At 45.8% G+C, this 70183-nt stretch overlaps 7 protein-coding genes and 1 pseudogene across 11 annotated transcripts in view; 4 read left to right on the forward strand and 4 right to left on the reverse strand.

Annotated features, from left to right (window-relative positions):
* Positions 1 to 3381, forward strand: part of LOC136483424 (F-box/LRR-repeat protein 3-like) — a 4003-nt gene extending 622 nt beyond the window's left edge. Inside the window, exons 1-8 of one of the 2 annotated variants that reach the window (XM_066480494.1) lie at positions 1 to 230; positions 658 to 786; positions 1038 to 1142; positions 1229 to 1622; positions 1701 to 1830; positions 1907 to 2201; positions 2294 to 2545; positions 2907 to 3379. The exon at positions 1 to 230 is cut by the window's left edge and continues 617 nt beyond it. In XM_066480494.1, the coding sequence (XP_066336591.1) occupies positions 1 to 230; positions 658 to 786; positions 1038 to 1142; positions 1229 to 1622; positions 1701 to 1830; positions 1907 to 2201; positions 2294 to 2545; positions 2907 to 2966 (1595 nt within the window). In that variant the 3' untranslated portion in view covers positions 2967 to 3379. Of the gene's footprint in view, positions 231 to 657; positions 787 to 1037; positions 1143 to 1228; positions 1623 to 1700; positions 1831 to 1906; positions 2202 to 2293; positions 2546 to 2906 lie in introns of both variants that reach the window. The other variant, XM_066480495.1, reaches the window with a different exon arrangement.
* Positions 3382 to 4836: 1455 nt separating this feature from the next.
* Positions 4837 to 8543, forward strand: LOC136483429 (probable protein phosphatase 2C 73). Its single transcript, XM_066480500.1, has 6 exons — positions 4837 to 5049; positions 6084 to 6529; positions 6668 to 6803; positions 6963 to 7080; positions 7170 to 7393; positions 7745 to 8543. Exons 1-6 carry the CDS (start codon positions 4873 to 4875, stop codon positions 8195 to 8197), a joined length of 1554 nt encoding a protein of 517 aa, XP_066336597.1. The 5' UTR covers positions 4837 to 4872; the 3' UTR covers positions 8198 to 8543.
* Positions 8544 to 11373: 2830 nt separating this feature from the next.
* Positions 11374 to 14037, forward strand: LOC136479239 (uncharacterized; annotated as a pseudogene).
* A 5464-nt stretch (positions 14038 to 19501) lies between these two features.
* Positions 19502 to 22719, reverse strand: LOC136483421 (receptor-like protein EIX2). Its single transcript, XM_066480489.1, has one exon. It carries the CDS (start codon positions 22643 to 22645, stop codon positions 19784 to 19786), a length of 2862 nt encoding a protein of 953 aa, XP_066336586.1. The 5' UTR covers positions 22646 to 22719; the 3' UTR covers positions 19502 to 19783.
* An 18675-nt stretch (positions 22720 to 41394) lies between these two features.
* On the reverse strand, positions 41395 to 54978 carry LOC136481356 (uncharacterized). 3 transcript variants are annotated; one of them, XM_066478717.1, is made up of 3 exons: positions 54469 to 54978; positions 49572 to 51006; positions 41395 to 42062 (listed from the first exon to the last, which is right to left on the reverse strand). In XM_066478717.1, exons 1-3 carry the CDS (start codon positions 54753 to 54755, stop codon positions 41592 to 41594), a joined length of 2193 nt encoding a protein of 730 aa, XP_066334814.1. In that variant the 5' UTR covers positions 54756 to 54978; the 3' UTR covers positions 41395 to 41591. The 3 variants fall into 3 exon arrangements, with proteins under 3 accessions (XP_066334814.1, XP_066334813.1, XP_066334812.1); XM_066478716.1 differs by having other exon boundaries at positions 49572 to 51072; XM_066478715.1 differs by having other exon boundaries at positions 49572 to 51291.
* Positions 54979 to 57746: 2768 nt separating this feature from the next.
* On the forward strand, positions 57747 to 60638 carry LOC136483432 (cation/H(+) antiporter 15-like). Its single transcript, XM_066480504.1, has 2 exons — positions 57747 to 57792; positions 57886 to 60638. Exon 2 carries the CDS (start codon positions 58123 to 58125, stop codon positions 60550 to 60552), a length of 2430 nt encoding a protein of 809 aa, XP_066336601.1. The 5' UTR covers positions 57747 to 57792; positions 57886 to 58122; the 3' UTR covers positions 60553 to 60638.
* Positions 60639 to 65293: 4655 nt separating this feature from the next.
* Positions 65294 to 67397, reverse strand: LOC136483433 (pentatricopeptide repeat-containing protein At2g38420, mitochondrial-like). The gene has a single exon (XM_066480505.1). It carries the CDS (start codon positions 66923 to 66925, stop codon positions 65822 to 65824), a length of 1104 nt encoding a protein of 367 aa, XP_066336602.1. The 5' UTR covers positions 66926 to 67397; the 3' UTR covers positions 65294 to 65821.
* Positions 67398 to 67544: 147 nt separating this feature from the next.
* LOC136483431 (regulatory-associated protein of TOR 1-like) overlaps positions 67545 to 70183 on the reverse strand; it is a 10428-nt gene continuing 7789 nt past the window's right edge. For both annotated transcript variants that reach the window (XM_066480502.1, XM_066480501.1), the window contains 5 exons: positions 70080 to 70183; positions 69894 to 69995; positions 68851 to 68936; positions 68634 to 68718; positions 67545 to 68509 (listed from right to left, as the gene is read on the reverse strand). The exon at positions 70080 to 70183 is cut by the window's right edge. In XM_066480502.1, coding sequence (XP_066336599.1) covers positions 68174 to 68509; positions 68634 to 68718; positions 68851 to 68936; positions 69894 to 69995; positions 70080 to 70183 — 713 coding nt within the window. In that variant the 3' untranslated portion in view covers positions 67545 to 68173. The remainder of the gene's footprint in view (positions 68510 to 68633; positions 68719 to 68850; positions 68937 to 69893; positions 69996 to 70079) is intronic.

Here is a 70183-nt window from a genome sequence, read left to right on the forward strand (position 1 = left end):
ACCTTGGGGACGCCGCGGCCGCCGAAGTGGCGCGGGCGAAGGGCCTCCGGAGGCTCTCGCTGGCAAGGTGGAAGACGCTCACTGACATGGGGCTCGGGTGCGTCGTCGTTGGGTGTACGGAGCTGAGGGAGCTCTCCCTCAAGTGGTGCCTCGGGGTCTCGGATCTGGCGATCCAGCTCCTCGCACTCAAGTGCAGGAAGCTCACCAGCCTGGATCTCTCCTACACCATGGTGAGCGTTGTGCGGGTTTCTTTGGTTTCGTTGGTCGTTTCTTGGATGATTCTGTCTTTTGTTTCCTTCTAGTACGTTTCTTGATTTGATTTCTTGGCATCAAATGGGCTTCAGTTATTTCCTTTGCTATAAATCTACTACCTTCATCAGTTACTGGTACATCAATTGCTCAATCTAATTTATTCAGTTAGTGCTTAGGGCATTGGACCACTTCAGTGTATGGGGACTTATAGGTAGTATAGTATTCTTGATCTGCAGGACGTTCTTATCTATAGACATGGCAAATCATCTTTGCAACAATGGATCAGCAGAGCAGTACTAGTAACCAACTCTAGTTTCTCTTGCATGTTTGTGCCTAGTGCCTACCGACCCACTTATCATATCGTGCTGGAGTAATAATAAAATGGAAACGTATCTTGTGATGCAGATCACAAAGGATAGCTTTCCTCCCATCATGAAGCTACCCAATCTTCAACAGTTGACCCTGGTGGGGTGTATTGGAATTGATGACGATGCCCTTGGTAGTCTTGAGAAAGAATGCAGTAAATCACTACAGGTGAGGTGCTCATGATGGTAATTTGCCATTTTTATTGACTTGCTTGTTACGAGCAATCACAGCTTCATTTGAAACACTATAGTAGTATTATTTTTCTTGATCTTACACTGCTAGGTTCTGAACTCTGTAGATGGCTTGTCTGAACTAGTCACTTGTACTAAAATATGTATTTTTGATAATTAACGCAAAAATATTTGATAGTAGCGCAAAGCTCCGCTTATTACTGAACTTGCATGCTTGCACGGTTGCAGGTGCTTGATCTGTCTCAGTGTCAGAATATCACTGATGTGGGAGTTTCATCCATACTGAAGTCGGTACCCAATCTATTGGAACTGGATCTTTCATACTGCTGTCCTGTAAGTAGTGAATCATCTACTCGTATTATTGTATCACTTGGGCATAACTTGAGCCCTCAGCTTAATTTACATCCTTCATGTATCAGGTTACTCCTCCTATGGTGAGAATCTTCCAGAAGGTTCCTAAATTGCGGACCCTGAAGCTGGAAGGCTGCAAATTCATGGCTGATGGACTAAAAGCTATTGGAACCTCTTGTGTTTCTTTACGGGAGTTAAGCTTGAGCAAGTGCTCTGGAGTGATGGATACAGAACTCTCTTTTGCCATGTCAAGACTAAAGAACCTGCTGAAGCTGGACATTACTTGTTGTCGCAATATCACTGATGTTTTACTAGTGGCCATAACTAGTTCATGCACTTCCCTCATCTCTCTAAGGATGGAGTCTTGTAGCCGTGTTTCCAGTGGGGCGCTCCAATTGATTGGGAAGCACTGTTCTCACCTAGAAGAGTTGGACCTTACTGACAGTGATTTGGATGATGAAGGTACTTAATACTGAACTGGGTACTGAATTATTCTTTGCCAAATGGACATGAAGTTGACTTTGAATATTTTTTGTGCAGGACTGAAACCTCTTGCCAAATGCAGCAAACTTTCGAGTCTAAAAATTGGCATTTGCTTGAAGATAAGTGATGAAGGTCTTACCCAGATTGGAAGGTCTTGCCCAAAACTCCGCGACATTGATCTGTACAGGTCATTATTAGACATGCCTTGTGGTTTTCTTTGTTTGGTTCTTTGTCAGTAAACTAACTTATATTTTCTGTTTCAGGTGTGGAGGCCTTTGTGATGATGGAATTATTCAAATTGCTCAGGGTTGTCCGATGCTAGAGTCTATTAATCTATCCTACTGTACAGAAATAACAGATCGTTCACTGATTTCACTTTCAAAATGCGCAAAGCTGAATACTCTGGAGATTCGTGGCTGCCCCATGATTACATCCTCTGGGCTCTCAGAAATAGCAATGGGGTGCAGGCTACTTTCCAAGCTTGATATTAAGAAATGCTTTGAGATTAATGATGTGGGAATGCTTTACCTTTCCCAGTTCTCTCATAGCCTTCGTCAGGTATCATCCTTTTCTCCTGTAACTGTAACTGGAATCTGAAGGTACCATGTATGTTCTGCAATTGTGCTAATACCATCTATGTCTCATCACAGATAAACTTGTCGTATTGTTCAGTCACCGATTTCGGACTTTTGTCCCTTTCTAGCATATCCGGCTTGCAGAACATGACCATCGTCCATTTAGCGGGTATAACACCTAATGGCTTGACAGCTACTCTTATGGTTTGTGGTTGTTTGACGAAAGTGAAGCTTCATGAAGCATTCAAATCCATGATGCCTGCTCATATGATAAAAAATGTTGAGGCACGCGGCTGTGTTTTCCAGTGGATTGATAAACCATTTAAGGTATTCTACTGCTCCCCTGGTTGCTTTACACAGCGTTAAACCCTTGTGTTCACCAACTCATTTAGGTGTCTTGCCTGATTTGCTACTTGAAAACACTACATACTATTTGCTTCAGAAAAGTTGTGGTTCTATTAAGCTATGTTTGTGCTGTGCAATGATTTTTTTTTTTAACTTTCAAGATTTTGTCTATGCTTCAAAATGCACAAATCATGATTTGCTTATGGATGGGGTTTTAAAAAAAATGCCTAAGAGCATAGCACAGTTGTCTTATATCTGTTGACTGTTGAGTGGATTTGTTCGTACTAGAATTACAAGCCTGGAAAAGTCACAAGTGTCTAATAACAGGTGTGGCCTTGTGCAGGTTGAGGTGGAACCTTGTGATGTATGGAAGCAACAGTCCCAAGATGTGCTTGTACGATGAGAAGACCTCAAGTGTAGCTATCGTGGAAAGCAAGGCAGGCATCTTGTGGATGGATGGGTTTGTTGACTGGCATCCAGAAGTACTGTAATCGGTGCGGTACCACAGAGGTGTATGTATACTAGATGAGTAGATCCAGTCCCAGTCCCAATCCCAGCTTTGTTGGGTGAGGTGAACATGCCTGGGGAGTACATTATGGCCCTGTTCGCTTAAGCTGAAATTTGGCTTATGCTGATGCTTATGTTGAAATGTTGTGAGAGAAACACTTTTTCATGGCTGAAAAGTAGCTCATGGAAGTGATGGTTTTGGTTGATAAGAAAATGGTTTTGGAATTTAGTGCCATAGATATGGCCTGTGTTTGTTGGCTGTTGTATTTATGTTTGTGATTAGCTGGAATGAAGTGGCTTGCATTGCATTTGTTTTCTGTTTGGGATACAAGTACAGAATGAAGGATACAGGTGATATCCGCTTGTTTATGGTGCTTGAATGAAGTGGCTTGCTGGTTGCATAGGCCATACAGGATCTGGTGCAACACCTCTGCTTGGTCATATCGTATCCTCTCAAACAAACGAGGAGACGCATTGATCCTTAAACTTTGCGGGTGCTGGAGTTTGGTCAAGTCCGATGTGAGTCAGTGTTGGACGCACACGGACGGGACCATGGAACTCAAAGCACAGGGTGAGACAGGAATGACGGGTTGAAGAGATCGGGGCAGCTAGCGTTGCGAACTTGCAATGGACAGGTAAAGAGGCAGGTGGCCATGGCCATGGTCAGCTAGTAGCACTGAAGAAGCCGCTGGCAGGAGCGAGAGCGAGGCGACATGGGCGGCGCGGCGCAGGCATCACGTTGGTGCCGGACAAGCAGTTGCCATTGCCGTTGCCAACCACGGGTAGCTGGCCTATGCTCCTGTCCCGTCCGTGACCCCTTCAACCCTTATGTGTCCCTTACCGAATAGGGATGAAAACGTTACGGATATTTTTCGATCGTATTCGAAATCGAATCCGTTTAGAGGGGTTAAGATCTATCCGTATCCGAGTCCGGATATCCAATATCCGATACCGTATCCGTATCCGAAAACTCAAATCGCATATTTATGATGTCGATATCCAATCGTATCCTATCCGATATAGTTGACACTATCCGTATTCGAATCCGAATCCGGACAGAAATATGAAAACAAATATAATATCAGTGATATCCGTCCGTATCCGATCCGTTTTCATCCCTACTTATGAGTACGTTGCGTCCAGGGTAGAGCGCAGCTGCTGCCACCTGCTGCATTGCTCGAGCCCTTTTCCTTCACCTCGAGGCAGAATTTTGACTAAAACCGGTTGAAAAATACTATTCTAGCTAAATTAGTGTTTTAAAAAAATACTGTTCCGGCTAAAAAAAAAAAATCCGAACTAATTAAATAGGGTAAGCCAAATAGTACCCGAAGCTGGAGCAAGTGTGGTTGCTACAATGGTCCGTCGTCATACGCTGCCCTACCCTACCGCTAGCGTCATTAATGCCCCCACCACACCTAAGAAACAACCAAGGTCTTGTTTAGATTGTAATTTTTTTCATTCTCTCTTCATCACATTAAATCTTTGATATATGCATAGAGTATTAAATATAGATAAAAAAATAACTAATTATAAAGTTTGATTGTAAATTACGAGACAAATCTTTTGAGCCTAGTTAGACCATAATTGGACAATAATTATCAAATACAAACGAAAATACTACAGTGCCCGATACTAATTTCTAACCCAAATCTAAACACGGCCCAATGAACCAAACCCATAACTTTAACCCACCGCAGCTCCTGCTACCACTGCTCCTCCTGCTCCTGCTTGGCAATCCAAGAAGAGGAGAGGAGAGGGGAGGACGGAGCTCACGCGCAAGAGCGAGCAAAGCATAAGCAGCAATGGGGATCTGCTGCAGCAAGGCGGCCGCAGGGGAGCTGGACGACGACGAGGGCTTGAGCTTCCCATGGATGCACGACGATGTGTTCCACAGCCACCTGTGGGCCAGCGCCGGCGTCTCCGTGCACACCAAGCAGGGATGGAAGGGCGCCAACCAGGACGCCATGACCGTCTCCCAGGTGCATGATCTCACCCTCCCTCCACTCTGTCTCTTCTCTGCTTTCACCTTGATCTCGGATTGGTTGCAGCGCCTCTGCCTACTAGTTAGTTTGTCTCACACTCTCACTAGATAGCTCCTTGCACCATTGATTTTCACCGACCAGTAAGAATGTTAGCAATTAAGAAAACTGGGATATTGTGTGTGTGTTTTCCCAATATGCAAGCTTTTCACGGTGTTGTTGCAACCTGCAATGCAAGCTGTGTTTACAACTTAGTTTGTGCAAAGCGCACCGGATCTATCTATGGCTGCTGAGTATTGAAACCTTACAACCTGAGAGAGATGTTAGTAGAAAGGAAAAAACAGATTTTTTAAGCATACCTGAAATTATGTACTTCACCATCTTTATTGCCCACACCACCAGTGTCCTGACTCCTGAGAGCTTGCATTGTACATGAACCTGCCTGGGCCGGAACATTAAAAGCTATGTTGGCACATCCATATCTTTGTACCTTACTTTTAGCATCTCCAATGCAAGTACACAGGGGCGGATGAACGGGGCTGCGCTCTGGGCGAGCTGCTGATTCACATTCAAAACAGTCTGATCTTGCTTCCTAGACCTCCTTTTGTCTAACTAAGATCATAGTTTTTTAGGCTAAACACCACGGCCTGGTTTAGATTGAGGTTAGGAATCAGTATTTGGCACTGTAGCACTTTCGTTTGTATTTGATAATTATTGTCCAATCATGGCCTAACTAGGCTCAAAAGATTCGTCTCGTAATTTACAATCAAACTGTGTAATTAGTTAATTTTTTTATCTACATTTAATACTCCATGCATGTGTCCAAAGATTTGATGTGATGGAGAGAGAGTGAAAAAACTTGCAATCTAAACAAGGCCCACATATGTTATAGGGGCTACATGGACTCGCCCCGGGCTGCAGCCCGGGTAGCCCGGGCCCTGGATCCGCCCCTGCAAGTACATTGTTTTTTCTCATTCACACGCACCCACGATTCGCTTGATCTTGATGTGTGGCAATTGTATCAAGATGCTTAGGACTTTGCTGGCCACAAAGGCCACATCTTCTGCGGGGTATTTGATGGACATGGCCCTCTTGGCCGGGAAGTCGCTCGCCATGTCCGCGACACCCTTCCAGTGAAACTAGCCTCTGCTTTGAAACCGAAAACTGGAGATGAAGACTCCTCAAGCGATACTTTGAAGCTTAAAGCTGAAGAAGACTCCTCAAGCGATACTTTGAAGCTTAAACCTGAAGAAGATGATTCAAGCAGTAATTCGAAGCTCAAACCTGTAGAAGATGATTCAAACAGTAATTTGAAGCTTAAACCTGAAGAAGATGACTCAAGCAATAGTTTGAAGCTCAAACCTGAAGAAGATCCCTCAAGCAATAGTGTGAAGCTCAGAACTGAAGAGGATCCCTCAAGCAACACAGATTTGGATTCCTTTGACAAGTCAGATAGCAGCTCGTTCAGTGATGACAGCCTGTTCGGTTGGCTGGTTCATATCGTTGCTGGTTCGTGAAGAAGTACTGCTGGCTGGTTTATGTGAGAAAAATACTGTTCCGGCTGGAAATTTACGATCGTTTACGACAAGCCACAGCCAAACGAACAGGCTGCTATGAGCGATGAGAGCCAGCTGTTGTCCACTTGGAAGAACATATTCGTGAAGACATTTGAGCAGGTGGATGAGGAGCTGAGGCAGCATTCAGGAATTGACTGTATTTTTAGCGGCACAACTGCAGTCACTGCTGTTAGAGAGGTACTAATTCTGAACTGTAACTACTAGCTGAACTAGAAATCATGTTTCGGTGATTTGGATTCCTTTGGCAAGTCAGATAGATGCTCAGTGATTTACTTGTACTGTAACTACTAGCTGTAGGAAATCATGTTTCAGCTGTATTGTCCTTGTTATGCACAGGGTGATCACTTGATCATTGCCAATTTGGGCGATTCACGCGCTGTCCTTTGCACCCGTGACAGCAAGGACCGTCTGATCCCCGTCCAGCTCACCACTGACTTGAAGCCAGGTCTTCCAAGTGAGCGTCAAAACTTCTCATTTCACGGCTACTAACACACCTGAATGCACTTCTTGTCTGAATTTTGCATTCCTGTTTACTTGCAATAGGCGAGCTCGCAAGGATTCTGAACTGCAAGGGAAGAGTGTTTGCCATGGACGACGAGCCAGACGTGCCTAGGATGTGGCTGCCGGATCAGGATGCGCCGGGCCTCGCCATGGCAAGGGCCTTCGGTGACTTCTGCCTGAAGAACCATGGCCTTATCTGCACACCTGAAGTCTACTGCAGGAAACTGTCCGAGAAAGATGAGTTCCTGGTGCTTGCTACTGATGGGGTAATTAAAAATAAAAAAGTTGAAAATTCATTTATTTGATTGGCACTTTCAGATTCCTGTCACTTTCAGTCCAGGTTTCTTTAATTAGAAAGGCTTGCATGCAGTTCTATCCCAGATGATCTGGGTACAGAATATAGCATAAATCCCTTTCAGATAAGACCCACAAAAGAAACTGTTAACCAAAACCATACATGCATATCACTGTCGTCTATTTATTATTGTCATGATAGTTTTAGCAGATAATGATTTGTTCTCAAATCAAAATGGACAACATTCTCAGATGATATGGTTTTACGGTAGCATGAGAAGTCTGAATTCCTTTTGCTGCCGAAACGGCGAAACCTGTTGCAGATTTGGGACGTGCTGTCGAATAAGGAGGTGGTGAAGCTGGTGTCATCGGCGACCGACCCGTCCAAGGCGGCGAGGCAGCTGATCGACCGTGCCGTCCGAGCGTGGCGGCGCAAGTACCCGACGTCCATGGTGGACGACTGCGCCGTCGTGTGCCTCTACCTGAACCGGGCCTTATCTCCTGGTCCTGACGAAAGCCTCCTCCGAGTCCCGGGCACAGGAGACGACGCGAAGCCGGCGGCGCATCCGGTCGTGCCGTTCACGGGCAGCAGCTTCCGCCGGGCTCTGAGTAACAGCGGCGAGGCGTCGCATGAGGAGGGGGCGACAGTGTGGAGAGCGCTGGAGGGGGTGGCACGGGCCAACTCCGTGATCAGGCTGCCGCGCATGGGGCGCGTGCTGAGCTGGCGGAGGCGGTCGAGTTCGCTGGACAAAGACGACGGCGAGGAGCGGGATTGATCATCAATTCCTGGCCAAATTGAAGGGAGGCCATCGTTTTCATGGGCGGTACACGTAAAATCGTTCGTTCGTGCATGGACCGATGGATGGACGCGAGGCAGCCAAATTGAAAAGGAATTTCTAGGATTTGATTGGCGTAATGGCCTGTCGCATTCAGGTTGTTGAAACGGATGAGGTGATATGGACAGGAGTAGCATTTCTTCATTCCCTGCTGAATCTGAATGGTTGTTCGTATTTTTTCAACCAACGAATAGTATTTTTCTCTCGCAACAAATCAGCCAACAATACTTTCAGTCATGCAACCAAGCGAACAGGGCAATACTGCTGCTACTTAACATTGCGTGACTGGTTGCGTGGACCATGAAGGGTTTGCCGTTTGCGTTTGCTGTAACTGTAATTTGTTGGTGAGATTAATTTTTGACACCATATCAACATGATCGATCTATGGAATGGTTACTCGATCATTCTTCATTCTTAAATTTAAAGATCAAATCATTGCTTGATGCATTGTGGGATGGCAACCGGGTGTTATGCATTTTAAAAAGATGAGATTTTATGCATGCATTTTTAACCTGCTATTTTATAACAATAATAATAGAACAACCACAGTTAAAAACATTTATTGATCGGACTTGCTAGCGCCCGCCTGGACGGTGCCTGCATAGGAAGGGATGGAGTGAGCGCCTAGCGCGTCGGGCTCACGAGTGAGCGCACCAGCAGTGGACCCGCTCCACCCCAGATGTCGCCCGCGCTGCCAGCCGCTTCCCACGCATATCCCATGTGCAACACCAATCTACTCTAAACATCTAGATGCAACAGTTGCAACATAAAAAAAACAGATGAAACACTTGAAACAAGTGTCCGAAACACTTGCGAAAACGCCCGAAAAACATTTGAAAATCATTGCAAACATATGCAACATCTAGATGAAATACTTACAAACATGCGTATGAAGACACCTTAAAACGCTTGAAAATGTATGCTTGCAACGTGTATGTATATGTAATATCCAGATCTACTTTTGCAACATCCAAATAAAACACTTGCAACATACGTCTGGACAGATGAAATATTTGAAACATACACTTGAAACACGTATAGTCATTCCAATATGTGCAACATCCCGATCTACTTTTGCAACATCGATATACAATACTTGAAACATACCTCTAGTATATCTGAAACACATGAAACATACTCTTGTAACATGCGTTAGTCTGGAGACGTCAACGGCCCAGCGTACACCCAGGCGCAGGCGCATGCCTCCCCTTCCTGCCAATGTGCGAGGTTGATGGGGGTGCAGGTGCAGGCATCCCCTTCCGCGATGGGCGAGGTGGATGGAGGCGTGGCACGGACCGCGGAGCAGCCAGGGATGGGGCGCAAGTGCGGCGTCGTCGCGCTAGAGAAGGCTGTGGCGGGCGGGTGCACTGTCTACGGCAAGCGGCCCTGCGCAGCTGCGCGGGAAAAGATGAGCGATTTTTTGGAGATATAGAGGCGCACTCTGCAGTTGATCAAGTGCGGGTGCAGGCGTCCGGAGGGACAGACGCCGCAACCTATCGTTACCGTTTATGATTATTTGATGGTGGTTCCGTACGTGAGGATCAAGAAGCACAAAAACGTAGTGGTCTTTTCTTTGAGCTTTGCAAGGTCTCCCTTTAGCACTAGGTGGGGGAAGTTCCCCACGGACTGCTAAAAAAAAACGTAGCCTCCTGGAGATGCATGCTTTGCTTGTTGTTGGGCTGCACTGTGCAGTGGGCCGTATCTTATTTGTTGGGCTTGGGCCGAAAGCTAGACAGGCGTTCGACTTTGAAGCCTAACCCGGAGTACCTTGGCGCGGGAAATGGAATGATCCTTGGTTTTTTCTCTATCATGTTTTTTATCCCCGAATTACACGATGCAGACCCTCAACATGCATGTACACTCAGCCTCTGTGAACACACGTACGCAAACCAGGCCTACACCTATGAGCAAGACTGTGCAGCCTCGTTTTCTGCACTACAGCTGCCGATGCTAATTTCGAGAAAGTAGACATCGAAGCTTCAATTGTTAAATAAATAGAATATTATTGATTTGTTAGATGGCAGTTAGGCCTTGTTTAGTTGGCGATTTTTTTTTGGAAATGGTACTGTAGCAATTTTGTTGTTATTTGGCAATTAGTGTCCAATCATAGTCTAATTAGGCTTAAAAGATTCGTATCGTGAATTTCATCTAAACTGTGTAATTAGTTTTATTTTTTATTTATATTTAATGCTTCGTGCATGCGTCTAAAGATTCGATGTGACAGAAAATCTTGAAAAATTTTACAAAATTTTGGGAACTAAATAGGCACTTAATTAAGTTGAGCTGTTGTATTTTATTGAATGCAGACCCATGCTGCATTGAATGCTGAAGCAACTGCTCACGTGGCAATGGATTGACGTTTCAAACCTCATCTACAATGCAGCTGCTTTTAAGGTGACCGTGCACTGTAGTCTGTAGCATAAGGAACAGATTTCTTCCACTAAGGTTTATTATGTTTACATAATAGAAATAGCTCTGGCTCACTTGAGTCCTCTCTAAGAGCATAAACCAAATTAGCCACAATTATTACAGACTCTGGACTCTGCGATGTTTCTTGATAAGTTATTCAATACATTGATCTAAAGAAAAACACACAAGGGAACAGAACAACGACATGCGTACATGACAAGAGTTCATGATCGCCAGGCAGAGTTCATCATCCTCGCTGTCGTACACCCCGATGAGCTTCTCTGCAAAAGTATTGGAGGCCCTGTGACCGCATCCGCAAAAGCCTCTGCAGTCACAAGCTTCTCACGTATCTGCACTGCGAGGCCTAAGAACGGCGCGAGAAACTTCATCAGCCTGTTCGTTTCGGCTGAATTGGCTTATAAGCCATGACTGAAAGTACTGCTGGCTGGTTTGGTGTAAGAGAAAAACACTGTTTAAGCAGTGGATTATAAGCCAGATACGAACGAATAAGCTGAAACGAACAGGTTCCTTTCGCCAATCCAGGTAGTGTTTGTAGGTACAGTTACTACTATCGCTTCAAGTACCTGCAACAGTAAAGGTGAACATGAATCATTGCATATATATATATATAGTAGTACCTTCGTATATGTATAGTACAATAAATGTATTCCGTAGAAAATTTGTACATACGGATACGTACCGTGGACAATGCGTTGGCCACTGAGCTCAGGCGATTGATCCAATCCTGATCTGCTGTGGACTTGGCACAAATTTGTGCCAACATTTCTGCAATCACCGCCCAGTACTCCTTACTGTATGCATCAGAAGCCATGATTGTGACCAGCTGCTGAATGTCTGGAAATTCGTCTCCACGGGCGATCAGTGCTTTCCCTGCCTCAATTTCTAAGTTGGCTGTCCTGAGGATCAAGGAGTAGGCGTCGCAGCTCGACAGTAAACTGGAGCCTTCTTGGTTCATCCAAAGTTGCCTCGAGAGGATCTCAACAGCAAAGTTTTAAATCTCCGGCTATAGCTGCAGCTATAGCCGGAGATAGCGGCTGGGATGAAAGCAGCTAAGCGATGCGGTTTTTTGCGCTAAGAAAAGCGGGGCGCTAATAGCGTCGTTTAGCCGGCAATAGCCGCTAAACTGGCCTTAATTTAGCGTAGCTAAATTGTGAAACGCGGCCGACGTGGCCCAACAAGGAAGCCGGCCTAATTGGACCAGAGACGAGAGGTGGCTAAAGTGCTGCAAACCCTAGCTCTTAAGCACCTAGCTTCCAAGCGCCCGCTCTCTAGCTGCAAGAAGAGGAGGCGACCGGCGGCGGTGGCGGCATCGAGCAGATCAACAGAGGCCGGTGGCTGTGCCCTTTGGCGGCGGCTCATGGAGGCGACCGGCGGCGGCGGCGGCGGCGCCGGAGGCAGCTAAGCAGCGCGCGCGAGTCTGACGAGGAGGTCCGTCAGCGCTGGGTGCTCCTCGTCTCTGAAGCACTGAAGTAGAGCACCAACGGCGACGGCATGGAACAACAATCTGGTCAGTGCTCACAACCTCCTCTCTTTTTTTTTGCTTGTATGTCGCAGATCTCACTATATGTAAACAAGCTGTCAATATTTGTTACCTCTAATTTCATATACTTGCCTCCCGTGCTTGTTTGGCCTAGGTGGTAAATGATAATAACTGCTATATCAGTTTGCATTATTTTGATTGGGGCATATGCAGATAAATTCTTTGTTCATATTTTTGCTTGTTGAAAGATCCGTGCTTGTTGAACCAGTTCTAAACAGTGGCTTACTTTGCCTTTGCAATAGGACCTTATCTTATTTAGGTTTTAATGTGGCTTAGTTTGCTCTTTGTATAGGTAACCCGTCCAGTGCTGCCTCTGTCTCAGTAGAAGCTGGACCAAAACAACCTGGTATCAACTCAGAACCCTGCATGGGCTCACTGTTTCTGCTCAGACATAACCAAGAAACATCACCTACGGTGCAAGTATTGTGACAAGCTCTGCAGTGGTGGAATTACAAGAATTAAGTACCATATTGCAGGAATTAAAGGTTTCAATACTACTAAGTGTGGAAAAGTTCTAGCTCCAGTGCAGCAAGAGATATTTGATTTGCTTACGAAGAAGACTAATGAAAAAGAACAGAAAAACAAAGAAAAAAAAATGGACAGAGCTGAAGTTAACATAGAAAACTCAGATTGTGAAAGTGGCGGTGAAGGTTCAGATCATGGCAATAATGCTCTTGTGGTGAAGCCAAAGGCGACAAGAGGATCTAGTAGCTCTAGATCTGTAGGAGGTGGTCAAACTATTGACAAGTACTACAAGCCTCCTTCTATAGAAGAATCTGCTAGTATGACATAGAGAGGAATTAATCTAAGCAATAAGGTTCAAACAGCATTGACAACTCAGAAAAGAGAAGAGAGGAGGGATAGAACTTGTGAGTACATATGTCAGTGGTTCTATGAAGCTAGCATTCCACACAACACAGTCACCCTTCCTAGCTTTGATCATATGTTAGAGGCCATTGGACAATTTGGTAGAAATCTAAAAGGGCCTAGTCCCTATGAGATGAGTGGACCGTTCTTGTAGAAAAGGAAGGAAAAGATGATGGATGGATTCAAGGAGCATAAGGAATCATGGGAGCTCACAGGTTGTTCTATCATGACAGATGCATGGACAGATAGGAAGGGTAGGGGAGTGATGAATTTAGTTGTGCATAGTGCTCATGGGGTACTCTTCTTAGATTCAGTGGAATGCTCGGGTGACAGGAAAGATGGCAAAAATATCTTTGAACTTGTGGATAGGTACATAGAAGAGATAGGGGAAGAACATGTTGTCCAAGTGGTGACTGATAATGCTAGCGTCAATACAAGTGCAGCAACTCTATTTACAGCAAAAAGACCTTCAATATTTTGGAATGGATGTGCTGCTCATTGCTTGGATCTCATGCTAGAGGATATTGGTAAGCTTGGACCAGTTGAGGAGACCATTGCTAATGCAAGGCAAGTGACTATTTTCTTGTATGCTCATACTAGGGTATTGGATTTGATGAGGAAGTTTCTTAAGAAAGACTTGGTTCGCTCTGGGGTTACACGATTTGCCACTGCTTACTTGAATCTAAAAAGCTTGCTAGACAACAAAAAAGAGTTGACAAAACTATTTAAATCAGATGAGATGGAGGAATTGGGTTACTTGAAGCAGTCCAAGGGGAAGAAAGCCAACAAAGTGATCAGATCCGAAACCTTCTGGAAAAATGTTGCTATTGCAGTTAATTACTTTGAGCCATTGGCTAATGTGTTGAGAAGAATGGACAGCGATGTACCATCAATGGGATTCTTCCATGGATTAATGTTGGAGGCGAAGAAAGAAATTTCTTAGAGGTTTGATAATGACGAGAGCCGCTTTAAAGAAGTATGGGATATCATTGATAGAAGATGGGACAACAAGCTCAAGACTCCACTACACCTGGCTAGGTACTATTTGAACCCCTACTACTATTACCCAAATAAGCCAAAGATTGTGAAAGATGGATCATTTGCAGCAGGTGTGATTTCCTGTATTACAAAGATGGTGGCTGGTGATGAAGAAACTCAAGACAAGATAATTGAAGAACTGGACATGTATCAAAATTAGCAAGGGAGTTTTGGAAGTGAAATTGCCACAAGGCAGCGAAAGAACAAGAATTTCAATCCAGGTGAACAACTGAATATGTGAACTTAATTTGATTGTTGAATATCATATTTTTATTCTAACTTGTTTAATGTTTATGCAACAAAATGGTGGCTGCACCATGGCACAAGGACACTAAATCTTAGGAAATTGGCAGCAAGGATTCTGAGTCTGACCTGCAGCTCCTCAGCTTATGAGAGGAACTGATCAGTATTTGAACAGGTAAAAAGAAAATTATGACATGCATCTTTGTGTGCATGCTATCTTTTTTGAATTTTAATGTTTGTACATGGAATTTAAATCTGACCTGTAGCCTTGTCTTCACTACTTGACTCGTAAGTTCATACAAAGAAGCGCAATAGGCTACTTCATGAAAGGATGAGAGATCTTGTGTTTGTTAAATTTAATTCTAAGTTAAGGAATAAGAGAGAGAAGAAGGATAGAGATCCTTTGGAGAAAGAAGTAGATGATGTTGTGGCAGATGATGATAATGAATTCATTACTGGTATTATGTCTTTGCCAAGTGAAATGAAACAACAACAATGTGCACAAGAATCATAGAAGCACACACCACAACAAGCACAACCACAAGCTAAAAGGAAAAGGCCTGTGCACCCTAAGAAGAGGAAAGTCAGGAGCCTGGAGTCTTTGATGAGAAATGGCCTAGTGCAGCCTGAAGCTCCATCATCCGATTCAGAAGATTGTGCTGATGGTACTCTAATGCAGACTACTGACTTTGATAAGTCTTCCTCTCCCTATGTCTCTGAGTCTGATTAGCGAGACTAGAAGAAATGAAGATTGCAATATTGCCTTGTATTAGTAATTTAGTATCCACTGTCTAGGACTCTTGATGACCTTTTGTGTTGTACTGTTATCTTTATTCCAGAATGTTGTACTTTTGTGAAACCGATATTTCAGTATTCTGTTAGCCACTTTGCCTGTTGTAATGTACTCCTATGAACCTATAATGTACTCCTTTCAACTGGTTATGTATCAATCGGTAATGGTTATGAAGTTATGCTAAGGTCATGTCTTTTTTTTTTGCAAAAACAGCTAAATGACATAGCTGCAGCTATCTTCCGCTATAGCTGTGCTTGGTCAGGAGCTAAGAGGCTTAGCCAGCTATTTAAAATCTTGCTGAAGAACAAGGGACCTGCCACCGCCGTCAGAGTCCACTAACATGAGCACTTGACCCCACTATCCCGAAGACTATAGGTATAGGACTCGAGCACAAGACACGATTACACGACGTTGGCTGACATGATAACTGACTAAACTAAAATACCTGAAACTAAGGGCCTCTTTGGCACGGCTTATGCCGGCTTCGGCTTCATCTATTTTGCGTAAATCGAGGCACTGTAGCGTGAAGTCATTTTGTAAGCCGGGGTTAAAATGAACTAGAAGTCCGGAAAAACCAGTTTTTCTTGCTTCACCGGCTTTGGCTTCACCGGTGAAGCCATTTTGGATGAGCCGTGCCAAAGAGGGCTTAAATACTCAAACTGACCAACCTAACACCACAGCTAGGATTACATCCTTCACTGTCCAGTGGCAGACTAGCAGAGCTCTGCGCCCGGCGGCTGCGTCATGCATTTGTGCGCCCCCCGCTGTGGAGCTCGTGCCCGGCGGCTGTGTCCCCGCGCGGCCGGTGCTCGCTCCCAGAAAAGCCCATGCGTTGCACAGCTCGCGCCGGCGGCTAGCGCTCGCACTCGGAGGAGCCCGCGTGCTGCAGAGCTCGCGCGCCCCGCGGCAGGAGCCCGGAGGCCCACGCACATCGAAGCTCGCCCATGGCCACAGCAGCAGCAGCCCGCAGGCACCCCCAAGCGCCACCGCCTCACCCCCGTCCATGATCCACAACGAGCTCAGAGTCTCGCTCCGTCGATTCCCTCTTCGAGCTTCGCGGCCTCGTCTTCTCCAATAGGACCATCCACGACACCGACGGGCGCCACCTACATATCGTTGACTACGGCCTCGGCTATGGGTTCTAGTGGCCAGGCCTGCCCGCCGGAGCTGCCGGAGTGGACGAAAAATGCTAAGCGTTGTAGGCTTTTGCTTTGAATGTGTGCTGAGTCGTTGGATACGGAATGGAGGGTGGAGATCGCATGAAAGTTACAATGTAACTTTGCTCCGTAAAGTCACCTAATCTGGCTCCCTAATTTATGCCCTGTTCGCTTGAACTTATCAGCCATGGTACAGTGTGTTTTTCTCTCACAACAAAACAACATTGGCTGGCTTATCGACCGCAGAAACTATCATCCGAACAGCCCGTTAGATGGTTCGGTGTGCAGTTTGTAAACGGTCTGCGTGTTGTATCAGATGCTTCGAGTGTGTAATAATTAGTACTCTTTGTTCTTGTAGTCTTAGGCGGTGCTGGGTTTGGTTCGACCCGCTACCATATGTGGCATGTCGAGGATCTCACAGATGGGACCCACGTGTCAGCGGCAGTCCTGTTTGGCTCCCTGAAGTTTGTATCAATTTTTGGACCACCTTAACGATCTCGAACGAAAAAACTCAAAACCAGGAATTTATAAATCTCATCGACAACAACAATTTTTATATACAAATTATCTTTATTCGACAACGAACAAGAATGATATTATTTTTCTAAGGTGACAAGTCATAATACGCGATTAATATGCTGCTGGAATATTATATTATTTTTTTAGCATCCTAAGGACCTTAAATGAAAAAACTTAAATATAAGAATTTATAGATCTTATTGAGAGCTCATGGCATGAAAAAACAATAACTTTTAGAATGGAGTATTTTCGAAGGGAGTCATTTAATGTTCAAAAATAATATAAAATTGCAGCACAACGGTAATCGTGACCAGGCTTGTCTGAGGTGAGACGTCCTCCTACTTCACGCCTTCACTACATAAAGCTAGCAGCTGTCACCCGCACCACACCGTCATGCCTCTCTCCTGCATAGGTACATCGCCTCCCCCCTCCAGTGCCGAGGAAGCTAAGCGCGCTACGCCCACAGCACACTGCACACATGGCTTCCTCTTCTCCTCCGCTCAACACCAACGGGACCGCCGCTGTCAAGAGGACCGTCGCCACGTACTCTCGGGGCCGCCGACGACCTCACGCCGCGCGTCAAGCGCTGACGGCTCACGTTGGCGTCCCCGGCACTGTCGTCAGTGAAAGCCGCCTCGCGGGCATCGTCTCCCTCCGGCTCCGCTGGAAAAACTGCCCCGCCGGCGGACAGGGCCGACAGGCCCAGGGCGTTGTCGTCGCTGGCGCCGTCCATGCATGAAAGCCGGCTCGCAGACGTCGTCGTCTCGCTCCACTGGAAAAATAGCCCTACGGGCCACGGCCGGTCAGGGGCGCGCCCAGGGCGGCGACGCCGCCAGCGCCATCCAAGTCCCAGCATGTGGTATGCAAATGCCTAAAAGGTAGCTATGGAAGGGAGAGATGCAGCAGCAGCCGTTGCAGCTAGCAACCTGCAAGTGGCCGTTGGTTGTTGGAAAGTTGGAATTGCTAAGATTTACTCTATAAAGGTTACACAGTTCGATCTGTAGCCTTTTGGTGAAGTTGCGTTCTTGTTTTTTGGTGGTGCCTGATTTAGTTTATAACTTGTTTAGAGCTGTGAATAAATCATTTGCTTATCATCTTAGACTGCCTTATGTACGTTGCTTTTCGTCTATGATGAAGAGAACCAGAACCGGACCATCGTCATTTCGTGGTTCAGTTTTCATTTTTTTATTATGACCATATTAGCAGTTTTGTGTTGAGTCGAGTGTGGGCAGATTGAACATGATTATTCCCTTGCGATGGTACATAACAAAGATCATGCTGGTGACTATATATAAACTTTTTTTAATTTTTTTATGAAAACTTTATTTTTTTATTTGCCTGATCATAAAAAGTCATCATCTCAAATGTGCCTGGAGTACTATCCCCAAGTCATTTTGCACCCCATTTGAGATTTGACTAGCAGCACTCTCCAGTTTGTAGGTAGCGGTACTGCAGGTGTAGTAGTATACTACTGCTCCACCAGTTAAGCGGTGCTCATGTCTTGGGCTCTTCAATTTCTGAGAAATTTGCTCTCCTTATTCTCTGCTTTCTTGTTCAATGCGTATGGTAAGTGAATGTTGCTTATATGTAACACTTTGGTTGCAGATGAGACCATGATATTTTGATTCATATCATCCCTCGCCTAGGTACACTGAAATTCCATGGCACGCCAAGCCTTGTTTGGCTGCACATTGTATTCACTTCAATCCTCTTCAACACACGTGGACTAAGTTGGATACGGGTGCAGCCAAACAAGCCCTAATGTCACTACTACAGAAATAAGATCTAGTCCCGGTTGGGAACTAGCTCTACTCCCGGTTTCCCAACCGGGACTAGCAATCCGGGACTAAAGATGTTGTTCTTTAGTCCCGGTTTGCCACAACCGGGACTAAAGATCCTCCCAGCTTTTAAAAAAAATAATGCCTCCCACCGCTGCGCCCCGTGAGATTAGAACCCAAGACCTCATGCACTGCCTCGCGCGTAGCTTACCACCCCACCTACACAACACATCTAACAATGGATGTGATGCTTTCCTTTTGAACTAACCCATCGGGGGACCTTTAGTCCCGGTTGGTGTTACCAACCGGGACTAAAGGGTCTACCTTTAGTCTAGGTTGGTATTACCAACCGGGACTAAAGGTTGGAGGACTTTTAGTCCCGGTTGGTGGCTTTAGTCCCGTTGGGCAGGAACCTTTAGTCCTGGTTGGAGACACCAACCAGGACTAAAGGCCTCTCTAGTCCCGGGGACAAAAAATGCCGAGGCTAATGCCAAATTGGGACATCGTTCTAAAGTCTGTTCTCTAGTAGTTGTGGACGATGATCGTGGAACATGCAACGATAGGTCATATTCAGGTTGCCAGATCCGACTACCATGGCCCACAGGGACCAATGATGTAGTGCCGCCTGAAGCGCTACATGGAATTGATTGACCATGTCTTAATGTTCATCATCATAAGGAAATAATTATTACTGTAAAACTTGGTGAAGCGTGTTAACCTCTGTAGAGGCTGCGTCTACGTGTTATATAACGCCCTGAGCTGACTAGGCGAACGTCTTGTACATACTACAAACCAACATCCTGAAGATCAGCCAGAGTTTATAACGTACGTATGTTATCTATATACTAACAACTACTAATATCTATCTTGTACAACAAACACTAATGTTGGCCAATGATCAAGTGTTGGTTCTCAGTTTATTACATGATATAAGAGATAAACACGGACAGACAAATCTTCATTTCGTAAAGAAAACCATGGCAATATGTAATACTGGTAGTAACAAAATTCAAAGCACTCATGAACAGACTTCTCTCCCACTTCCATTATTCATACATGCATGCATTGGCTAATTTTTGTTGAAGCGCCGACCATCGCCTTTGCTTCATGCTTGCTAATCAGTTTGTGTTTGTCTTGCTCTTGCCCATGTAGCAACAAGGACTATACTTTGCCGTACAACTTGTCCGACAGTCGAAAGCAAGCAATTCTACAGTTTCTCTTGAACAACAAAACACCAAATGCAATCCATGTACCAACCACGAAGCCGCACCCGAGTCCAAGATAAAAGAATGGTATCCCATAACCTTCTTCAGTTCTTCCCAGGCCACCTTGCTTTGGTGCATGACGCTCACTCGAGCAATTGTTTTGAAGAGGATGTCCACAAAGACCGATGTTGCCAATGTACATAGATGGATACTCTGCATACAGGGTATCAAGCTGTACTCCCGATGGAATTCTTCCTGTAAGATCGTTGTATGATAATTCCAAGTAACTTAAGAACGTCAGATTTGATACAGTGGCTGGTATTTCCCCTGAAAGCATGTTCCTCGAGAGGTCCAATGATTGCAGTGATCGCATTTCCCCGATCTTCTTTGGAATAACTCCAGTCAAGTAGTTCCTTGATAGATTCAAATTCACAAGCGCATCAAGAACAACTATTTCTTCTGGAATTTCACTGGTTAAGTCATTTGAAGATAAATCAATGCTCGTCATACTTGTGTCGAAAATTCTTTGAATGGAACCATAGTTCAATTCCTGCCCCTTCCAGACCGTAGAGAAATTATTAAGATGATAATAACTTATTTCATTGCTGTTAGAAACAATTATTTCAATGCCATCGGAACAACCCATCATGGATGTGTTTGTCATAAATTTAAGATTTGATAGGTAGATCGGCAGAGAGCCTGATATCTTATTGTTATTTAGGTCCATGTACTGAAGGCAAGAAAGGTTTGTGATGTTCATTGGAATGCTACCAAAGAACTTGTTGTGACTTAATCGTATAACTCTTAATGATGTTAAGCTTCCAATCCACATTGGCAATCTTCCAGAGAATTTGTTCCGAGACAAATCTAGGAAGTGCACATTTGTCAAGTTTTGCAGAAAAGACGGGAACTTTCCTGACAAACTATTGTTACTTAAGGCTACAAATTTCATATATTCCGTTACCCCGAGGCACAACGGTGGTTCTCCCTCCAAAAAATTGTTGGATAAGTCCAACACACACAGTCTCTGAAATTTACAAAAAGATTCAGGAATATGACCAGTGAGTCGGTTGGAGAACAGAGAAAGCTGTCTTAGATTGGCGGATCCAACAGCAGAGTGACCAGTGAGTCCTAACAACAAGTTATTGGATAAGTCCAACCATGTTATGTTTGGTGGCAGCGTGGGTATCTGACCAGTTAATTTGTTTGAACTGAGGTAGAGTTGTAGAAGTGACATGGAGCCCATATCAGCCGGCAAAGTTCCGTTGAGTTGATTGTTGGAGATGTTCATGAATTCGACATTTGAAAAGCCATCGGAGAACCACTGTGGAAGCCTATCAGCTATACCTGCACTCGAGATATCAAGATAGGTGATGCTCATATTCCACTGAAGCCACACAGGAAACAGTGGGCCCATCTGGCAGGATGCAAAGTTTACATACTCTAATGTAGATGGTGGTTGCCAGTCCGAGCTGATCTCAATCTTGAGGGCATTATATGACAAGTCTATATATTGCAAGCTCCTTGCACTAGCAAAGTGTTCCTCAGTTATCGTGCCATCCAGCTTATTTATACTTAGATCCAGATGGGTCAGATTACTAAGCTTACCAATCTCATATGGAACATGTCCTGTGATGTAGTTCGAACCTAAATCCAGAACAACCAAGCTCATGAATTGCCCCATCCATCTTGGTACCATCCCGGTTAAATGGTTCCAACCGAGGTCCAATTCTTGCAATTTGTTGGGTGAACATTGAGGTAGATTCCTAAACAGCTCAGCTACGTCACCATATAAGAGAGTGTATTCAAGGTTCAGGACCTCCAAATTGCATAGGTTCTTAATATTCGTGATCATGCTGCGCATGTTCTTGTCATCATCATGATAATCATAAAGACAATAATTATATGAAAGATCAAGGACTTGCAGGGATGTCATGTCTCCAAGAGCATCCGGAAATTGACCGTACATACTAGTGCCGCTGAGGTAAAGGAATCTAAGGCTTGTTATGTTCCAGAACCAGCTGGTCACCATTGGATGGTGGAAGGAGTTCCCGGAGGCATCGAGCTCCTCGAGATTTGTAAGGTTCAGGTGTGGCAGCGATTGGTTTGCGCTTGCAAGAGAGCAGTATGAAAGATGGAGGGCCCTCAAAGAAGGAAGCATATTCATGACACGAGGCCAATCCTCTACTGTGCTGAGGTTCACTTGGTCCAAGTAAAGATATTGTATGGAAGGAATGTGTGTTAACCATGAGAGATCCGTCGAGTTTGTGCCTTCCATCCAGTTCCATGAAAGATCTAGATACTGCAGCCTTGACAAGTTGCCAAGCTGGGGAGGCACGCCACCGTAGAATGGTATGCCAGAGAGGTTAAGATACTTGAGATTCTTTAGAGAGCCTAAGAACTCAGGAATTCGACCGGTTGGCCCCTCTAGTTCATTCCTGCTGAGATCAAGGTGCTCTAGGTGATCGAGAGCAAGCAAAGAAGGACTTATCTGGCCGGCCAAATTATCTGGTCCGAAGGTCGATCCAAGTCGAAGCTCGTGGACGTGGCCAGTTCGGTTGCTGCACCGGACGCCTCTCCACCGGCAGCAGTCTTGCTCGTCGTGGCGACCGTCTCGCCGCCACGAGCTGAGGATGCCGCCAGTGTCGCTGGTGACGCCGTGCTTGAATGCCAGCAGGGCGTCCCTCTCGTGTGGTATGCAGCTCGGGCTCGCTCTGTTACCACCGGCGGCTGGCTGGAGCTGCTGCTGCTGCTGCGTGGCGAGGAACAAGCAGCAGCAGCAGAGCAACACGAGCATGGCAGCAGCTAGGTGATGCATGGTGGCAACCACGGACAATAATGTCGCTATGGTAGAAGAGAATGGCAGGATATATCAGTTCTGGAGTGAGAGTGGATCCGTTCTGGAGCCCGAGTGTTATTATTATAGTAGACGGATGCAGAGGATACTGCAGATCGGTCAATTGACCGTGGACTGAGGTCGTCGGTCACCTTCCGTGTAGAAGCGGTCAGGCATCTTCGTACTGGCCCACGCGCACTCCTCCGACGCGGATTGGATTGGTCATGTATCGGTCGTCTCACTCATCTGCTGCCTCCATGGGTTTATGTGGAATTATCCCATCCATTTAGCTTCCTTCGTTGAGTTATTCTGGGTTTATGTGGAATTGTCCATTCAGCTTCCTTCCTTCGGTTATTCTGGGTTCATGGATATCTGCCTGTAAGATGGGCTTCATCTGCTGACCGACGACCTCAGTCCACGGTCACCTTCCGTGTAGAAGCGGTCAGGCGTGTGTCAGTGTGGTCATCATCGATTCCATTATTGCCTCTGCCTCTCATCAAATAATTTCTTTTTTTTCTTCTCTTTTAACCTTGAAACTTTTTCTACTCTCCACATACAACATGTGATATTCCATGTTAAAATTTGGTATGTTTCTGGATCTGTTTGCTATATTTAATTAATTTATTGCATTTCTAGAAATTTTTTGGTATAAGTCAAATTTGAACAGCAAGTGATTCAAATAATAGAATAAAATGAGTAGAAAAATGATATTCATGTTATTGAGTCCATTGTGAGGCCTTACCCGGGAAATGAAAAGAAATTTCGAACATCTTGTTCAGAAAACACGACCACGAACGTGTGGCTGATTGATTTTTAAATTCTAAAAAAAGCAAACAAAGTCTGAAAATCATGAGATTTGTCATGATGTGATGATATCATACATGGAGGCTGTGGTAAAAAATTCAGAAGGTTTCGCACAATTTATCACGTACGATGTTTACAAACCGAAGCATCTCAGAAAAAAGATCTCAGCGTTGAGAAGGATACGGTAAGATTTGGAGTCAAAGTGACGGTCGAATTGGGGTTTGGCTTCAAAACTTTTTGTATAGGCAATAGAGAACATAGATTGTTTCATGTGAAATTTTGGTAATTTTTTGGATCCATTTGATAATTTTATTTATTAAGTGCAATTATAGAATTTTAATTGATATAAATTAAATTTGAGTTGTAACTGCATAAAATAATGGAATAATATTCGTAGAAAAAACAAATATATATTGTTGAGTCCATTTGACAAGGTATTTTCAAAGTACATCGAAAAAAAGAAAAACACGTTATAGAAAAGAAGGAAAAGAAGGAAAATGAAAAAAAAAGCGGGGTTTGCCGAGTGCCCCATTTGACACTCGATAAAACTGGGCTTTGCCGAGTGCCCCGATCCGACACTCGGCAAACCTTCTTCATATCCAGCCCGGCGCTGCCTCACCCGCACACACGCACCTCCTGCGCCCGCGCCCGCATGGGACTTAGGGGCAGCGACAAATGGGACTTAGGGACTTAGGACCAACCCCTACCGAGCCCAAATGGGACTTAGGGGCTCAGGTCGCCCGACACCAACTCAGGAAATCAACCGACCGCATGGGTCACGGGCGGGACAAACACGGGCGAACACCTCGAACGGCAGTCTGCGGCTCCAGGAAAGAGTACCAAGATGCTCAGCCTCCAACCGACTCACCAGTCGGACGTAGGCTCAGGGGCTACACCCGCGGGTGCGCTCGCGCGCACCCGCTGTCAAAACAAAAAATTCCCCCACTAACAAAACGAACCCCCAGACGATTCTACCCGAATTGCCTGGGGCCTCGGGGGCTACACCTGTAGGTGTGCTCGCGTGCACCCGCTGTCAAGACAAAAATTCTCCGCTGGCAAAATGAAAACCCCTCAGACGATTCTACCCGAATCACCCGGGGGCTCGGGGGCAACACCCGCCGTCAAGATGAAAAATTCCCTAGACGATTCTACCCGAATCGCCCGGGGGCTCGAGGGCTCCTGTTAAGTTCATAAACCCGGGGTCCCTCATGGACCTGCTTCTCAGCAAAAGCTCGGCCCAACAGACAATGTTGCGAAACAATGCGCAACTCCTGGGCCGGCCCAAAAACCTAACGACAGGCCAGGAGGGCGATCCAGTCTCTGATCGGAAGGCCTGGCCAAGGAGGAACGACGCTAGCTTCCATCGCTTCTGACTCCGACCCGCCTCTCCGACCAGAAGGCCTGGCTAAGGAGGAACGGCGCTCGCTTTCGTCGCTTCCGACTTCGGTCCACCTCTCCGACTAGAAGGCCTGGCCAAAGAGGAACGACGCTCGCTTCCGACTTTGACCCGCCTCTCCGATTGGAAGGCCTGGCTAAGGAGGAACGACGCTCACTTCCATCGCTTCTGACTCTGGCCCGCCTCTCCGACTAGAAGGCCTGGCCAAAGAGGAACGACGCTCGCTTTCGACTCTGACCCGCCTCTCCGACCAGAAGGCCTGCCCAAGGAGGAACGGCACTCGCTTTCGACTCTAGCCCGCCTCTACGACCGAAAGGCCTGGCCAAGGAGGACCGATGCTCGCCTCCGACTCTGGTCCGCCTCTCCGACTGGAAGGCCTGGCCAAAGAGGACCGGCGCTCGCCTCCGACTCCAACTCGCCTCTCCGATCGGAGTACATCGAACCTCTGCTTACAGCTCTTCTTCGACCAGGAGGCCAGAGCCGACTGGGGAACGACCGACCGGGGACGCCCGCTCGGTGAAGACCTAGGAAACGGATAGAGCAAGTAAGGCAGGGCGCTCTAGTCAACCACAATATCAAGGATCGTATCCTGCACACCTGTAGGACAGTACTGTTAGGTCATGTCAGAACTGTACTTTGTAACCTTCTAGACATGTCAGAACACCAACAGTATTGTGGGCGTCGACATTTATCCTACAGTATGGTAGGCGCCGACATTTGCCATACCAGAAGAAGACGATGGAGCCTACCACATGCATCTGAGCGACAACAATGTTGTAGTCGCTGACAAACCGTCTTGTACCCGATGGCATGGGCAACAAGACTAGGTAGCACACACACTCTCTTTCTCTCATACACTCTCTCTCTTGTAAAGCCATCCCCTTCATCTATAAAAGGGGATGCGCTCTCTCCAAAACAGGGATGATCGATTGCAACGACTTGAACGACTCTGACAGACAACACATGGATCATTCCGATTCTCTCTGCTTGGCTCTAGAACTCTAAGGCCAAACAGAGCATACACTCGAACACTTAGCGCACATCGGAGCTCCCGTCACCCTTGGGCCTTCGGTCCGGAGTCCGACCAGACCTCTTACACCCCCATCTTACTCCCTCTCGTTTGTAACCCCACAGCAAACTTCGAGCACCTGGGCACAGGAATAAAGTCACCGATCGACTCAAACTGGACATAGGGCACGTTGCCTGAACCAGTATAAACCCTGTGTCATCGAGTGCTAGGCCACATCCGATCACAATGTGCAGCGAAACTACAAATATTTACGTGTTGGTCACTTTTCGCACCGACATAATCTTTTCTCCTTTATGATGTGCGTATGTTTCTAGTTTATTTCTAGTTTGTAGTTAACCTTGTAATCACTGTTTCATTCTCAATCATTGTAACTTAGCTACTTTTAGTTTTCGCAGAATTAATCACTATTTCTAGTCGCTAGTTTATTTCTAACACTTGTATGTTTCGTTCTCAATCACTGTGAATGATTTATCTGTTCTCCTTTGTGCAGAATCAATCTATGGCATCGAATGAGCATTATGACCAACCGTGGTCACAGTGGTCATCGTGGTCACAATGACTACATTTATTTGCATTTCTGATGAGCCTGGAGAACGACTGTGAACAAACTTACTTGTGAATGTGAATTTTATTTGCATTTGTGATTGTGAATGGACCTACTTGTGATTCTAAAGTTTATTTGCATTTATGTGTTGTCAATATATCTATATGAACTACCTGTGATGCTTATTGTTAACTATCTGTGATGGATGTAATGTTTATTTGAGTATGGTACGTTATATATGACCGAACCAAATAAACTGGATATATATGGTATCTTTGTCGAGTGTTACATTCAGCAAAAGGGCTATTTGCCGAGTGCCATGCTAAATACACTCGGCAAAGAGGCCACATGGCAAAAATCTGTGCGTTCTGAGCCTAAAATGGCCATCTTTGTCGAGTGTCACTGTGACACTTCACAAAGAGGCCAAATCTAGGCCTAGAATGGCCAGTCTTTGCCGAGTGTCTGGGATGTGACACTCAGCAAAGAAGCCATGTTTGCCGAGTGTCTGATCCTGGACACTCGGCAAACAAAGGCATGTTTGCCGAGTGTCATGGCCGGGGCACTTGGCAAACAAGGGCATCTTTGCCGAGTGCCCAGGCCATTAGACACTCGGCAAACGCGTCGTGACCGTCTCCACGCCGTCACATTACTTTTTTTTGCCGAGCATCGGTTTTAGCACTCGACAAAGTCTTTGTCGAGTGCCCGATAAAAAACATTTGACAAAGAAACTTTTGCCAACACTGTGTACGCCATGAGCTGTTTGCCGAGTGTAACACTCGGCAAAGCCTTTGCCGAGTGTTTTTTGGGCTTCGCCGTGTGAAAGCCCTAGTTTAGTTTTGACTAATTGATGAAACCTATTTGGACTAACCTAAGTGCTAAGTGTGTCTAGCAAAGAAAGGATTGTTCCAAAATCAAGTTGAGTGTTCGGCTATGACACTAGTGTGCTCGGCCAAAACTCTTATGTGGTCGGCTATGGCACTAGTGTGGTTGGCAAGGCACTTGAGTGGTCGGCGTGTGGTCGGCTGTGCTTTGGAGTGATCGACCAAGGTAAAGGAGTGGTCGGCTATGATGTTCTAGTGCTCTAACTTGAAAAGAAGAAAGAGAAAAACAAAATGGGCTCAAGCCAAAGGTATACTTGATAGGGCAATTTTGTTTTTGGCACTCAAGACACCATAGAGGGTGTGAGTGTATTTAGGATTGATAGCCGTACTATGAAGAGGGGCGAAATTCATTATGAAATGCGGTTATCAAAATGCCACTAGATGTTCTAACTCATTGCATATGCATTTAGATTCTAGTGAGTGCTAACACCCTTGAAAATGCTTTCAAAATATGCTAACACATATGCACAAAGGTGATACACATTGTGTTTAGCACTTGGGAGCAAGGGTGAAGTGTTGGAGATAAGAGAAGGGGTCACTGTTGTGACTGGATGCTGGTCCCCGTGGGACCGGACGCGTCCGGTGACAAACCCAAGGAGAAGGGCAGCAGTGCAGCGGCGACCGGACACTGGCCCTCGGATGCGACGCTGCCTCGGTTCCTCGGCAGGCAGAGCAGTGCAGCGGCGACCGGGCGCTGTGGCGTGTCTGGTCGGGAAAAATCATTTTTGGAACCTCTCTGAGTTGGACCGGACGCTGAGGCGTTGCGAGTCCGGTCAGTTGACCGGACGCGTCTGGTGCGAGTGTAGTGAGCATGCGCAAAGGAGCCATTGTGCGCCAACGGTAACATTCAAACGGCTAGGACACGTGGCGTCCAAAGAGTGATCAGACGCTGGTGACCGGACGCGTCCGGTCCACCCTATAGTGCGTCCGGTCGATGTGTAGTCAGCCCACTAAAGGGGCCAACAGGTATGTTTTTAATAGGGTGTCTATAAATAGTAGTTGGCCGGCTTTGAGGTATCTCTCTTGGCATTTTGACATTCTTAACATCCCTTTGAGCTAAGTATACTCCCTCCCACTTATCTCCTTGCTTAATAGTGCAAATCAAAGTGAGATTGAGTGATTCCATGTGCATTGCTTGAGTAATTGCATCTAGAGGCACTTGGTGATTGGGTTTCGCTGTGGATTTCTCTTGTTACTCTTGGTGTTTGATACACCTAGACGGTTCGGAGCAGCGAGGATCGTTGAGCGGAGGATGGTGTTTGTCTCCGGCTCCGATCATGGTGATTGTAAGGGGTTCTTGAGCCTTCCCCGTGGGAGTTCACAAAAGACATCTCTAGTGGATTGCTCATAGCTTGTGAATCCCCATCTTGTGTTGGTTGTGCTGCACCCGATTGCGGTTTGGCTTGTGAAGCCAATTAGCTCGTGAACCTCCAAGTGGGTGAATCGCTACAACGAGGACATAGCTTGCCGGCAAGCAAGTGAACCTCAGATAAAAATCTTGTGTCATTACTATTCTAAGGATTTCATTGTATTTATTGTTGATCACCTGCCACGGCGGTATAACCCTCTCTATCACTCTATTGTATTTACTTTGATATACATCTTGTGTAGTGATAGCTTTCCTTGCTAGTTGTAATTAGCTTTCTTGCTAGTTCTCTAGTAGTAGTTTTTAGTCTTAACTTTTGAGTGCCTAGAAAAGTATAGCTCACTAGACTTGTGGATAGGTGGCTTGCATCTTTCTTGTAGTGCTAGGGCAAAACTTGCATTACGCCATTTAGTTATCTAACCATCTTGTCTTAAGTGTTGCTGTAGAAATTTTTATTAGGCTATTCACTTCCCCTCTAGTCATTTAGGACCTTTCACCGTTTGCTGTGGACACACAGCAAAGCTACTGTTTCCGGTAATGAACCATCATGCTGCTGACTATAACTTTAATTTTTACGTCTAGTGATAAAGTAATCTCAAATGTGTCTGGAGTACTACTGCATCTCAAACTCATTATGCACCCTATTTTACTGGCACCTCTCCAGTGCGTCGTCAAGACTACAAGGAACCATGCATGTTCGTCACTAGGCAAGTAGGCAGTGGAACTCCTGCTGTAGCAGTTTACGCCCCCAGGGAAACTGTGCTCATATATTGGGCTCTTCAATTTCTGAGAAATTTGCTCTCCTTGCCTGTCCAATGTTTGTAAGTGAATGTTACTTATAGTGTACTTTGAGTATGCAACTGTTTTTTTTTTTAAAAAGAAACCGGCAGGACACAGGAGAGGAGATCAGCTGCTCAATCATACAATCTCCGAGCTAAAACAATGTTTTGCCAGCAAAGAAACTTCTGAATGCCAGTGCAATCCATCTATTTTTTTTAGAACAACCAGTGCAATCTATCTACCTAAGCAACACCACACAGGAACCGATTTTGAACGGCTGGATCAAAGTCAGAGTGGGCCCACACCGGAGCCGTCCATCTGGAAGAGAGGTGGGACCAATCTCCATCTGGAAGAGATGTCGGCCAAATGTAAAATCAGAGCAATCAACCATGAAATTTAATGTGGATGTGGATATTATGTGTGTCTGTAAGTTGTGTGCTAATTCTACACTGAACATAAGTGCAGTCACCTCTTTCTCACTTCAGCAATTAACGGTTGACGACGAGCATGGAAACAATGGTCATGGAGGAGACGTGAGCCTTCCTTGATGTGGATGACGAACATGGAAACATGGCACCACAACACGAGTAAGCAATTAGGCAGAATCCGACACCAAAACAGGGACACTGTGATCAACATAAGCACAAGCCCAAATTATTATTAGTATTTAATGTGGCCATGTCATCATAAGGGACGCTGTGATATTACAACTCTTACGGCAAAGGGTGTGGATAGTCAACAGCTAGCATTCTCATTCCTTGGTTGTCAGTATTGCTCAAGATCCAAATTAAGTTTTCAGCTGTCCTGCTGCCATATTTTGTTGTTGTTGTTGTTGTTGTTGTTGTTGTTGTTGTTGTTGTTGTTGTTGTTGTTGTTGTTGTTGTTGTTGTTGTTGTTGTTGTTAATTCATGGCATAATTTCCTACCGCTCTCACCTGCTGTCCCGCTGGTAAGCTTGGACACCACGCGCAAGGATTCCCTCACAACCTCAACTGCTGTTGCATCATTCTTGATGGCCACATGTAGTCCACTGCTAATTGGCGCTACGATCTTGGGCACAAGATCCATGGTGTTGTACATCTCTGTGCAGTTATCCGGGTCCGTGGCAAGCTCGCGAAGAATCACACGACCATGAACAAAAGGGGGTTTGATCTCTACCTTCTCGGCCATGTCAATGGAATGAGAATCATAGGTGCGGCGTGTTTGTGCTGCCTTTTTCATGAGATGAGGATCAAGTAGGGATGATATGAAGTGGGCTGCTCCAGGTATGTCTGCTGTGCGCAGCTTGCAGGCAAGCTCCGTGACAATCTGTGCGATGTATTCTTTGATATCTGCATCAAGATCCTCCGAGGGTAGCATCCGAACCAGCTTGTAAACCAACTTCTCCGAAGAACAAATCTGCTCAACTGCTCTGTGTGAGCGTTCTTCGTTCTTAATCACCAGCAAGTGTAGCACTAAAACTGCAAGGACGTGGTCATCGGGATCTTCAGATTGCAACAACAATTCTGCTGCAAAAGGAGACCAGAGTAGTATTTATGGTGCTATACACGCCTTTTTGGATGCGCGTGTCCGCTATGCTGTCAACATATCCATGCCACCATAAGTGTTTCAAGTACTGCCAACCCAAATCTGCAGCTAAGCCCGAACGATTCATGGCGACTGCGAACCACAGGAGAAACAATACACCTTGAGTGAGCACCAGGGCATAGAACAAGAGGAGCGCTGGCTTCAGATTACCGTTGCTGGCATCAATACTGGAACTTCCATAACCATGCGTCGCAATGCCAACAAGACGAATGATTGATAGCAACATGCAGGCTGTTGCTGCGAAAATGGGAGCTAGAGCAAGCCATGTTGGCCCCATGGTAAGTAAACGTACAAGATTTATAGTCCTTCCGACCCGCATGTTCTTTTGGGAGAAAGCTGCTGCAACATCGACGAAGAATTTGGCCTCAGGTGCTGAATTGTACCCGACGATTCTACGAATATAATGGATAGTTTTCTGATTAGCCCGAATTTGTGCAAGGTGACCATCTTACTATAACTAATTATAGAGTGCCACCACGTTAATTCCCACCGAATGCGTTAGGGAAAAAAGATAAATCTTAGAAATTCTCACAATAATAAAAAATATCTGACCTTTAATTTTATAGACTCGAGTCATCGTCGCTGATAATAGCTATTGGATCTATCGTAATTTATAAAAAAGTTACCCACCCCTGATATTATGAAAAATACATAAAGGAACCCCTTAATTTTGCATCTAAATTATACACTTATGTCATTACGCAGGATAATTCAAATAACCCCCCTAAATTTGTATATAAATTATCCACATCTATTATTACAAAAAATAATTCAAAAATAACCTCCTAATTTTACATCTAAGTTACACACTTTTATCATTATGAAACATAATTCAAAACAACTTCGTAACATTGTATCTAAATTGTTGACCTTTTTCATTGTGAAAGATAATTCAAAATGACCCTCTAACTTTATATCCAAATTACCCACGTCTACCATCATAAAAGATAATTTGAAATACCTCCTAATGATTTTATAAATTACTCATATTGGTCATTTTAAAAGATAATGCAAAGCAACCTCCTAAGTTTGTATTCAACCTACCCATACATATCATTATAGAAAATAATATAAAAATTACTTTTATATTTGTATCTACCTTAGTCGTTATAAAAAAATAAACAAAAATATCTCTCATATCCTCATGTAAATACTAATATATGTTATTACTAAATAAATTAATATTCATAAAGTATGATACATATATATTTGTATATTATAGACTTCTACAACATTTAAATTAAATAACCAAAATGCTATGTTTCACCATATATAGCAAGTAAACATATCATGTATGCATTAGGATAAATATTTATTTTAATTATGAAGAATGGAAGAATGTTTATTTAACAAACCGCATAGCAATACCACTGACAGCTCACTTTATAATTTATAATAATACTCCATAATAATAAGTTTTATAGGTTATTATTTTAAATAAGTTTATACATTTTGACTGAAACATTATGTCATATCGATGTAGGTAATTTATTTTTAAGTACCCATATACAAAACAATACACACATATAATCTTGTGATATAACATATTCAACATGTTCAGTGTCGGGGTGCAAGCTAAGTTTCAACTTAACATGTGAAAAATAATAGTACTAGGACCTAAACTCTTTTTAATAATTGAACAAATTCTGAATACAAGATAAAAGAAACACTAGAGTTTCTACTTAACATGTGGAAAAATTTGCAACAACTCCGTTAAAAGTTAAAAGCCAAACTATAAATTTATAAAATCACAGAAAGAGATGCAACAAGAGTTTATATATCTTAAGATTAGTTGTTCTCTCAGGCCTCTCCACGCACATAGCAGAGCACGGAGAATAGCAGCAATAGAGTAGACCGTGGGAATAATGCTGAACAATTCTTGGGGCAGTTGCAGAGCTAGAAATACGATTTTTATTTTTTAGGGGAGGAGACAGAAGTACATTTTTTTAAAAAAAATAGTAATTAAAAAAACAATAGAAACAGTAGGGGCTTAGGGTGCCCCCTCCCCCCTCTCCTCCTCTGTCTCTGCCACTGTCTTGGGCACACAAGTATTTTTATTAAATTAGATCTAAATTTTAGCCATGATCTAAACAACCTCATTATCTAAAACTCAGCGGCTAAAGTTTAGTTTTTAGTTTGATAATAGGATCAAATAAACCTTAGGGCCTGTTTGGATTGGAGGATTTTCACAGAAATTTCAAAGGAATTTCATTCCTTTGTTTTGCTAACGTCATACACCGTTTGGAACGGAGGAAAGCAGCCAGCCGTTCCAGAGAAAAGGAATCACGTGCTTCACAAAACACGGGAAAAAAAGCATCCACTCCGAGCCGTGGTTTTGCGGAAGTCCGAGGCGAGTGAGGAGAAAAGAATCATTCTGCTCGCCATCAAAACTCATGATGACGGGTGCTGCTATTGCAGTGAGGAAGAGAAAAAAGACAGCAGCACTAGTTAGCTCTTATTTACTCTAAACAACTATGCTTACTGCAAACCAATAGATTACTATGTTATTAGTATTCATGTGTTCCAAACACCAATTTCTATAAAAATCCTGTATTTTTCAATCCTCTGTTTTACACCTCTATTCCTTTCCTATTCCTGTGTTTTCTCCGATTCATACGTTTTACATTCCTATGTTCCGAACATGCCCTTAGCGTTTTCCACTGTCAGCTAATAGGTATCCCGGTGTTTGCTGCTCTCACTGACCTCGAAGACGCTGCTAAGATGGAGCAACTCCTCGCCCGTTGGAAGCTAACGGGTGGCGACAACCTTGCGTGGGATGTCCGGCATAGGTTGGTTAGGCACTGTAGGCCGCGCTGCCCAGAGCTGGCGGCGGCCAGACAGACCCAACCAGGGCAGAGAGCAGACAGCAGAGCAGGGCCGAAGCCACGATAAGATATCACCGGGGTCGATCCAAACATACAATACTACTAATTTTTAGCTTATAATAATATTATAAATAATATTAGTTAAAGATAATAATATAATACTATGGATATATTATATAAGATCGAACATTACTAATATAAATGTTATTTTCATGACTATGATCTTTTAGTTCTGTAAAATTGAAATCAATAAGTATAACTTAGCCAAGTTTATTAAACTCTAAACTAATTTTGAAACCCTCAAAAGAATTTTTAAGATTGAAGGCCGCAATAATTTTGCTTAAGATTTTTAAGATTGAAAGCGGCAATTGACAAAAAGGTGAAGACAAGCTTTGACTGACATCTTGTTGGAGAAGAGCAAGGCAGCAAGCTCCTAATTTGCTAGAAGTCTAAAACACAAGGAACATAATTGTATCCTTCTTCGTCAACTGGGGATTAGGGAACTCTAAGGAATCAACAAAAAATGTAGGTGCTTGTTAAGGCGAGAAATTGAGAACCTCCTCTCCTCACCGTCGCAGTCGCCGCTAAGCCGCCAGGATGAGAGGCGATGGGCGGTGCTTCGACTCATGGTGCGAGTCGCGAGACGAGAAATCCAAAACAAGGACACGGAAAATGTACTTGGACGGTCGAGGAAGTCAGGGAGAGGAACCATAGATTAGTGTAAAGGCCAACCTGGTGCTGCACGCTAATAAATTGGCCTATTACCTAGTGGGCTTGCTGCTTGCCCTTGTTGGACCTTGCGACTTGCGTTGGCTGCTGGGCGCTTATCAACTAAATTAGCCAGCCTGCCACCTGCTTTGTGCCGGCCGCCGGGGTCAAAACATATTTTTTGCCGGGGTCTAGGCTGGTAAAATATCGTAGGATACATGACACGGTGGCAAGTCGTCGGGGTCGGCGGACACCGACGGTATAACGTAGCATCGCCCCTGCAGCGAAGCAACGTTTTAAATAGCGGGCCAAGGTGTTTAGCGGTACGTCTCTAAAACAGCTAATAGCGGAGCTATACTGGGCCATAGCGAGAAAAAACGGCTAAATTATATATGAAAACAAGGCTCAAAAGGCTATAGCGGGAGATTGGAGATTTAAAACTATGCAGCAGAGTAGAAAGATGCATGCACTCAGGATAGTATACAGAAGATTGGGCTGAGTACGAAAGCATTACATACCTGTCAGTTTCTACGAAGACGATGGCCGTAGTGAGCCAGAAATCCAATCTCACGAGCATGGTAGAGTAGCCGCCCAGCAGGACGACGGTGGCCCAGACGAAGGCGAGCGTCCCGAGCCCCGAAGCAAGCAGCTGCAGGAACGCCTCCGCTAGCAGAGACAGGTTGAGCTTCAGCTCCGGTGTACCCTTGCTCCAGGTCGCGAGTCGTGCCCGGTTGCGGGCGGTGGGCAGTCTGAAGGATTCGATCAGAGCCGCCGCTAGCCAACTTTCATAAAAAGCCATTCACCTCGCTTCAAAGCAGCAACCTGACTCCGATACCTTGGCGCCGCAGCACCAACTAACTCGATCTCCTCGAGGAAGATAACAGCTTCAGTCCTAGGAAAATTATTTGTCCCTCAGGGTCTGAACCAACAAGAGATTTGGATAGTCGTATGGAGATTTGGATAGTTAATCCGTGTGAAGAAGTAAAATAATAGCGGGTGCCTTTGTAATGCTGGAGGTGGTAAGTGGAGTTGGTAACAATTACTATTTGATTAGTTAGTGGAGTGCTAATACTAGGTGCTAATAGTTCATTTTGTGTGTGCGAGAGAGTGGGTGGGTGAGGGACTCTGTTTCTTTAATGCTTGCACACGATAAGATGCTGCGGAATTAGTTGTTTTTGACGTGACAGCGTGTAGCCTCTCAAAGTGCACACTAGCTTTTAACTCCACTAGTGGTTTAGAGCATTGGTATCTTCATATATTTTGTTGTTACTAACAATTGGAGATTTTTTTTGACATATATCCTCATCTAATCGTACGTGACTGAGCTAGAAAGAAGGACCTTTATTAGTAGTAGTTGGTGTAGTGCACAGAGCATTCAGAAATTTAGAATGCATAATTGCATAAAAAATATTACTAGTTGGTGTTATGAATTTATTAAGGAAACTTTACAGAACGACCTTGGAACTTTTAAAGTCGCGCGTCATATAGTATTGTTCTTGTTACTCCCTTTTCATTCTCACGCGTGTACCTGTTAAGGAAACTTTACAGAACGACCTCTTGTGTAATATAACGCTCCATGTTGGTTGGTGCTCCATGTTCATATTAGTTTTTGCAAAGCACTGAGCTGGTTAGTTTTTGTTACAGCCTCAGTTATTGTATATCTGTTTTTATATCTTCCACTGACGACCACATACATAATATATTGCTGCATGCAGCTATGTATTCCAGTAGTTCATGATGGTCATTGGAGTCTGTATGCTTTCAACATGAATGACGACAAGCTCAGCATTTTAGATCCAAGACGAAATTGTAAGTGCTACAAGGGCATTAGGCTGAAGATCTGCAAAGCTCTTCAGTTTGTGAAGGTCAAATTCAACATTTTCAAAAACAAGTCTAATGATTTTAGCGGCTGGACATTCGAGGTTGCCAAGGAATGTGGTCTCAACGGCAGAGAGAGAGAGAGAGAGTGTGTGTGTGTGTTGAATCATTAGCGTAAGCTACAATCATTAGGATGCATGGTCTTTGTTTTCTTCTTTACTTGTATTATTATCATGGATTTTTAAGCTAATGACTTTGTTGTTTTTCTGTGGTGGTCTTTGATACTATACAGGAATCGATAGAGATGCCAAAAGAATTCCTTGCATATATTCTCTCTTTCAATGGTAACGAATCCTACCAGCTTCCTTCTGAAATCTCTGAGCTGATAAAAGATCTTTCTGAAGGTAGAAAATCTGATCAAAAATATGCTTCAAGTACTTATTGTCTCGAAATCTTTTTTCTTTAATGCAAAGGGCGTGTGCCTCTACCTAAACCGGCGGGCCTCTCCTGATCCTGACTGAGAGAGAATGGAGTAGGGAATACTCAAGACATTACTCAAAGGAAATCAGTGCATACGGTAGTGAGCCTAGGTCGGTAGGCCCACGGGCTGGTTTACTCTTTAACACGCCCCCGCAGTCGGAACTGGAAGCACAAAACTTTGTGAAGACGGACGTTGGCAGACCTTTGGTGAAGATGTCGGCGTACTAGGACGAAGTGGGAACGTGTAGTACACGGGCTTCACCGAAGGCGACTCGTTCTCGAACGAAGTGCAAGTCAATCTCGACATGCTTAGTGCGCTGGTGCTGGACAGGGTTGGTGTAGAGGTAGACAACACTAATGTTGTCACAATAGACAATTGTGGCGTGGCGAAGAAGACCAAAATAATAAGATCAGCCGGTGAGGTCCATTACAGGTGAAGACCAAGATCCAAAGTGCCCTGGAGATACTGCAGGACATGCTTTATGGCGCCGAGGTGAGGCTCTCGCGGGTCATGCATGTGAATATAGATTTGTTGTACGACATAGGCAATATCCGGGCGGGTGAAAGTGAGATACTGGAGGGCCCCAGCTATGCTGCGATAATGGGTGGGGTCAGACATGGAGGCCCCATCATCGGCGAGCTTGGAGTGAGTATCCACAGTGGTGTTGCACGGCTTGCAGTCACGCATACCAGCATGATCCGGAATATCCAACATATAATGTCTCTGTGAGAGGAACAAACTGTCATCTCAGCACTCAACAGTGACACCCAAAAAATAATAAAGAGGCACCATGTCTATCGTAGAGAATTCTCGGCAAAGAGCTGAAATAATGTGCTAGAGAAAGCTCGTAGATGAAGCCATAAGAACAATGTCATCAACATATAGGAGCAAGAAAGCCATATCAGCGCCTCAATAGAAAATAAACAGGGAGGTGTCAGACTTAGCTTCAACAAAATTGAGGGAGGTTATGTGAGAAGCGAAGCGACTGTGCCAGGAGCGGGGAGCTTGCTTCAATCCATAGTGAGACTTGTTCAATCGACAGACATGGTCGGGTCTGGAAGAATCAACAAACCCGGATGGCTGAACACAGTATACTGTCTCTGTTAATGTCCCATGTAAAAATGCATTCTTGACATCATATCTAGCTGTTGAATGGAACAAGAGCGAGACAGTGCCAATGTGAGTACCACCCGAAAAGTAGTAGCTTGACGATTGGGCTGAAGGTCTCATCATAATTAATTCCTGGATGCTGGGTAAATCCGCGAAGAACCCACCGAACTTTGTAGCGGTCAAGTGAGCCATCAGACAGGAACTTGTGATGGAAGATCCATTTCCTTGTAACAACATTAACACCAGACGGGCGAGGAACCAAGGTCCAGTGTTATTAGCTTGTAGCGCATCGAACTCGGCTTGCATAGCAGCACGCCAGTGCGAGTTAGAAAGAGCAGTGTGAAAGGTCGTTGGCACTGGGGAGAGGACCGCCGTGTTGAGGTTGAGGTGGTCCATGGGTTGGCGAATGCCAGCTTTGCCACGGGTGCATTTATTGTGCGCATTTGTCACCGGCACAATGGCCTGTGAGGTCGTGGAAGACATCCGGCCAGTAGTGCGCCCGGTGCCATTGGCAACAACCTGGGACAACGAGTCCATAGGGCCAGCAACACTGGGCACAACAGGCGATGGTAGCGGCGGCGGTGGTGGCGCTGACGCTGGTGAGGTGGCTGGAGACGAGCTGGTTGGTGGCAAGCTGGCTGGTGGCGCGTCGGAATCAGCGAACGAGGCGGGCAGCCGCGATGAGGTGGAAGCAGGCGCACGCTTAGATGAAAGCCCTAGTTTGGTTTTGATGAGAAGAAACCTATGTGAACTAATCCTTTGCTCTAAGTGATGTATGAGATAGATTGGTTCACATCCATGGTGGAGCTAGATGGCACTCAAGTGATAGAGATGACCAAAATATGTTGTTCTAGTGCTCCAACATGGAAAAGAAGAAAGAGAACAACAAAATGGGCTTAAGGCAAAGGTATAAGTAAATGGCTATTTTGTTTTGGCAATCAAGACGCAATAGAGTGCGTGACTAGGTTTAGGATAGATAATCTTACTATAAAGAGTAAAAATCTTTAATTGCAATGGTTATCTAGTGCTACTAAGTGTGATTTCATTTGCATATACTTTGCGCGCTTAGTGATGTGGTGAGGATGCATGAGAAAACCCTAAAACAATCTTTGTGATAAATGATATCTCTTGCTCAAAATTGTTTTAATCTTTTGAAAGAGATAATACATGAAAAGAGGAAAAAAGGAGAAGCAAAACTACGCCAAATAGGGAAGGTCCGCCCGGCATTTTATCTTGCCCTAACCGTAATTTTTCCGTGAGAACCTTTGCCCTGAAAATTTTTAGGCCCTACCCGGAATTTTCGGTTCAGCTCACATCTGGCTACCCCAACAGTCAGGAGCACGAGCTGAGTGTTTTTAGGGGTGCTCTCTCTTTTCGTGAGAACCTTTCTTGCTCTCTCTTGCTCATTTCTTCTTCCCTATTGCTCATTTGAGATCCAAAAGAGAAGAACAAGCTCTCTCCTCTCCTCTCTCACTAGCTCCCAAGGATTTGTGCTCCATTCGTGTGAGAGGTCGAGCTCTAGTATTGATCTTGAGAGCTTCAAGAGCATCTCCTCCCTGTCCTCTCCTTCTTCAAGTGTGGTGCTCATTTGAGAGAGGATATGAGAACCCTAATATGTGCATTTGAGGTTGCATTTGGTGGCACTAGGCCGTGATTGCAATTGTGGATTTCCTATTACGCTTAGTGATTACCCCAATCAAGTTCTTGTGTCTATTCCCTGGCGGAGATCACGAAAAGTAACTCTATTGGAGGTCGTCGTTTTCATGGCCGGTACACGTAAATCCATTCGTGCATGGACGCGAGCCAAATTAAAAAAGAATTCTAGGATTTAATTGGCGTAATGGGCTGTCGCATTCAGGTTGTCGAAATGGATGAGGTGACATGGACTGGAGTAGCATTTCTTTGTGGAAAAAGTTTATATTACCTCACTCAACTTTCGCGAAAGTCCGTTTTTCCTCCCTAAACTCTAAAACCGGACAAAACACCTCATTTAACTTTTAAAACCGTTCATCTTACCTTCCTGACCCTGTTATAAGCAGTTTTGAAGGTGGTTTTGTCTTTTTCTTTTTTATTTATTTTGGCTAAATCTTTGAAAAATCATAGTAAATCACAGAAAAATTATAAAATAGAAAATCCAATTTTGTTGGACTCCACATGAGTAAATCTACACAGTGAACATATAATATGATATGCTTTATTACAAGGTTTTTGCTGTGGTTTTAGATCTATGCTTTTATGTACTTAATTGGAATAATTCATAATTGGATTTTCGATTTTATGTTTTTCTGTGATTTACTATAATTTTTTTAAAGATTCAGTCGAAATAAATAAAAAAGATAAAGATAAAATCATCTTCAAAACTGCTTATAACAGGGCTAGAAAGGTAAGATGAACGGTTTTAAAAGTTGAGGGAGATGTTTTGCCCGGTTTTGGAGTTTACGGAGGAAAAGCGGACTTTCGCGAAAGTTAAAAAAGGTAATGTGGACTTTTTCCTTTCTTCATTCCCTGGCTGAATCTGAATGGTTGTTCGTCCTGCTCGCATGTGATTTAGACAGCTATATACTACTGCTACTTTAACATTGCGTGAGTGTTTGCGTGAACCGTCAAGGGTTCGCCGTTTGCGTTTGCTGCTGTAACTGTAATTTGTCGGTGAGATTAATTTCTGACACCATATCAACGTGATCGATCTATGGAATGGTTACTCATTCTTTCTTAAATTTAATGATCAAATGTTTGCGTGATGCATGGTGTGGTGGCAACGGGATAATATAACAAGCACAGCTTAAAACATTCATTGATGGTGGATCAAGAAGCACAAAAACGTAGTCTGCTAGAGATGCATGCGTTGCTGTGTTGTTAGGCTGCACTGGGCCGTGTCTTATTCATTGGGCTTGGGCTAAAAGCCAGACAGGCGTTCGATTTCTTGAAGCCTAATTCGAGGCACGATCTCAAAAAAAAAAAAAATCTTGAAGCCTAACCCGGAGTCCTTGGCGCTAGAAATGGAACCATCCTTGGTTTCTTCTCTATCATGTTTTGTTTAGAGCATCGTTTAGCTACCTATGCTAATTTGGAGAAAGCAGACATCGAAGCTTCAGTTGATAAATAAATACTGTAGAATATTATTTATTTGTTAGATGGCAGTTAAGTTTTTTTATAGCAATGATATATAGCAGTTAAGTTGAGCTGTTGTATTTTATTGAATATAGGCCCATCCTGCATCGTGCATTTGAAGCACCGCTGCTCGCACGAGGCAATGCATTGACGTTTCAAACCTCATCGACACTGGAGCTGCTCTTAAGGTGACCGTGTAGTGTAGTCTGTAGCATAGGGAACAGATATCTTCCACTAAGGTACGTTTACTATGTTTAGATAATAGAAATAGTTCTGGCTTGAGTCCGCCTGTCTTAGAACATACATCAAATTAACCACAACTATTACAGATTCTTGCCAAGTTCCATAAGAAAAGAAAACCACAAGGTTTCTTTTATACAGTACATTGATCTCAAAAAAAATCACACAAAGGAACATATATAACAAGGACATGAGTAGATGACAAGGGTTGAACTTCCGCCCCGGCACCCATAGGTTTGGTTTGCATTCTAACGCTGCTGCCATGAAGGTGAAACCAGCTTGTTCCTAGCTGTTTCCACAAGCATCTGAAGCGTCACATAACCTTTGTTCTCATCAGCACCACCAGTCATAACCATGTACCTTTCGAGGTGAGCCATAGCCTCCACGGCGTCCTCCAGTTTCTTAACAATGTTGTCCCGCGGGAAGTACTCTATGTTATAACCGGGGCTGATGGTGTCGATTTCCGTCATCCACGTAACCAGCTTAGTCACGGACTTCATGATCGCAAGGCAAGTTTCATCCTCGCTGTCGTTCGTCATCTCAATGATCCTCTCCAGCTTCTCTGCAAAAACATTGTTCCCCATTGGAAGAAGCCCTGTCACCGCGTCCGCAAAAGCCTCCGCGGTCGCAAGCTTCTCACGTATCTGCACTGCAAGGCCTAAGAACGACGAGAGAAACTTCCTGTCCATGCCAGTTTCAGTTACTATCCCTTTAAGTACCTGCAGCAGTGGCAATGACAAAAACAAAAGATTCATAAGCTGCACTACCGAAAACAGTAAATATGCCGAGTATTTATTTATTTGCCGAGTGCAATTAATCAGACACTCGGCAAAGAGCTAATTTACCGAGTGTTGTTAATAAGACATTCGGCATATAATTACACTCGGTAAAAAACTAGATTTGCTGAGTGTAGAATATAAGACACTCGGCAAACCACAATACGACACTCGGCAATAAATTAACACTCGGCAAAATCATATCACGTGATCGGCAGGTGCGACGGCCGTCTGACGACGTGCCGGTCGTTAGCAAAAGTGCAACTTTACCGAGTGTTTTGCCAAAGCACTCGGCAAAATGATCAGTTTGCCGAGTGTTTTTAGCCCGCACTCGACAAATCCAAAACTTATTTTCCTCTCTTGCCCTCCAAACTTTTTCTGTCATCCACATACAATATGTGTTACTGCATGTTAAAATTTGGTATATTTCTAAATCCGTTTGATATATTTAATTAATTTATTGTGTTTAGAGGAATTTTTTGGTATAAGTCAAATTTGAACTACAAGTGATTCAAATAATGGAATAAAATGAGTGGAAAATGATATTCATGTTATTGAGTCCATTTTGAGGCTTTGCCCGGGAAATGAAAAGAATTTTTGAACATCTGGTTTTTAAATTCTAAAAAAAAAGCAAACGAAGTCTGAAAATCATGAGATTTATCAAAATCTCATGATTTCATACGTGGAGGCTGTGGTAAAAAATTGAGAAGGTTTCGGACAATCTGTCACGTACGATGTTTACAATCTAAAGTATCTCAGAAGAAGAATCGTAGCGTAGAGAATGATCCGGTAAGATTTGGATCGAATTGGAGTTTGACTTCAGAACTTTTTGTATAGGCAGTAGAGAACATAGATTGATCCATGTGTAATTTTGGTAAATTTTTGGATCCGTTCGATAATTTTATTTTGTTAAGTGCAATTATAGAATTTTAATTGATATACATTGAATTTGATCCACGTATGTTTCTCATTTTATGTATATCGGTTAATTCAATAAAACGCACTACTGTTTTGTCTAACACTTGTGCATGTTGATGTCATCTTGCTTCAACGATAGCGTGAGAAACTTAAAACCCCCAAAGCTATTATACTTCGAGATCAAAGAACTACAAGACAAACTAGCATCCTTGGCCATGGACGATGTCTTGAGTAAAAGAGTATCTTTCAACATTGATCAAGCCAAGGATAAGAGTAGTATAGATCCAGAGATGACGAAACTTCTATCGTAGTATATACATTTTTACTGTAACGACATATACATTATTGTAACATTTGTAATATAAAATCTTGATGGATTTGTGATGTATGTGATGCTTTAAATATCCAGTCCAGTAACCATAGGAAATAAAAAATATATTACACAAAAATAATATAATAAAATAATGAATAGGCATAAGGAAAAATCAAATCAGTTTGCCGAGTGCTCGATATATGGCACTCGGTAAATCTCAATTTTATCGAGTGTCATACCTGGGACACTCGACAAACCCCTTCACGGCCCCACCAAGCAGTTTAGTTATTGAAAATTAAAAAACAAAACAAGGGTTTGTCGAGTGCTAGATCGCGGGCACTCGGCAAACCTCCCTTGTAACCACCCCAATCCCCACCCGGCCGCACACACACGCACAGTCAAACACACAGCCGTGCGCCCGTGCCCGCCCACACCGCCGGCTAGCCCCGCCGCCCGCCCACACCAGCCCCCGGCGCCGCTGGTCTCGCGCATCGTCACCCGCCCACACCCACCGACGCCGCTGGTCCCGCGCCCACCCACAGCAGCCCCCGGCGCTGCCCGCCCACACATGTCCCCTCCGGCCCTGCGCGCGCCCGGCGGTCGGCACCCCTGTTGGTCGGCGCCCGGTGCCCTCTCCTGGCCTCACGTGTCCACGCCGGCCTCCTGCGCGCCGTCCCCGCAACCCTGCTGGCCTCCCGCATCGCCACGGAAGCTCGACGCTGCCACCGCCCAGGTTCGCCACCTCCATTGGTCGGTGCCACTAGTGCCAAACTTGCTTTCTGACAGGAGAGCCGTTGCAAAATGGAATGGGATTTGTTTTAGTTCATTGAACCACCATTTTCTTAATTTTCATGTCCTTTGTTCCGTAATGATGGAAAGCTAAATCTGTAGTCAAAGAACCACCATTTTTTTAATTTTCAGCACCTTGATGATGATTTGTTGAGGACAGTATTGCTTCCTGGGATCTAGGATGGGGATGTTCTTTGGTGGTTGTTAGTCTACATACTTTTTTCTTATTCAGCATAAGCATTGGTGATGCAAATCTGCAGGAGTTTCGTAACTAACCCACCACCTAACCAAGTGGCCAAGTGCTGCAGTGTGGGACGTCGCACAGAACAAATTTGTCCATTTTGTGTTTGCTTGTACTAGCTTCTGCAGGCCATGGAGTTACAAATTTATAAGAAAATGTCACTGTTTGATAAAGTTGAGTCGCAGTGGTATAGAAGAGTGTCAAGAATACTTTCTTTTCTAGTAAGGTTGGGGGGATCAATATCATTGGGAAAGTGACTGATATTGGTGGGTCGTTCCTGTAGAGATTTGAAAGGACAAGTCTGAGACCACTAACCCAGTGCTATGAGAGTAAAAATACAACCGACATACTCCTCCCCTCCTCCCTTCGTTCCCCTTCAGGGAAGGTCTTGAATTTTAGAATGAAACATGCATGCAACATCAGCCTCCCTGTACTCAGCAATTTCTATGCCATTGGAGTATTTCTTTTTTGCTAGTCCTGATTCTTTGTGTGGTGCCGTACTATGTTTAAACAAATTATGAAAATTCATTGCTTTGTAGCAAGGTGCATATGCATAAAATTGTCTGCACATTTGAACTTTTTAATATCCATGTATTTCACATAGTCTCTCATGGAGGAAAAAACCCACAAATGTTGAACTTTGCATCTTGGGATGAAAAACTGAGCTTTTCACTTGATAATTGCACAATTGCGCGTGTCACCATCTAAAATTGCTCTGCCACGCAACGCCTTACTTAAATGCATGTGCCTTGTTTTTTCCGTCCAATAGCCGAAATTTACAATTGACACTATTATGTTCGTTTGTTGCAGGAGAGGCTATTGCAAGGATCATTCCCCACCGTCCTCGACTCGTCACTTTGCAGGACAGCAAGGTGAGGCATCCTACACCCCTCTTTCCATACCATGTCCGTATATCACGTAACCTAGCTAGGCGTCTCCCGTTCGAAAGAGATATGGTTGGAAATATGCATATCTTTGCATATCTATAACCGTATCTGTTTTGAATTATCCATGTTTTTTGGACAGCCGAAGGATGTGTAGATGGAGTTAGTTTCCATGCTCTACTCAGATCCGAGACAGAGTTTCAGCAGTATCTCCCTGTTGTTCTCCGGATACACAATCTCTCTGCCAGGACGTGTATTTGGAGAACAGCGGGGAGGTGCTGCCAAAATTCTGTCTCGGATAGGAGTAGAGCATGGAAACTAACCCCATCTACACATCCTCGGGTGGGATTAGGACCTATCTTCACCTATTAGACAGTATAGGAACCTGTAGATGTAATTGATTTTTATATTACTTGGTGATAGGTTAGAGGATGGATGATCGTGAGTGGATGTACACGGGACGCTCTAGTTAGGGTTCGATGACTGATGAATGGATTGCGAAGACCGATGTTTTCTTGGAACTAGCATTTGCAAGGGTTAAAGGAGCGCGTGGCACTTGGTGTCCCTGCAACATTTGTGCAAACACGTGTCGACAAACAAAGGTGGTCATGGATAAACATCTTTGCAAGAATGGATTTACGGCGGACTATACCCAGTGGATCTACCATGGTGAATCCAATCGTGTGAGAGACGAGGTCGTGAGACAACACATCGAGGATTATGATGCTGATGCCGGGGTAGGAGACATGTTAAATGACTATCATGAAGCTCACTTTGATGAAGGACGTAGGGAGGAGGAGCCAGAGCCAACCACAAAGGTGTATTATGATATGTTGTCTGCGGCACAGCAACCCCTTCATGGGCATGCTAAGGTTTCTCAACTGGACACCATTGCACACCTAATGGCCGTAAAGTCCCAATTTAGCTTGAGTTGAGAAGCCTTCGATGTTATGCTGACAGTTGTTGGTACTCTGCTCTCGGATGGTCACATCCTGCCAAAGAGCATGTATGAGGCACAGAAACTCCGTCGTGCACTTAAGATGTCATATGAGTAGATACATGCTTGTCCGAAGGGATGCATCTTATTTAGGAAAGAACATGCGGAAGCAAAGTACTGTGTGAAGTGTAAATCGTCTAGGTTCCTAGAGGTAGAATCTGGTGATGGTTAGAAGAGGCAGCTCGCCATCCCCGTGAAGATCCTATGGTACCTTCCATTCATACCGAGGATCCAACGGCTTTATATGACTGAGGAATCCATAAAATAGATGACATGGCACAAATATGGGCGTCGATACAATCCTGAGAAGCTAGTGCATCCATCCGATGGTGAAGCATGGACAAGGTTTGGTATGATTCATCGTGAGAAAGCTCAAGAGGCTCGTAATGTACGTGTTGTGCTGGCAACAGATGGGTTCAATCCTTATGGAATGGCGGTTGCCTCATACACTTGTTGGCCCATGTTCGTTATCCCTCTCAATCTCCCCCTGGCGTCCTCTTTCAACAACAGAACATATTCTTGTCGTTGATAATTCCTGAACACCCAGGGAATAATATGAGTGTGTATATGGAGCCTCTGATTGATGATTTGATCCATGCTTGGGAGGAAGGGGTATGGACATATGACCAAGCTACAAAGACAAACTTTAAAATGTATGTTTGGTACCAGTACTCCTTGCATGACTATCCGGCGTATGGGATATTCTGCGGCTGGTGTGTTCACGGGAAGTTCCCATGACCAGTATGCAAGGCGTCTCTGATGTTCATTTGGTTGACGAATGGTGGCAAGTATTCTTCGTTCGACAAACATCGACAATTCCTCCTTCTTGACCATCCATTCAGACGAGACATCAAGAACTTTACAAAAAAAATGTAGTAGTTGAAGGTCCTGCACCCCAGATGATGATTGGTGCCACGGTTCATGCCTAGTTAGACGCTCTCAAGGTCAATGACCAAGGAGATCGTTTTTTGGGATATGGTGAGGAACATGCATGGACTCACAAGTCGTGCTTGTGGAACCTCCCCTATTTTGATGACCTTCTACTTCCACATAACATTGATGTAATGCACACTGAAAAGAATATCGCCGAGATAATTTTTGGTACAATCATGGACATTCCTGATAAGACAAAGGATAATGTTAAGGCTAGAGTGGATCAGGCGAGGTTATGCAATAGACCAAAGCTAGACATGGCACCTTCCAGAGACAGAAAGTCATGGAGAAAGCCTAAGGCCGATTTTGTTCTGATGAGGGGCCAAAGGAGGGAAGTACTAGAATGGTTCCAAACGTTACTGTTCTCTGATGGGTATGCAGCGAATCTAAAGAGGGGAGTGAACTTAGCTACTATGCGAATCAACGGGCTCAAGAGTCATGACTACCACATATGGCTTGAGCGGCTACTGCCGGTGATGGTTCGAGGCTATGTCCTTGAGCATGTCTGGATAGTGCTGGTGGAGTTGAGTAATTTCTTCCGCCAGCTTTGTGCTAAGGAGTTATCTCATACCGTGGTTGCAGACATGGAAAAAATGGCGCATGTGTTACTCTGCAAGTTGGAGAAGATCTTTCCACCTAGCTTCTTCAATCCGATGCAGCATTTGATTTTGCACGTCCCATATGAGGCATGAATGGGGGGCCTGTGCAAGGTCGTTGGTGCTATTCAATTGAGAGATTTCAAAAGGTTCTTCGAACTAAATGTAAAAATAAATGCAAAATTGAAACATCCATAGCAGAGGCATACATTCTGGAGGAGGTGTCAAACTTCACAACAAAATACTATGCTGACAACCTTCCTAGCGTGTATAATCCACTTCCTCGTTACAATGCTGGCGAAGATGAATTGAACCTTAGCATTTTCTGAGGGCAACTAGGAAGTGCAAGTGGTGCGACTAACAAGACCTTGAAACATGAAGAGTGGCGCACTATTATGCTATATGTGTTGACCAACCTATCCGAAGTGGAGCCGTACATGCTGTAAGTTCTCAACAAACTTTTTTTCAAGTAGTCACAATTCTATGTCCAACTTCCTTATTTCTTGTTGGTACAGGGAATTTTATGAACGATTCTGGCGAGAATCAAGGGAACCAACCCCGTAGGAAACTTCGACCCTTCTTAGAGAGGGTGCGGGAAATGGAATGCCCGATTTTATATCTTGGTTCAAACAGAAGGTACTATCCATTTTGGCTCGTACTTAGTTTGACATTACAAGTTGCTCGTACGTGCGACTAATATAATGAAGAGGCTTTTTGCCGAGTGCCAGGTGACATTACAAACAGAAGGTACTAATTATTTGTGGCATCTTTGCCGAGTGTAACACTCGGCAAAGAGGCTTTTTGCCGAGTGCCAGGTGTAAACCACTCGGCAAAGTGGACACGTGGCAAAATTCTGTGCATTCTGGGACTAAAATGGCATCTTTGTCGAGTGTCTGCTCTATGACACTCGGCAAAGAAGCCAAATTCTGTGGATTTTGGAACGGTCTTGCCGAGTGCCCATACTTTGACACACGGCAAAAGGAGTCAGTTTGCCGAGTGCCCCCTCTTTGACACACGGCAAAAATCAATCTTTGCCGAGTGTTCACACTTTAACACACGGCAAATGGGCCAGATTTGCCGAGGGCCCAAACTTTAACACACGGCAAAAAGGCAAGCTTTGCCGAGTGCCTAATATTTGACACTCGGCAAACGTGCCGTGACCGTTTCCACTCCGTGACGTACTTTTTTCGCCGAGTGTCGTTTTCAGCTCTCGGCAAAGTCTTTGTCGAGTTCCCGACAGAAAACACTCGGCAAAGCTGTTGTTTGCCGGTACTGTAGATACCGTGTGCTCTTTGCCGAGTGTTACACTCGGCAAATCCTTTGCCGAGTGTTTTTCGGGCTTTGCCGAGTGTTCGTGGCACACGGCAAAACTACTGTTTCCGGTAGTGCTGCCAGTGAGGAGGAGAAGAACTGTTGTATGTCAGCTCACCTCATCGAATTCGTTTCAGTACCTGCGGTGTTTGAACACTACTAGTACGATGACAAAGAATTCTTGCAACCTAAATACTGAAAATTTCACTGGCCAACGGTCTACCACTATTTGTTTTTTTTTTCCATAAAAGGACCCTTATCTATGTGAAATTGGTGTAAACATGTCTCGTGGTGAGGACGAAAATCTGAAAGATGGGCAGGGAAAGGTGAACATGAATCTTAATTTTTCCATATATAGTAGCATGCATCTTAGTTTTTTTTTAACCTACATGCATCTTAGTTCGTATTGAAACAAATATATTCTGTAGAAGATTTATATATATATGTAATTAGTATGTATATATACGTACCGTGGACAATGCGTTGGACGCTACTGAGCTGAGGAGGTTCCTATCCTGATCTGTTCTGGACCTGGCACAAATTTTTGCCAACATTTCTGCCATCACCACCCGGTACTCCTTACAGTATGCATCATCAGCAGCACCCATGATTGTGAGCAGCTGATGAATGTCTGGAAACTTGTCCCGAAACTCGTGCCCACGGGATGTTACAAGGGCGCTCAGCGCTTTCCCTGCTGCCTCAGTTCTCAGTGGGCTGTCCTGATCAGGATCGACGAGTAGGCGGCGTTGCAGCACGACAACAAAGTCGTGCATTGTTTGTTTACTCAGAGTTAGCCTCGAGAGGATTTCAGTAGCTCTCTGTCCCATTTCCTGGTCCCTGCTGTTTCTCAAGATCCAAAGTAAGTTTTCAGCTGTCCTGCGGCCATATTTTGTTGTTGTTGTTGTTAATTCATGGCATAATTTCCTACCGCTCTCACCTGCTGTCCCGCTGGTAAGCTTGGCCAGCACGCGTAAGGATTCCCTCACAACCTCAACTGTTGTTTCATCATTCTTGATGGCCATAAGTAGCCCATTGCTAATTGGCGCTATGATCTTGTGCACAAGATCCATGGTGCTGTACATCTCTGTGCAGTTCTCCGGGTCCGCAGCAAGCTCGCGAAGAATCACAAGTCCATGAAGAAAAAGGGGCTTGCTAGTTTCTTCTTCCTGGTCCCGGTCCCGGCTCTCGCTCTCGATGTCAGTGGTTCTCAGCTGATAATTTACACCTCCTCGATCGTCGTCGCTGCGGCCTGCCTTATTTCTCACCTTCATGGAAATGGGATGTGAATAATCAAGTAGGGATGATATGCAGTGCCCTGCGCCAGGTATGTCTGCTAGGCGCAGCTTGCAGGCAAGCTTCGCGACAATTTGTGCGACGTGTGCCTTGATATCTGCATCAAGGTCGTTCTTGGTTTGTTTGGCAATTTCTATTCTTTGAGGTTGAGGAATAGAAACAAGATTCTCTGAGGAGCGTAGCATCCGAACAAGCCTGCAAACCAACTTCTCCGAGGCACAAATCTGGTCAATCGCTGCATCTGAACGTTCTTTGTTCTTAATCACCAGCGAGTGTAGAACTGAAACTGCAGAGATGTAGTCATCGGGGTGTTGAGACTGCAATAACAATTCTGCTGTAAACGAGACTACAGTAGTGTTGATGGTGCCAGACACGCCTTTTTGGATGCACGTCTCCGCTATGCTGGTAACATATCTGTCAACCAATTCCATCTCCTCCTCGTTTACCTGATCTTTATTGTTATTTCTTGATGAACTGTAGTTTTCCAAGTTTTTCTTTCTTCGAAGAAGCTCGTTTGCCAAGTACTTGGAACCCAAAGGTTTAGCAATGTTCAGGCGATTCATCGCAACCGGGAACCACAGGAGGAACAGCACACCTTGAGCGAGCACCAGGCTGTAGAACAAGATGAGTGCTGGCTTCAGATTACCGCCATTGTTGGGACCTCCGTACTCATCATGCCTTCTAGGATTAGTAATGCCATGAAGACGAATAAGTGATAACGACATGCATGCTATTGCTAAGAAAATGGGAGCTAGAACAACCAATGCTGGCGCCATGGCGAGTAGGCCTACAATATTTGTTGCACTTGTGACCCGCAAAACGTGTTTCAGATGGTAGAAAGCAGCCGGAACACCGAGAAAGAATTTGGCCTCGGGTGCTGAGTTGTAGCCGACGATCCTATATATGAATGGATGGAGAGTTTTCATATATATTACTACGAGTTCATGCATATATAATGACCATTATTGCTATCTTAGCCATAATAATATTACTAAAATGATCATAATATCTAATCTGTTTCCCGTTAAAAAAAATACCTACATACGTCTGCCATTATTTAAAAATACACAGAGCAATCCCTAACTTTGCATATGAAACATAATTTAGAATAACTCTAAAAAATAAAATTATAACTAAATTATCTACATATATCATTATAACAGATAATGCAAAGTACCTCCTAAATTTGCTTTTGAGTTGACCACATATGCCATTACAAAGATATTGTATAATATAAATTAAGCACTTGAATTTGATTTAGGCCCTGTTCGGCTTACCCATATTCGACTTGCTCGGCTTCTTTTTTCAGCCAGAACAGTGTTTTTCTCTCACAACAATTCAGCCGGAACAGTGTTTTCAGCCAGTTTCAGTCAAGTTTCAGACCAGCGAACGGGGCCTAAGTTACCTCACGTTATTGTTATAAAAAAGAATATTCCTCAGATATATGTATAAGTACCAATATAATCTACTATTAAAAATATTTAACCTTAAAGTACGAGCTCTCTCTCTCTCAGAATATTCCGGCTTGTACGCTAGCAAGATGGATTGATGAAGAAGCGAGATTTGGCGGAGAAGGTTGCAAGGAAGGTGGGGCCCCCATTAATGTGACCGTCATTGAAGGCAAGATTAACCATGCACCCTATCACTGTGCTAGGGTATTGCAACTTTCTTAGGTGGAGGGGAGTAATTTGGGCTTAACAATGATCATGACCAACACCACCGACTAAGAGCCTGTTTAGAACAAAGGAATGCAAAATAGAGGAAAGAGAGAAAAAAATGCAGAAATGGGGTATATATATGTTGTTGGAAAAAACAGAGGAATGGAAAAACACAAGAAGATAGGGTTGTTTGGACCGTAGGAATTATAACATAGGATTCCTAAAATATGAGGTATGATTGAAAAAGATGAATACTTGTTTTATTATTCAAATAGCTGTCATTACAATGTCAAATTTTAATTAACAAATAAAATATTTGTAAAGATATGTTTTTGGTAATAAGGAGTAAAGAAAAAATAGTGACAATTTAATTAACGGAGGCACCATCCGAACGACCCCACCTTCTCTATGCCATGCGCCCCTGTCCGCTTGGATGACTAGTCCTGCCCACGGCGCCTAGCGCCAACGTTTCCCATGCGCAAGCAGGCCTGCCCCCACGCCCCTCGTTTCCCACACGTACGCAGGGCCCACCCATGGTTGTTCCATTTCACGCACGCACGGGAATCCACACGCCCCACCTATTGATGCGCGCCACATATGCATCACGGTGATACACAACGACGTCCTAGTGGTTGTAGCAGGCTACGATAGGTGGGTCCTATTACAACATGTGTAATACCAGATTTACTTTTGCAACATTCATATGAAACAATTGTAACATACGTTTGAAACAGCTGAAACATACATCTAAAACACCTGAAAACACTTGAAAAAGCCATTGCAAACATATGCAACATACAGATCTACTTTTGCAACATGCAGATGAAACACTTGCAACATATGTATGAAACACTTGAAAACATACGTTTGGAACAGGCATGTTATGCAACATCTACAATATCCAGATGAAACACTTGAGACATACGTCTGAAACACTTGAAATGTAGGTTTGCAACATGCGCATATTGTCATTGCAACATATGCAAGATGCTAGATCTGCTTTTGAAACATCAAGATGAAACACTTGAAACATAAGTCTGAAACGCATGAAACACTTGAAACACGGTGTCGCCGATGGCCACAGCCTACTAGGTGGGATCGGGTGAGCGAGGAAGCAGATTGGGCGCCTAGAGAAAGAGGGGAAGGCCGATTGGTCACCGCTCTTGGCGCGAGCTGTCGTGGAAGACAGACCAAAGTGGCGGGGCAAACGTGATGGAGAATGAAAGTCGCGCAACGGTCGGTGAGCGCAGTGGAGAAGGAGGAAGGCGGCCACCGGTGCTCGGATACAGTGGAGATGGAGGATCGAGGCCGCCGGTTAGGCGGGCGTGGTGGAGAACGTCGCGGCGGGCGGCGCTATGGAGCAGTCGCGGCGGCCTGATGCCGCGGTGGAGTTGGCCACACGGGTAGGATGCGCCGGTGGAGCGTCCACGGGGGCAGAATGCGGCGGTGGAGCGGCCACGCGGGCAGGATGCTGTGGTATTGGAAATAGCGTTTTTTTTTTTTTAGTAAAGGGTAGTAGAGATGAGTGCCCGGCTGCCTGGGCCGGTCCGCAGGCTCAGCAAGCGAGTGTCCGGGCAAACAGTGACTGACGGACGCCCTAGCTGCAGCATTATCGTTTAATTAATAGGCATGTGATTGTGCATGATTATTATTTATGTTTGAGGAATCAGTGGGAGAGGTTCCTACTGTAGTTTTATTAAAAAGTTAAACATTACAGTACATAATTTGAAAAGCAGACGGTAGACAGCAGACAGCAATCAAGTATGACATATTTGGGAATCTCTGGTATCGTGGTTTGGGTTAAAGAAATTGTATGACATGTGGGGCCCTTGGTCCATGAACTAAGTTTCTCTGCCTCCTGCAATCGTCGTTCTTATAATCTTATCCATCTACCCACCGTTCTCAGGCAGTCAGGCTCCCAGCCATTACCATCGTTTACCCTGGATATTTGCTGAGACATTTTCCACGCCGTCGCAATCACCGAAATCAAGCAAGTCCGAGATCTTTGCTCTTGGCAGCGATCTTGCTTGATTTTCTGTAGGCGGTGCTTGTTGCCTAATCTCCGGTTGTTCGCCGAGTTACGCCGTGAGCTGCCTCGGACTTATGCGACGGAAGAGGAAACAAGGGCTAGGACTGGGAGTGGATTTTTCCTTTCCCGCAAAATTGGCATCTATATCTATAGCATTTCAATTCCGGAGGAAAGGGTTTCGTGTTTCTTGCGTTGCTTTCCTCTGTCTTCGTTTCCTTCGTTTCTCCCGTGAAAATCCTTCATTCTAAACGCGGCCTAAATTATATATATACCGAATCCGAAGATCTCGAAATGAAAAAGAAGGATTTTTCGAAAGATAAAAAAAAAAGATTCAGAATAAGGAAGATGCATGGGCTGAGACGCTGAGTATGAAAGCACGTTAATTACCTGGCGGTTTCAACGAAGACGATGGCCGTGGTGAACCAGAAATCCGTTCTCACGAGCGCGGTGGAGTAACCGCCGAGAAGGACGACGGTGGCCCAGACGAGGGCGAGCGTGCCGAGCCCCGACGCGAGCAGCTGCAGGAACGCCTCCGCTAGCAGCGACAGGTTGAGTGCTAGCTCCTCCCGTGTGTCCTGGCTCCAGGGCGCCAGCCGTCCCAGGGCGCGGGTGCCGGAACGTCTGACGGATTCTTCCAGAGCCTGTATCGCTGCTGCCGCCATTATTTGCCTCATTCCCCCAAGCTGTCCAAAGCAAGCAGCAATCGGACTTGAGGAAGATGATGACAGCTTGTTTGCTGGTCTCCTTGACCTTGAGTTGAGGAAGATGATGACAGCTTCAGCCTTCAGGCCTAGGCAAGTCGCCGAGGGTCGGTCTCAACCAAACTGGCTCAAAAAGCCTCGAGTAGACAGGTTGTCTTTCTTTCAAACTAGCCAGAGGGCGCGTGCTCTTTGGGCCTCCATGGGCCGTGACTTATTCGCTGGTCTTGGGCTGGAAGACAGATAGGCGAACGATGTTAAATGGAAAAAGTCCGTTCTATCTTCATGAACTAGCGTGATAGTTTTGATTTTTCCTCCTCAAACTTGAAAACTAGACATTTTACTTCCTGGATTTTTAAAAACCATTCAAATTACCTCCTGTCTAGGTTTAGAGTGGTTTTAATGGTGGTTTTATTTTTTTATAAAAAAATTGATAAACACTTTGGTAAGACAATCTCAAAAAATATCTCTAAACTTTTAAAAATCCAAAAGAAAAAACTAAAGATAGATTGGCATACACCAAATACAAATAAAAATTTTAGAGCTCATGAAAATATCTCTAATCAATGTAGAAATGTATTTAGTTCAAGGAAAATAGAAAAATCTAGAAAGATAGAAAAAATCTAAATATTTAGAGCTCGTGAAAATATTTAGTTCTAGGAAAATAGAAAAATCTAGAAAATTCCCAAAACATTCTAATCAATCTATAAACGTATTTTAAATACTTATCACAATAAAAACATAATTCACAACCAGCACAAATGCATAGCATGGATGCATTCAGCGTTAATGATATATGTTGCATTCATGCTAGTTGCATTTTTGCCATGCAAAATTTGAAAACACATTTATACATCGATTAGAATTTGGAATTTTCTACATTTTCCTTGATTTTTTTATTTTCCTAGAGTTAATTCTATTTCTTTAAGCATCTACTGATATTTTCATGTGCTCTAAATATTTTATTTGGATTTGGCGTATCCTAATCTATCTCTAGAATTGTTTTCAAAATTTTCAAAAGCATAGAGATATTTTCTGGTTTATAAACCTTATTGAGTAATAATCATTTTTTAACTAAATAAAAGAAGGACAAAAGCACTCCAAATCAGAACGGGGAGGTAGTTTGAATGGTCTTAGAGTTCAAATAGGAAAATCACACTTGGCGATGGTTTAGGGAGATATAATAGACTTTTACCATGTCGAATCTCAAGTCATGAGCCAGATATTTTTATAGAGACCCATCTAAAAAATTTTAGCCCACGAGCCTAGAGCCTGGCGCACTCTTTTCTGGCCCGTCTGCGCGAGCGCGATGGCAACGCTGCCGTCTGGAGCAAAGCCGTCGTGGCCCTCTTCGCTAGTTTTTTTTCCCGTACTTTTTCACGGAAGAAACAGTGTTTTATCTCATATGGTACTTTTCAGCTTGTGTTTTTAGCGAAACGAATAGGGTACGACATCTCCATTCACATCCATTGATGAGCCCTTGCTGGCGATCTGCATAGGTCGATTGAAGAAGAAACAATATAAATTTAAGAGGAGGCTTGCTAGCGCCCCGACGTCTGGACGCACGTGGCGTGCCGCTTAGCCCAACGCGTGCTCGCCCGTGCAGCCCACGTAGCGCACTCGTGCCTGCACACTAGCGGACGTGCGGTTGAACAGCTAGCGGAGCGGAGCTCCCTATGCTGTCAACTGGGCCCGCCAGTAGCCAAAACAGATCGACATAAAACGGCAAAGCTCCGACGCCCCTGCCTCTGCTACGGGTCCCACGTTGAGTGGCTATCTCCCACATGCTCCTCTGGTTACCCCCACACAGGAATGCGCATCGGAGCATGCATGCTTGCCCTGCTGCTCGCCGTGCTCTACTCGCCCTACTGGTGCATGCCCGCGCCCCTGCTCCTGCTCGTCTGTGCCCTATTGCTCGCCCGCGCCATACTGCGCGCCTGTGTCTGCTCGCCCTGTTGTGCCCCTGGCGCATGGGACCGCCTGCGCCTCATGAAACACTTTGCCACATGGAGGACTTGTTGCAGTATACGTCTAAAACAGATGAAATATTCGGAACACATGCTTGCAACATATGTGTGTAGCCACTGTAACATATGCAACATTCAGATAAAAACACTTTAACATATGTATGAAATAACTGAAACATTTGAAACACACACTCGCAATATGCTTCTGAAGCACTTAAAAAACACCCGAGAACACATGAAAAATCTTTGCAAACATACGCAATACCCAGATAAAACATATGCAACATCCAGATAAACGCATTTGCGATATACGTTCGAAAACACAGATGAAACATTGGTAATAGGCCTTTGCAACATACGTGTCCAACCATTGCAACATATGCAACATTTCGATCTACTTTTGCAACATTCATCTGAACACTTGCAACATACCTCTGAAACATCTAAAACACTATAAATATACACTCAACATGCGCTTTCAGTAAAACCTGATAGCCGGGTGAGCAGAGCACTGCACAGCGGGATCCGGTTGTGCGGTCATGGTGGAGAAGGAGGATGACAACGGGCGGTGGCTACGCAGCCCCCAGTGAGCGGCGGCGCTGCCCCCGGCAATAGGGGGGCACGCGGCAAAAGTCGGGTGGGTGTGACCTTGTGCGGCGAGGCGGCAGCGGCTGTGCGGTCCGAGGGGAGCGCGCCGCGGCGCCGGTGGAAAGGAAGGCCGGCGGGAGGCGCGGTGGAGAGGAAGGCGTGCGGGAGACGCAACGGAGCACGGTCGTGGAGCGCAGTGTCACCGTTAGTTTTTTTAATCTGCGGCGACGGAAGCAGAGAGCATATTACGGATAGGATAGAAAGCCTTTTGATCGTTATGTAAAAAAAAGACGTCCGGTGTGGAGCCGTGGACGGACGACTGATTCCTACCATTACCGATTTGTTGAAAGCGACCAAGTTACCCAACATCAAGCTGCTTCATCCCATATCTTCAGACTTGTGTAGTACTGAAGTTCAGTCCAATCCAATGTTTGCCTTCAACTGCAACGCCCCTGCATGTAATTATTCTTTCAAATATTGTTACAGTCATCCTTGTTTCTATTTATGGACCAATATCTTCAGGTTCCGTCTATTGTCCCTCTCATCCACAGCTGAAAATAGGCAAATCAAAAGCCCCTCCTCTGCCATGCGTGCATTGCCCTTCAGTGTCTCACAGCCACACTGAATTGATGCCCTTATTGCCCAGAAAGAAACACAAGAAGAGCCGGATCGATCCAATTCCAAGCAAATGGCAGCAACCAATGCAATGGCGCATGCAGCCTAGGTAGCTGACAAGATCATCACTTAATCAGCATCCAATTCCAGCAGAGAGGCCGCCGGAGAGCGAGATGACGGCGGTGGCCAACCTGACGTCGCGGGCGCTGGAGCCGACGGTGAAGCCGCTGGCGGCGGCGTGCTACGACAACAACCTGGTGAACTCGCAGGGCATGTTCCTGGGCGACCAGCCGCTGCGCTTCTCCCTACCTCTCCTCCTCGTGCAGGTCTCCGTCATCCTGATCCTCTCCGCGGCCGCGCACCTGGTGCTCCGCCGCCTCGGCCAGTCCCGCTTCGTCACCCACATGCTCGTCGGCATCTTCCTGGGTCCCTCCGTGCTGGGCCGCAGCGCGTCCTTCCGCGACGTGCTCTTCTCGGAGCGCGGCACCTACATACTCGAGAGCGTGTCCCTGGTGTCGCTCATCCTCTTCCTCTTCTCCATGGGCGTCAAGACCGACCTCAGCCTCCTCCGCCGGCCCAGCGGCCGCGCCGTTGCCGTCGGCATCATGGGCGCCGTCGTGCCGCTCGCGGTCACCCTGCCCGTCTTCCACGCGCTCCAGCCCACGCTGCCCGAGGACCTGAAGGGCTCCTCGCTCGTCACCGAGCTCGCCGTCCGCCTCTCCCTCTCCTCCTTCCCCGTCATCGCCGACGCGCTCTCCGACCTCGACCTCCTCAACACCGACCTCGGCCGCATCGCGCTCACGGCGTCGCTCATCACCGACGTCACCTCGTGGTTCATCCGTGCCTGCACCGCCGCGGTCATCCTCATCGGTGATGCCAGGTCGCCGGCCTTCACGGCCAAGATCCTGGCTTCCTTCGTCGCATTCGTGCTCTTCGTCGGCTTCGTCGCGCGCCCCGCCGGCCGGTACATCGCATACAAGCGCACCCCGACGGGGGCGCTCCTCTCCGAGGGCTCCTTCGTGGTGGTGGTCATCGCCGCGCTGCTGTCGGCACTGGTGACGGACGCCATCGGGTTCAAGTACATGATCGGGCCCATGATGCTGGGGCTGGCGCTCCCCGGCGGCATGCCCATCGGCGCCACCATGACGGAGCGCCTCGACTCCTTCTTCATCGCGCTCTTTCTGCCCGTCTACATGGCGCTCTCCGGCTACCGCACCGACCTCGCCGACTTCACCAGGTCCGAGGCGTCGGAGAAGTGGTGCGCGCTGGAGCTGTTCGTGGCGCTCTGCGTGTCGGGCAAGCTCGTCGGCTGCGTCGCCGCGGGGCTCTTCTTCACCATGCCGTTCCGGGACGCCATCGTGCTGGCGCTCATGCTCAACATCCGGGGCATCGTGGAGGTGGCCGCCATCAACAACTGGGGCGACACCATGAAGGCGACGGCGGAGCACTACTCGATGCTCACCATGTCCATGGTGCTCATCACCGCCGTGTCCACGCCGCTGATCAAGCTGCTGTACGACCCGTCGGGGCAGTTCGCGCGGGCGAAGCGGCGGTCGCTGGAGCACGCGCGGCTCAGCGCCGACCTCCGCGTGCTCACCTGCCTCTACAGCGAGGACCATGCGGCGCCGCTGATCGACCTGCTGGAGGCGTCGGGCTCCTCCCGCGACTCGCCCATGTCGCTCATCGTGCTCCACCTCACGGAGCTCGTCGGCCGCGCCGCGTCCGTGCTGAAGCCCCACCGGAAGAGCACGAGGTCGTCCAACAGCGGCGGCAACCCGACGCCGTCGGACCGCATCGTGAACGCGTTCCGGTACTTCGAGCAGCAGGCGGCACCGGGGGCGGTGACGGTGAGCCCGTACGTGGCGCAGGCGCCCTTCAGCTCGATGCACCACGACGTGTGCTCTCTGGCGCACAGCCGGAAGGCCAACCTCATCCTGCTCCCCTTCCACAAGTCCTCCGACGGCGCGCGCAGCACGGCGAACAACGCCATCCGCTCCATCAACCGGAGCGTGCTGCAGTACGCGCCCTGCTCCGTCGCCATCCTCGTGGACCACGGCCTCGCGTCCGGGTCGGCGTGCGCCACCGCCTCCAACAGCCTGCTCCAGCGGGCGGCGCTCTACTTCCTGGGCGGCGCCGACGACCGCGAGGCGCTGGCGTACGCGGCGCGGATGCCCGAGGCCGGGACCATGTCGCTGACGGTGGTGCGGTTCAAGCTCCGGAACTGGGTCGGGATGGGCGGGCAAGACGAGGCGCGAGACGAGGAGCTGCTGCAGGAGTTCTGGGCCAGGCACAGGGACAACGAGCGGGTGGTGTACGTGGAGAAGACGGTGGAGGACGCGGAGGGCACCGCGTCGGTGGTGCGCGCCATGAGCGAGAAGTTCGACCTGCTCATCGTGGGGCGCCGCGGCGGGGAGAGCGAAGGCGACCCGGAGGGGTCGACGGCGCTCACCAGCGGGCTGTCGGAGTGGAGCGAGTTCCCGGAGCTGGGTGTGCTGGGGGACATGCTCGCCTCCGCGGAGTTCGCGTCCAAGGTCTCCGTCCTCGTCATCCAGCAGCAGCCGCCCAAGAAAATGGCCGCCGTCGGAAGCTCCGTCAATGATTAGAAGGATCCATCGATCGTCGTTTTTTTTTCCTTTCGCTGCTGAAATTTTATCAATCTATATCTCTTGTAATAACTGTAATCAGTTCATCAGCTAGGAGGGATCCTAAATTACTCTGCAAATTTAAAAGCTAAAGCAAAAAACAACTCAAGCGCCACTCATCGAACAACTCTGCAAATCGGCTCTCCATCCTCTCTCTCTCTCTCTCTCTCTCTGGACGGCGAATATATATACACACACACACACTTTGGACGGCGAATAAATTGAATAGAGAAGAAACCATCAATTTGCATCACCAAGTGTTTTCCTGAAAAAAGGTGGATTTGGGAGAGAAACATTAATTATTTATTAAGAGCATGGGGGGCTTTTCGCTTGAACTTATCAACCGGCTTATCAGCTAGAATCTACAATATTTTTCTCTCACAATAAAACAGCTTCAGCTGACTTTAATATCAGCCGAACAGGGCCACCAAGAGTGATGTATGCAATACCATTACGCCATAGTTTCAATTCAACATACTGCTCTCACTTACATAACTTTATTTACTGTATGATGAGTACAAGTCATAGGCATGCCGACATAGGTAACAACACCAAGCTGATATAAAGGGGATTATTGCAATATAAACCTATAAGCAGCCCCTTCTGCCAGACAAGTATTTGGAACCATTACATCAGGCAAAGCTGAAGATATTAGTAAAAAAATGCTTGTATCTGAAGATACCAAAAGTTGGGCATCAGGCTACTCAGATTTCCAAGAAGAGAGTGAGGAGACTCAACATACTTCCAGGTGGTGCCCATCAGAAGGTATCGGTCTCCGTGGACATCATTCGAAGCAGCGTATGACTCAAGTTCCTTCATTTCCTCCGGTGTGAGCTTCACACATAATGCTCCGATATTTTGGTTGAAATTTTCGACTTTTGTTGTCCCTGGTATGGGACAAACATCATCGCCTTGATGGCAAACCCAAGCCAATGCAAGTTGTGATGGCGTACATCCTTTTCTTGTTGCCATTGAATTAACACGCTCAAATATTTGGGCATTCTTGTCAAGATTCTCCGGCTCAAATCTGGGGAAAATCTACAAAACAATGAAAAGATGAAACTAACCATCCATATTACCATTACTAATTAGAGGTCTCAACACATCCTCATGGGGCATACTAGTACAAAAAAGATATATCTTATAAGGATTTTCAAAATATCAGAAAGATTAGGCCATCACTACATTAGAGTATAATCTCTATATATAATATATAAGAGCAACGTGATCTACTTTGTTTTCTAACAAAATTACACGCCTTTTCCATTTAACCACTAAAATCGTGTCTAAATTACACACCTTTGCCATTATGAGACAATCTAGTAACATCTAAATTTGCATATAAATTACCCACCCTGCCATTTTGATTGATAATCTAAATAGCCCCTTAAATTGCATTATTAAAAATAAACGGAAACGTCCCCACAAGCTACATCTAAACTACCAAGCTGATATACTAATACGAAGACAAAATAAATAATTATACGTTGTAGCTACATGTGTTAAGAACTCTCAAATGATTTAATAGCTCCTGGTATCAACAAGCACATATATGAACTAAATACACTAACAGATAGAGCACAAATTTAGGAACCTAACAAAATTTGTTTCACAATTTTTGGATACCTACATGATTTTATATGATTTACCAAACATCAGCTCAGAATTAAAATGAAAAGTTATTTCTATTCTCCACGAAAAAGATAAATCGATTTCGGCCCAACGTGGCCCACGCCAGGCCGGCCTACAGCGCGAGGCGGCCCGTGGCGGGGGAATCCCGCGCGCGCTAGTACATTAGCAAAAACACCCCTGGACTATGAGAAAAACAACACGCAGTCCACGTTACTATTTCTATAGATAACGACTTTGCAACGAAGCCCTCGTACTCTCTTCTCTTTACAACGGCATGGTCCTTGGCCTCCCCCGCGCGCTCCGGCGCTGCGAGCGGTGGCACTAGGCGGTACGTCGGCCACCCGGGACCCTTGTAGACCTGGCTAGGGGACCAATGCTCACCTATGGGTTGATGCGCGACGATGGGCGGTGGTTGCACGAACGGGGGTGAAGCAGAGCGGGCTCTCCCTGGAGGTGGGCGACCTGCAATGGTGGCAACCGTGTTCCTATGAGCCACAGCGCTAACAGGACAGTAGAGATAGGGGATAAGCACCAGAGGCACACCACGAACCCAACCAAAGTGGTGGTTCGGCCGGCGACTACCTAAGTAGTGCTGGCCACGTGCGCGCGACGAGCCGCGACGGACACAGCCGCGTCAGCGGCAGCGGGGAGGCGGTAGCGCTCCCACTAGCGTGCACACGATGGAGAGGGAGCCAAGGCGAGCTAGTGGTGCAGAGGAATTTACGCAGGGTAAAGTGGTGAAGGCTGGCCACGACGCGGGTGGCGACGGTTCATAATGGCACGGTGGCGGCAAAGCTCTAAAATTGGAGCTCGGCTGAGCCGCAATCAAGGTGGGGTGAGGGCGGTTGGAGAGGGGACGTGAAGGTGGAGACACGAGCATGAGAAATTGATGAGAGGTGCTTGCTCTCTGACTCGCCGTGACGCGACGCGACGGCGGTGAAAAATAGAGAGACAAAAGAGAGAAAGAGAGAGATGGCTCGACAGGTGGGCTCGGCTCGTCCTCGCCTTGGTCGGACGCGAGCGGCGAGACCGGGAGGCCCACTTGCCGACGCTAGCCGATAGGCACGCGCGCGCTCGACCGACGTGGCCCACGCGTCCGCAGTGTCATAAATGACATGGCGATAGTGGCACGGCCATGTGCGCGCGGCATCAAACTGGGCCAGCGACGCAGCGCGGTGCAGCGGTTACAGTGTACAGGCACGGACGCGACGACGATGCGACAACAACGGCAGCATCGCGACATGAGGAGTGACGGTAGTGCGGACGTGACGACAGCGCAGCGCGGCCGCGGCGGCACCCAAGACGGCAGCGCGAGGCAGAGCAACAGGGCATGGGGCTAGCGGCTCGTTGCGGCAGACCTCGGCCAAGCCCAGGCGGCTCGACCGGTCGAGCGCGGCGGCATGGGTGATCGCGCGGGACACGACCGTGTGCGCGGCGTGGGGAGGCCGCGCAGTGACCGTGCACCCGGCGCTAACCAACCCGAGACATGTAATGCGCACGAATTTTAAAGCGCTCAACACGACCAAACGGTTGCTCCTAAACCTAAACCGTCTTCACTACACTCAAGATGGCATATGAAACTACCAAATCGAATCATAACACTACACCACTCCTTAACCCAATCTCTCACAATAAATTGCTAAACATAGCAATGTCTAGCTGTCGACAGACTTGAAAATTTCTAAGTTTTTGAGCTGAATTTGATTTCCATTTGCGATTTCTAAGCTAGTGGAAATATTAGCTAGTAATATCATTTTTCGACCGCGGGTATTTCACAGTCATCTATAAAGTTTGTACTTCCAACTTTATTAAGGTGACACATAAATGTTCTATAGCATTTTTGCTTAATAAAAATTGGTTTTCAACCTTAAGTGATATAACATGACTATTGAATCAACTTTCGTTTCGTATTTTAGTTGATCGTTTTGAGTTACGAAAATTGATCTACACACTTTATCACATGTATTAACACATAAACATAATGCTCATAATATATTTTAGTAGATGATTTACGGTGTAACACCGAGGGTGTTACATATTTAGACCCTAATGGAGTAAATACCATCGGGTATCGGGTTGCGGGTCTCCATTGCCATCTTTACTCGCACAAAGAAGCCGTGTACCAAGTAGAGAGATGGAAAATAAATATTTTTAGAAGAAATATTAATATAGAAACAAAAATAATATATGGCAGAGGTTGAACACTAATCAAAAGGTTATAGTAATCATCCCTCACCACTACACCATACGAGACGATTTGTGTTGCTTATAAAATATTTATATTATTATAAACCATATCAGAGTATTTAAATCTAATAAAACATATTCTACCCTCACAAGAATAATGTTTTAGATTAAAAAACACCACGTGACATCTCATGAAATATATAAAAAAAAGCTACGTGAGAGATTAAACAAAATAAAAGTATAAAAAATAGAATACAGTCAAAAGTAACAGAGGAAACAAGGAAAAAGAACCTAAAATCATTAAAGAACATCATATGAATACTACATAAATACCATACATCTCATGGTTACTATATAAATACTTAAAGATAATTGTAGAACATCTCATTTATTAAATGCGAACATTCTAAAATACATCGTAGAACATCATAGGTATACTACGTGAACATTACAAAATACATCATATAACATCACATGTATAGCACGTGAACATCATAAAATAAATCATAGAATATCACATGTATAATGTATGAACATCATAAAAATATATCATAGAACATCGTGTGTATACCATGTGATCATAAAAATACATCATAGAACATCATAAAATACATCATATAACATCACATGTATACTACATGAACATCGTAAAATATATTATAGAACATCGTGCCTATACCATATGAACCATATATATTACGTGAACATTATAAAAATACATCACAGAACATCATAAAATATATAATAGAACATCACATATATACTACGGACACCTCATAAAATACATCACAGAAGATTACAACATATACAATAAAACATCACATGTATACTACCTGAACATTACAAAAGAAAAAAAGAAAGAAAGAAAGAATAGAATCACGGAAAGAAAATAATAAAAAGGAAACAAAAAAAAAGAAAAGAAAAGAAAAGAAAAAGAAGATAAATAATAAAAGAAAAGGGAAGGAAACATCTGCAGTATCGTCGGCCAGCCCAACAAGAAAAACAATATTTCACGATTCCCGTGCTAACTCGGTTCCCGTGCTCGTCGTTTGGCACGCGGTCCCGTCCGAACGTTCGGACGGGATGATTTCCGATCCTTTCTCCCCCGCGCGTGTCTGTAGCATTTTTTATCAGAACAAAAATTCGCGTTTTGTCCGAATGGCAAGCTGGTCCCACCGACAGGTGGACCCACCTGTCAGTAGCTGTTGCCTCACAAGCGAAGCACGGAAGCAAAACAACACTCGCCGTCGCCGGTGACGGCCTCTCGGCAAGGACACACACCGGCGTAATGACGCTGTAAAGAAGTGCACCAGAGGCCAGCTACTACAGTACTCCGCATTTGCTAGGTGCCTATGAATCAGTCAGTGTTCAGTGCGCGCCGCAACTGATGGAATGGCAGTGGAGTACAGGCTCAGTCGTTCGGCGTTGTCTCGCCGACCACTCCGGCGGCCTCGGCGCCCCGACCCTCACCGCCGTCACACGACGCTCCTTCTCCAACCAGCCGCTCAAATGCCGCCGCATCAGCCGGGGCAGCGCAGCAGCCGTCCCGCAGGATGTCCAGCAGCAGCGGACGCGCCGGCGCGAGACAGCCGCCGGCACGCAGAGCGGCGACCAGCTCCGACAGCGCGGGCGCGTCCCAGCGCAGGCCCCGCCCGACGGCCTCCCGCGCCACCTCCCTCGCGGCGTCCACATCCCCGGCGGCCACGCACCCGGCGGCGACGACGCCAAACGTCCGGGCGTCCGGCGGGCACCCGGCGCGCTCCATGCAGCCCAGCATCCGGCGCGCGGCGGCCAGGTCGCCCCCGTCGCAGAGCGTGCCGAGGTAGACGCCGTAGACGCGCGCGCTGGGGAGGAGCCCGCGCAGGAGCATTTCGTCGAACGCCTCCTCGACGGCATCGAGCCGTCCGCGGTCTCGGAAAGCCCGGAGGAGCCGCTCGAACTCCGGGAGGCCCGGGGCGACGCCGTCGCGGTCCATCCGCCTGGCCACGACCTCGTACGCCTCAGCGGACAACCCCTCGCGCAGGAGCGCCTCAACGACGGCGCGGTGGTCGGGTCGGTCCGGCGGGACGCCCCACCGGCGCATGTCGTCGAGGAACGCGAGCGCGTCCCGGGCGGGGGCGGCGCCCCGGCGGCAGAGCGAGGCGAGGACCGCGCGGCAGTGGCGCGGGTCCGGGTCGACGAGGAGCGGCGGCATGCAGCGGAGGAGGTCCGCGGCGGCGGTGGGCTGGCCGGCGCGGCAGAGCGCGGAGGTGAGGATGCGGAACGTGGCGGCGTCGGGGGCCGCGTGCGGCGCGGCGCGGAGGAGCACGGCGGGGGCGGCGCGGAGAAGAGTCGGGGACCGGCGGGACGAGCAGAGCGCGGCCAGGAGGGCGTTGAGGGCGCCGGTCGTGCGGTGGGCCGTGCAGAAGAGGGTCGCGGCGGCGGCGAAGCGGCCGTGGCGCGACAGGGTGGACAGCAGGCGGTGCTGGTGGCCCGTGGCGTCAGGCCGCGGTTCCGAGTGGCGGCTCCGGGCCATGGTAGCACTGGTCTGGAAGCGTGGGCGCGCGCTCGCCGCTGCGACGAAGCTTTTATGCTCAGCGATCCTGCAGTTTCAGAAAGACTTAGGGAACTTGCATTGCAATTAGGGAAAAGATCACACATGATGTTTTTCCTTTAAATAAAAGCAGCCAGAGTTGTGAATTATACACTAGAATAACATTTATCGACACAAGATTCACAGTACATTTTATCTTTCACTCAGCACACTTCCACAACACAGATATGTATCTCCACGGTCATCTGATAACTCATGATGCAAAGCAATCCATGCCTTTCCTTATGGTTCCCGAAGTTAACCGAAATCTCAAGCGGATCAAGACCATCATTCCATTGACAATGCAGCCTGCTGTAAAGCCTCATTCTCTGTTACAGCACAGAACGGCAATGGGGAAAGTGATCAATCACTCAACGAAGGCTCACATATCCTCTACCATCAATCACCTCAACAACACGGTGGCCATTGCTGGGGATTACAGTTACAGATCACAAGACCGCCTTCAACTGTTCCAGCACCTCGGCTCATCTCTACTGGAATGCACCAGCGTAAGACACATCATTGCACGGATCACAACTTGGGGGGACAGAAAGCAGGCAACTGTACAAACACGATTCATATATACAAACGGACAATCTATCCAAGGGTTACAATGCAAGTCACTCGACAACATTCCTTCATTCATGCAGGCCAATACTACCCCCATCTAGCGCTATATTAGCTGGACAAATGCATCTATCTATTCAACATCTGTGAGCAGACATGTGCAACCATTCTACCTGGGCCCATATGAACAACCCCCACTTGCCCAGGCAGCAGCCCCTACCAAGCCCTGTTTATCATATCAAGCATCTTCAGAACATTTTACACTTGAAAAAGGAATAATGCTGGCAAAGTACAACCCGAATCTTCGCTGGCTATTTACATTTTGGTTAACCTAGGTATGATTAATTATTTGGGGGGAGCCTCCGAGTTCAATGGCAGGATCAGGGTAGGGTCCACAAACCTTCTGCAAGGAGGCTAATGAATCTTGACTGTATCTTACAACACGCCGTCCAACAGGCAATATATGCACCGAAAGCCACGGCGCCATCAACACTGTCTCTGTGACAAGGCTTACCATCATCTTGGATCTTGAAGCTGGACCATGCTGTGGAGCATCACTTGGCCAAAAATGGAAGGCCTACCGATTGCACTGTGGCTGCATTGTCATAAGATATAGGCCTCATCTTACTTGTAATTTTCCTCAGCATAGATAGAGACAAGAGCATTATCACTAGCACCAGCAGCCAGGAGTGATTTGTATGGATGAAAAGAAAGGCAATTTACACTGCCTATTCTTTGACCCATAAAAGATGGCTGGTAGCGAATAATCTTCAACTGCTCTCCTTCAAGACTAAACACTTTAATCATCTGCTTGGCTGAGCCACTAGCAACAACTGGGGCATGCCGATGAACCGCTAATGCTGTAAGTGAACCCCTGTGTGCCTCAATAGTCAGGTACGGTTCTGCTGCCCTTCTAACATCAAGAAACTGAATGTCTCCAGCTTGTGATGCACTTACAATCTGTGATACCACAAATAATACAAAAGGGAGCATTGTAAAGCTTAAGGAAAGCCCAGACAACTATAGAATTGCTTAGTTGCTTCAACAACGAAAATACATAGCAATGTACAGTGGAAGTATTTACCTTGTATGGATCAAACCCAGGCTGAAACCCTATGCCCACAACCTTTTCCGTTCTTGGGGCATGCGGCCTGGCCACATAGACAAGCCTACAGTGTAGAAAAAGAATATTCAGAGTACAAATAATTAAGTTGGCAGAAAAGAAAGAGGAAATAGGACATTTCATAGGGCACATATGCATGAAATGCAAGGCCAGAGGATGTAGACACTACTGTACTTACCTATCAGGAGAGCGAACATCATATATCCTGACAGAACCATCAGCAAAACCAGCAGCAAAGTGTCCGGAGCGGACCTGAGATGCAGACTGAAATAGAAGCAACAAGCAACATCTCAAAAACAGATCAACACAAACCAGATTAACATAAAACTTGCTGCAGCAAGAATCAAATATATAGAGTAATCAAACAGCTAATTTCACACCTATGGAATGAAAATGTGTTCTTGAGAAACAAACTTTTAAAATGTTATAAAAGTATAACAACAAGATAAGCTAAAAAAAACATTACACTGGACTACTGGAGGACAGTACTTATTTTTTGATGAGTAAAAACAAGTCAGAGCTTAAGACATAACATGAGCAAATCCTTTGCCAAATTCACCTCTTGTTCACATTGTTCAACCAACTTAAGACAAGCTAACAACTTTCCTACAGAAAGCAACAACAAATGCCACTTCCATGCATAAAATCTTAACCATATGAATGGCACATAATGTGAACAAGAGGTAGTCCCAAGCAAGTTGGGGTAGGCTAGAGTTGAAACCCAGCAGAAGCAATCAAGGTTCAGGCACGTGAATAGCTTTGTTGTTGTTGTTGTTGTTGTTATTGTATATGAATGGCACATAATCATTAGGAGTCTAGGAGGATGCATGCATACAATCATTACTCATGCAAGAATAGTGTGACTCCACTTTACCTCTACTAGCAACTCACATGCAGATGTACCTAGAGTCCTTCCTACCATGTGTACTATTTTTTTTGTCACAATTTCACTATCAAAAACAAACCCATGATTCCATGGCACTTAATTACTGGCGGTGAAACGCAGTTACAGAGTAATGTTCTAAGTTATTGATTAATATGACGGGAAGATCAAGTACACAGCATGAACCGCATAATAGAAAACACAGAATCACATATCTATGGTTATTTCTTCAGTGACAATGTGTAACATATAGCCTAGTCAAATAATAAAAAGAAGTTACTTGTATAGTTGTATGAATATTCCAATTTCTCAGACAGCGCAAGGCCACAGGAACTCACCAGGGAAGAAATGGCACTATCAGCAGTTGACTGAATGGTGCTGAGAAGCTGTTCCTTATCAAGGTCCCATACCAAGATGCAAGACATGTCACCAGATGCATACTATTGGACAAGGAGAGCAAGTTGTAATAGAACATGCAATGCGTAAAATAAAATAATACAACTACAGGAAAAAATAGGATGTACCAGATAACCAGATTGCTGCTGCCAGTCAATCACAATACTGCGACCAGCAGCTCGATGTCCCTGAACTGATGAGAAAGCAGTTACAAGTTTCTGTCCTCCCTTTT

The sequence above is a fragment of the Miscanthus floridulus genome, chromosome 9 (assembly GCF_019320115.1).
Source record: "Miscanthus floridulus cultivar M001 chromosome 9, ASM1932011v1, whole genome shotgun sequence".
Taxonomy (NCBI): Eukaryota; Viridiplantae; Streptophyta; class Magnoliopsida; order Poales; family Poaceae; genus Miscanthus; species Miscanthus floridulus.

Bases quoted from the DNA above. Each gene is read 5' to 3' on its own strand.
- LOC136483429 (XM_066480500.1), top strand. From the start codon at position 4,873: ATGGGGATCTGCTGCAGCAAGGCGGCCGCAGGGGAGCTGGACGACGAC. The intron at 6,530-6,667 runs GTTCGGTTGGCT...GGCTGCTATGAG, and splicing joins TCGTTCAGTGATGACAGCCT to CGATGAGAGCCAGCTGTTGT. The intron at 6,804-6,962 runs GTACTAATTCTG...TGTTATGCACAG, and splicing joins CAGTCACTGCTGTTAGAGAG to GGTGATCACTTGATCATTGC.
- LOC136483433 (XM_066480505.1), bottom strand. From the start codon at position 66,925: ATGGCCCGGAGCCGCCACTCGGAACCGCGGCCTGACGCCACGGGCCAC.
- LOC136483432 (XM_066480504.1), top strand. From the start codon at position 58,123: ATGACGGCGGTGGCCAACCTGACGTCGCGGGCGCTGGAGCCGACGGTG.
- LOC136483421 (XM_066480489.1), bottom strand. From the start codon at position 22,645: ATGCATCACCTAGCTGCTGCCATGCTCGTGTTGCTCTGCTGCTGCTGC.
- LOC136481356 (XM_066478715.1), bottom strand. From the start codon at position 54,755: ATGAGGCAAATAATGGCGGCAGCAGCGATACAGGCTCTGGAAGAATCC. The intron at 51,292-54,468 runs GTAATTAACGTG...ATTCATATATAG, and splicing joins GTCTTCGTTGAAACCGCCAG to GATCGTCGGCTACAACTCAG. The intron at 42,063-49,571 runs GTACGTATATAT...CCACTGCTGCAG, and splicing joins CGTCCAACGCATTGTCCACG to GTACTTAAAGGGATAGTAAC.